This window comes from Somniosus microcephalus, unplaced genomic scaffold (genome assembly GCF_052327205.1).
Source record: "Somniosus microcephalus isolate GS21.2 unplaced genomic scaffold, FLI_Smic_1.0 unresolved_chr8, whole genome shotgun sequence".
In the NCBI taxonomy this organism is placed as follows: Eukaryota; Metazoa; Chordata; class Chondrichthyes; order Squaliformes; family Somniosidae; genus Somniosus; species Somniosus microcephalus.
Window position 1 is genome coordinate 33,009,370 of NW_028225186.1, and position 72,089 is coordinate 33,081,458.

Here is a 72,089-nt window from a genome sequence, read left to right on the forward strand (position 1 = left end):
TTTGTGTCCTCCTTTGTGAAGACAGAACCAAAATATGCATTTAATTGGTCTGCCATTTCTTTGTTCCCCATTATAACTTTCCCTGCTTCTGACTGCAAGGGACCTACACTTGATTTCACTAATCTTTTTCTCTTCAAATATCTATAAAAGCTCTTACAGTTAGTTTTTATGTTGCCTGCAAGCTTACTTTCATATTCTAGTTTCCCCTTCGTAACTAATCCCTTTGTCCTCCTTTGTTGAATCCTAAACTGCTCCCAATCCTCAGGGTTACTGCTTTTTCTGGCCAATTTATATGCCCTCTCCTTGGATCTTATGCTATCCCTAATTTCCCTTGTTAGCCACGGTTGAGTAACCCTTTTTATTTTATTCTTATCCCAAATTGGGATGAACAACTTCTGTAGTTCATCCATGTGGTCTTTGAATGTTTGCCATTGCCTATCCACCGTCAACCCTTTGAGTGACATTCCCCAATCAATCCGACCCAATTCGCACCTCATACCGTCGTAGTTACCTTTATTTAAATTCACGACCCTAGTCTCCAAGTCAACTACTTCATTCTCCATCCTAATGAAGAATTCGATCATATTATGATCGCTCTGACCCAAGGGGCATCGCACAACAAGATTGCTAATTAATCCTCTCTCATTATATAATACCCAGTCGAAGATGGCCTGATCTCTGGTTGGTTCCTCGACATATTGTTCCAAAAGACCATCCCGTAAACATTCTAGGAATTCCTCCTCCACAGTATTTTTACTAATTTGGTTAGCCCAATCTATATGTAAATTAAATTCACTCATGATGACAGCCGTGACCTTATTGCACGCATCTCTGATTTCCTGTTTAATGCCATCACCAACCTTCGTATTACAGTTTGGAGGTCTATATACCACTCCCACTAACGTTTTCTGCCCCTTGATATTTCTCAGTTCTACCCATACAGATTCCGCATCATCAGAGTTAATATCCTTCCTTTCAATTGTGTTAATCCCCTCTTTAACCAGCAATGCTACCCCACCTCCCTTTCTTTTTTGCCTATCCTTCCTAAATATTGAATACCCCTGGATGTTGAGTTCCCAGCCTTGGCTATCCTGGAGCCATGTTTCTGTAATCCCAATCAAGTCTTATTCGTTTACCTCTATTTGCGCAGCTAATTCATCCACCTTGTTCCGAATGCTCCTTGCATTAAGACACAAAGCCTTCAGGCTTGCTTTTTTAACGCTCTCAGACCTACATGAATTATTATTTACTGTGACCATGTTTGATTTAAACTGTTGAGTTATTTGCCTTCTAATTTTGTTTTTCTCCTTCCTGTCTTTTGCTTTTTTCCTTGTTTCCCTTTCCTCTGTCTCCCTGCTCAGATTCCCAACCCCCTGCCACTTTAGTTTAAACCCTCCCCAACAGCACTAGCAAACACTCCCCCTAGGACATCGGTCAAGGCGCTGCCCAGGTGCAAACTGTCCCGTTTGTACTGGTCCCACCTCACCCAGAACCGGTTCCAATGTCCAAGGAATTTGAATCCCTCCCCCTTGCACCATTCCTCTAGCCACGTATTTATTTGAAATATCCTCCTATTACTACTCTGACTAGCACGTGGCACTGGTAGCAATCCTGAGATTACGACCTTTGAGGCCCTATTTTTAATTTACCTCCTAACTCCCTATATTCTGCTTTTAGGACCTCAACCCGTTTTTTACCTATATCGTTGGTGCCTATGTGCATCACAACAACTAGATGTTCGCCCTCCCCCTCCAAAATGTTCTGCAGCCACTCCGAGACATCCTTGACCCTTGCACCAGTGAGGCAACACACCATCCTGGAGTCTCGATTGCGGCCGCAGAAACGACTATCTATTCCCCTTACAATTGAGTCCCCTATCACTATAGCTCTTCCACACTTTTTCATCCCAGCCTGTGCAGCAGAGCCACCCATGGTGCCAGGAAGTTGGCTGCTGTTGCCTTCCACTGATGAGTCATCCCCCCCAACAGTATTTAAAGTGATATATCTGTTGGAGAGGGGGATGGCCGCAGGGGATTCCTGCACTCCCTGCCTGCGCCTCTTCCTCTGCCTGCTGGTCACCCATTCCCTTCTTGCCTGTACATCCTTTACATGCGGTGTGACCTACTCGCTATATGTGATATTCACGACGTCCTCAGCATCCGTTAATGCAAAAATGCCAGTAAACTGAGTAAGTAGATAACTTTAAATGCAGGAATGAGGGTCAATTAGAAGGTGCTGCATGAATGACGTTTTAACCGAAGATCAACCATGATCGTACTTAATGGTGGAGCAGGCTCGAAGGGCCGAATGGCCTACTCCTGGTCCTATTTCTTATGTTCTCTTGTTGACCAGTCAATCTACGTCCTCCTGAAGTATGTTACTATCCTCCTCATTGTGTGCTACATTTCCGAGTTTCGATGCCCTGTCTACCCAACTCTAGGTCATAAAAATATATCAAAGAGAGCACTGGTCCTAATAGCGACCCCTGAGGAACACCACTGTATACTTCCCTCCAGTCTGAAAAACAACCCGTAACCACTACTCTCTGCTTTCTGACCCATAGACAATTTGGTATCCATGCTGCCCTGTCCCATTAATCCCATGGGCTACAATTTTATTACCATGTATGTCATGTGGTTTTTGTCAAATGCCTTTTGAAAGTCCATATATAAAACATCAACCTCACTAACCTCATGATGCTTCCATTTTGCTACCAAAGTGAATCACCTCGCATTCATCGATGTTAAATTTCACTTGTCACTTAACTGCGCAGACTTTATGTATTCTAATGTCTATTGTGAAATTTCATTGTGAGAATTGTCTGTTCAATATTTGAAGCAAAGCATCAGTGTATTGAATAAAAAGCAATAATAATTAATAAATGCAACCATCTACAACAATGTGTGGTTTTGGAATTTTATCAGAAAATCTGAGGATTTATTGCACAGTAAACTCTTGGATTGTCACTTTGTACCACTGTTTTTCGAAGAAGTTGGCCAAGACATTATTTATTTCAAATAACAGAACATCTCACCTGTTTGCTTCAGTCTCTCTTTTTGACTTTCGATATATATATATGCATCGAACATCCTAAACTCCTCCCCACCACACCTAATATCCTCAGCTCCTCCCCATCCCACCTAATAGCCTCAGCTCCTCCCCACCCCACCTAATATCTTCAGCTCCTCCCCACCCCACCTATTATCCTCAGCTCCTCCTCACCCCACCAATATCCTCAGCTCGTCCCCACCCCATCTGATATTGTCAGCTCTTCCCCACCTCAGCAATATCCTCAGCTCCTCCCCACCGCACCTAATATCCTCAGCTCCTCCCCAACCATCCTAATATCCTCTGCTCCTCCCCACCCCACCTAATATCCTCAGCTCCTCCCCACCCCACCTAATATCTTCATTTCCTCCACAACCCACTTAATATTCTCAGCTCATCCTCACCCCACCTAATATACTCAGCTCCTCCCCACCCCATCTAATATCCTTAGCTCCTCCCCACCCCAACTAATATCCTCAGCTCCTAACCACACCACCTAATATCCTCAGCTCCTCTCCACCCCATCTAATATGCTCAGCTCCTCCTGACCCCACATAATATCCTCAGCTCCTCCCCACCCCAACTAATATCCTCAGCCCCTCCTCACCAAACCTAATATCCTCAGCTCCTGTACAACCGAACTAATATCCTCAGCTCCCCCCCACCCCATCTAATATCCTCAGCTCCTCCCCACCCCACCTAATATCCTCAGCGCTTCCCCACCCCTCCTAATGTCCTCAGCTCCTCCCCACCAATGTTCCAACAAATATTTTTCTACTAACTGCCACAAACTCCTTTGAACGCGACCTTTTCGTCTGTGGGCAATTTTTAATACAACAGATTTTAGAGCAACTTTTACAACGACAGCCACAACAACCAGTTAACTTCATATATACAGTAATGAGATATTGCCACCCTGTTGTGTATATGCCTTTAAGAGCCCCATATGTGCTGTAATGCCGGTAATGGCCACTCGGGTTTTATAAGCCTGTATATTGTGTTATATCCGTTAGTACCCCCCCAGACTTTGCTTAGTAAACACCCATGAACCAACTCCTGTCTTCAGTGTCTCTATCAAAACACAGACACTACATTGGCGGCGAAGTGTAAACGGACTTACCTACAATTCGGCAGCACTTCAAGGACATCGATTCCTCTGGCCTGCAGAAGAATCAAGAAGTGAAAGAAGCTGTTGTTTCACCAGCTAGCCAAGCTGTTGGCAGGTACTACGGTAATCCTTCCTGAGCGTCAGGCTGGGGCTCCAGCGGCTGGCTCTACAGCTGGGCCAAGCAGCGAAAGTGGAGGCAAGCAGTAACAGACGGGGAGGGAGCACTCGGGAGACGGCCGTGGCTGCAAGCAGGTCGGCGTTCAGACCTACAGAGAGAGTCCGGCGGGAACGAGTCTCCAACTGTAAGTAAATAAAAAAAGAACGGAAACCACGGGAAACAGCGTTGTCATCGGCAGCAGCGGCGGGAAAGCGCGGGAAGCACCATATCTTTTCTACAGAAAAGAGAGAAAAGCGCGGGAAGCGCCATATCTTTTCTAAGATGCCTAATTCTGGCAATGTTGATGCTTTTGATAACGAGATAGAGGATTGGACCACATGTGTGGAAAGAGTGGAGGTATATTGTACCGCAAATGGAATAGAAGATGAGACAAAAGCTTCAGTACTTCTGGATCTATTGGGCGCAAAAACATACAAGCTGTTACGAAACTTAATCACTCCAGCCGAACCGATGGACAAGAATTTTAAGGAGATTGTTGATACCCTACACTGCCAATTCGAGGCAGGACTGGCAGATTCTATGCGAGACAAATTCGTCTGCGATCCCCTAAGTGTAGAAATACAATAAAGGCTATTTTCTGAGAAAGATTTAACACTGGACAAGGCTTTCATTGCAATAGGAGCTGCAGAGATAAAGCAAAGGCCACAGGACTTCGGCACTCATGAAATGACACGGGGTTTCGAGAGATGTTATCGCTGCGGCAGATCCACCCATGACCAGAGGGACTGCTGGTTCAAGAACAAAGCATGCAGGCAATGCGGAAAGATGGGGCACATTCCACGTGTGTGCCGATCTGGAAACAAAAAATCAACTAACAGGAAAAGAATCAATAAGGAAAAGCACAGAAAGGTACAAATGATGACGGACAGTAGCTCCGAAGAGCAGAAGAGCGATAGCGACTCAGGGAACAAGAGACTAAGCTCTCTCAAATTACATAATGTAATTGCCAAAGAAGATTACCAGACCATTTGGGTTACCCTCACAATAGCAGGGTCCCCAGTTAAAATGGAGCTAGATACAGGATCAGCTCTGACCGTCATAAATCGACGGGATTACGAGCGGCTATTTCTGCATATACCTTTAAAAGACACATCCATTATCTTGAAAACATATACGGGGCAGAAAGTGTACCCCAACGGAAAAATAAGGGTGCCTGTTGTATACAACGGCAAGGAAATACAGAAGTTGTATTTATACGTTCTACAAGATGGTGGCCCACCGCTGTTGGGACGTGAATGGATCAGGAAAATACGTTTAGGCTGGCACTCCATTCAGGCACTGACGGTGACCAGTAATAAAAAAATTATGATGACATCATACCTGAACGATGAAAAGACATCTTGGCCAATGCCAAGGAAGTGTTTCAAGTGAAACTAGGAAACTTGAAAGGCATCACCGCCTCAATAAAAGTGGAAGATGCAGCAATTCCCGAGTTTTTTAAGGCAAGACCGGTGACATACGCAATTCATCCAGCAGTCGAGGCAGAGCTGGAGAATTTGGAAAAGGCAGACGTATTATCTAACATAGATTGGAGCGAGTGGGCAACACCCATCGTCTCAGTCATGAAGAAAGCATTGAAGAATGATAAATCTGAAGAACAGAGAAATATTCGCATCTGTGGAGGCTTCAAGGTGACTGTAAACCCGGTCCTTCACATGGTACAGTATCCTCTTCCGAGGATAGAAGATATTTTTGCCTCACTACCCGGAGGGAAACGTTTCACCAAAATTGACTTGGCACAGGCATATCTACAGATGGAGGTTGAAGAGGCCTCTAAAAAATTTCTCAAGATGAATACACACAAAGGTCTGTACCAGTACAATCGACTGGTTTTCGGAGTAGCATCCGCTCCAGCTATCTGGCAAAGAGCTATGGAGCAAGTCCTCCAAGGGATTCCGGGGACTCAATGCGACCTAGACGACATCCTTGTAACAGGAGAAAACGACAACGAGCACCTTGCCAATTTAGAGCAGGTGCTCACTAGGCTGAGAGAACGGGGCCTACGAGCAAATCGCCCCAAGTGCGATTTTTTCCAAAATCAAATATCATATTGTGGCCACATAATAAATAAGGAAGGGATGCATAAGTCACCTGAAAAAAATTGAAGCGGTCATAAAAGCTCCAGCACCTGAAAATGTTTCACAATTAAGGTCATCCTGGGATTAATAAATTACTATCATAAATTTTTACCGAACTTATCAACTCTTCTACACCCTCTTAATGAACTGCTACAAGCAGGAGTAATTTGGAAATGGAACGAAGACTGCAAACGTGCCTTCCATAAATGCAAAGACTTAATCACATCCAAAGAAATTTTGGCTCATTACAACCCATCACTGCCAATCAGACTGGCGTGCGATGCATCTCCTTATGGCATAGGAGCAGTATTATCGCATAAATTCCCTGATGGCTCGGAACGGCCGATAGCTTTTGCATCACGCTCATTGAACTCAGCTGAGTGTAACTATGCCCAAATCGACAGGGAAGCACTCAGCCTGGTATGGGGAGTAAAGAAATATAACTATTACCTACACGGACAAAAATTTATTTTGTTGACTGACCATCAACCCCTCATCTCCATATTCAACCCTAAAAAGGGTGTTCCAATTATGACAGCGCAAAGGCTACAGAGGTGGTCCCTTTTTCTAGGGGCACACCAATACAACGTAGAATACAAAGGGTCAAAACAGCATGGGAATGCTGACGGTTTATCGCGCCTACCGTTGCCAACGGTAGAGGAGGCACTTACAGTAGACCCAATGGAGATGTTCCACTCTACCATAGTGGAATGTCTACCAGTAACAAATTCTGCCATTGAAAGGGAAACGAGAAATGACCCGACTCTTTCACGGGTCTACGATTTATCAATGAAGGGATGGCCAGCACATGGCGAACCACTGTTGCCAGCATTCTCGCAAAGAAGAGAACAGCTGTCAGTGTGCCGAGGAACCTTGATGTGTGGATCCAGATTGGTGATTCCACCCAAACTCCAGGATAAAGTGCTAACGGAGCTTCACGAGCGGCATCTGGGTGGAGTGAAAATGAAGAACCTAGCCAGGGCGTTTGTATGCTGGCCAGGTATCGATGGAGACATCGAAGAAATGACCAAGAGATGCCTAGGATGCCAGAAGGTCCAAAACGCTCCACCACAAGCCCCTCTACATCCATGGGAGTGGCCCTCATCTCCCTGGCAAGGTGTACACATCGACTTTGCTGGTCCATTTATGGACTCAACATAGAAACATAGAAACATAGAAGAAAGGAGCAGGAGTAGGCTATTCGGCCCTTCGAGCCTGCTCCGCCATTCAATGTGATCATGGCTGATCATCCAAATTCAGTACAATGTCCCTGCCTTTTCCCCATATCCCTTGATCCCTTCAGCCTCAAGAAACATATCCAAATCTTTCTTGAATATATTTAATGTACTGGCCTCCACCGCCCTCTGTGGCAGAGAATTCCACAGGTTCACCAGTCTCTGGGTGAAGAAATTGCTCCTCATTTCAGTCCTAAATGGCTTACCCCTTATCCTTAGACTATGACCCCTGGTTCTGGACTCCCCGGCCATCAGAAACATCCTTCCTGCATCTAGCCTGTCCAGACCTGTCAGAATTTTATAGGTTTCGATGAGATCCCCTCTCAATCTTCTAAACTCCAGTGAGTATAAGCCCAATCGACACAATCTCTCCTCATACGTCATTCCTGCCATCCCAGGTATCAGCCTGGTGAATTTCGCTGCACTCCCTCCATGGCAAGAACGTCCTTCCTCAGGTAATGTGAACAAAACTGCACACAATACTCAAGGTGCGGTCTCACCAAGGCCCTGTAGAACTGTAGCAAGTCAACCTTGTTCCTGTACTCGAACCCTCTTGCTACGAAGGCCAACATACCATTTGCCTTCTTAACTGCCTGCTGCACCTGCATGCTTACCTTCAGCGACTGGTGCACAAGGACACCCAGGTCGCTTTGCACTTCCCCTTCTCCCAATCTATTGCCATTCAAATAATAAGCTGCCTTCCTGTTTTTGCCACCAAAGTGGATAACCTCACATTTATCCACATAATAGTGCATTTGCCATGTTTCTGCCCAATGTTCTTAATCGCGGTTGATGCACACTCCAAGTGGCCGGAGGTAATAAAGATGTCCTCCACCACCACGGAAAAAACCATCACAGTATTAAGGAAAATATTTGCCAGGAATGGGCTGCCAGAACAGATCTGTTCTGATAAAGGACCGTAATTTGCGCCCGAAGAATTCAGGAAGTTCTTAAAAAACAATGTGTTTAAGCACTACACGTCTGCCCCATACCATCCCGCCACCAATGGATTGGCTGAAAGGTTTGTCCAGACCTTCAAGAAGGCCATAAAGGTCATGGGTAATGAAGACATAAAACTTCAGCACAAAGTGGATAACTTCTTGTTCACAGACAGGAATGCAACACATATGGTTCCCAACCAAACTCCCGCCATGATTTTCTTCAATAGAAACCTAAGATGCCGGCTGGATTTGGTCAAGCCCAACATCAGAAGGGACGTGGAGAACCGACAGTTTCAAGGCATGAATGAAAGGCCAACTAGAACCTTCCAGAGAGGTCAACAAGTTTTGGCCCGGGACTACCGTACCGAGAAATGGTAGCCTGGAACTATCTGCACACGACTAGGCCCACTGATGTATACAGTGGACATCGGAGAAAGCATAATAAGGCGCCATGCTGACCAAATCATAGAGTCATCCGAAAAGGGACAACCTACACCACAACTCTATACGCCGGACGATGAAGTAGAGATACCCACATCTACCTCCGATCCGGTGATACTGGAACCCTTTGAACCCGACACTGGCATTCAAGCCGAATCAGCCTTGCCAAAAGAACCTACTACACCACCAGAAACTACTACACCACCGAGGCATTATCCGGACCGAGTCAGGAAGCCTCCAGAGAGACTGACTTAAAATTAATTAATTACAGCAATGTGTATATTATTTTCTTATAACATGTAATTAATAATTACTTAAAATATGATGTACTGGTTAGCTAAAAGGGGAGGAATTGTAGTGTATGTGCCTTTAAGAGCCCCATTTGTGCTGTAATGCCAGTAATGGCCACTCGGGCTATATAAGCCTGTATATTGTGTTATATCCGTTCGTCCCCCCCCAGACTTTGCTTAGTAAACACCTATGAACCAACTCCTGTCTTCAGTGTCTCTATCAACACCCGGACACTACACACACCACCATCACAAATCATGAGACAATCAGGCAAGGTTCAGCAAGTTTAACATAACTGCCCTGCTATTGAAATCTATTGCTCTAGAAATGAACCAGTGCTTTATTTGCACTTTTATGGCTTTTTAACCTGCGTTGCTACTGCTGATGATTTGTGAATCAATACCCCTAGATCACTTTGCACCTCTACCCCATTTAGACTCAAATTTTCCAAGGATTAGCTCGGGCCCCTATTAATGCTGCCAAAATTCACCAGCTCACACCTACATTTCGTTGTACTGCACTTGTGCACAATCAATGACAATAAAGTTGATTATGATTATGATTATGATTATGAAATTCATTTTTCATTTAAATGCCCATTCTGCAAGCTTTTTTACGGTAGAATTAATTAAAAGCTTTTAGTTCGTTATGTACAAACTATATTTAAATAAATACATGTCAGAAATGACTGAGATGTAAAAGAACTGCAGAATAATAAATTAACATTTCAGAAACGTCACTCAGTTACACATCGACAAACAATCCAAAAGCTCAAGGTGAGCTGAATGAGGCATATCTATTCGTGCAATTTGTATTAATTTTAAGGTTTTCAACTTATTACCCCTTCCCTCGTGTCACTATAGCAATGGTTGCAAAGCATCAGGTGCAGAGGCTTTCCTATGGTGCTGACGTGCTGTACGTCCAGATATGTAATCAGAATATTAATTACAATGCACCCAGTCAGCCAACAAATATAAAGTGCTGTAGTTCATTAGTTCACAGTATTAAAATGAATTGAACAGCAACGGGTATCCGTATTTCCAACTTCAATCACTTCCATTAATAAACGTGGTCTTGTTGAATCATGTAACCTGTCAGAACTGCAGCATTTATTCAAAGTGCAGAAAAAACACATACACAATTTGCGTCACTGAATTAAAGAACAAAAGCAGGAAAAGCTATGATTTATCACAAATAAATAATCATAATTCTTCCTGGACAAGAGAACCAATCAGACTGACTTAGAAGTATTTACCAATAGATTGATGTAAAGATGTTAATTTACATATTTTGCTTCCAAAGTTTTTTCTCTCAAACTTTCTCCACAATATTAATCCCTGCTCTTATCACGAAAAGTGTTGAATTATTTTAGGTACTTCCCAACTAAACATCAGGAAACAAACGTCATTGTGGTCTCAATTTTCAATCTCCTAATTCGAACATTTATACCTAATCCACGTGATAGAATATTAGTTCAATGAAAGTATTTTGTATGTCTTTCTCAATAAACAAATAATGGTTTCTTCGAAAGTAGCTTCCTGTGTTTTTCATACATCAATACAGAGTTCTTGTTTCTATTAACACTCCAATAAACAATTAAGCAGAAATCTATAATTACCTTATTCCTGGGACTTGTTCAGATTATAGAATGGCAGACAAAATAAAATCGTTAGATAGCAAAATACAGCGGATACTGGAATCTGAAATATAAACAGAAAATGCAGGGAATACGCAGCAGGCCTGGCAGCATCTGTGGAGAGAGAGAGAAACAAAGTTACTGTTTCTGTTCTGTGACCTTTCGCCAGAACTGGAAAATGTTAGAGATGTGACAGATTTTAACCAGATGCAGATAACCGGATTTAATCACTCCGGCCTACCACCATATCACAGACCATCCCCTTTGTTCCTTCCACCCCTCCCGCCTTTCGCTGCCTCTGCACCTGGTAAAATCTTTTACAACTCTATCATTTTCCCGTTCTGAAGAAAGGGTACAGACCTGAAACGTTAAACCTGTTTTTCTCTCTCTCCACAGATGCTGCCTGGCCTGGTGAGTATTTCCAGCATTTTCATTTTTATATTATGTAAAATAAAATTATTTGTGTTTTTCCCCATTTTTGGTTCTCTTCCTAAACGTCTTAATGATATTTTTATAAAATCAATAAAAAGTAGTAAGTAATTCCGCCAAATCCTTAACTGCTCTCCCCGACTTCAACTGCATGGTTGCATGTTTGTATGAAGCTACTCACTTCAGTCGATTGTTGAAAATCAAATAATGAGAAATTTCCATTTATAAATTTGTAAGCAATTCAGAGCCTGCTTAAAATAATTGCGACTTCAAGACCCGCTGGAAACTTCTTTAGATGAGAGGAACATTGATGTTTGCTTGTTTCTTCCAAAATCATATTCGAAACGTAGGGGGAAAAAGTGTTTATAACATTTATTTTTCGAGAAAAGTTCTTTAAAAATCTTTAAATTCTTTCTCGTCTCATTGCAGCTATGACAAAAGAAGTTTCTCCAAGTTTCTCTTTCCCTTTTGAATGCTGTCATTAAACATGCAACAATAAAATAAACTCTAGTTCCAAACGGAGCTCAAATAAGAAAGTGAATAAAATGGCTAAACTTCCTAAGAATGCGGTGAGGTTATCTCTCCCCAGTACCATCGTGAACCATCGTCAGAGCTGGAAAAACTTCAGGATGCAATAGGTTTTAAGAAGGTGTAAAGGCAGGGAAAGTGGGGGAGGGGAGGAAAGAAATAAAAGGACAGTCTGTGCTAGGAGTGAAGGCAGGAGAGATGAAATGTTGGAAATGGGGATCGCAGAATGATCAACAGCTGCCATCTGCAAACATAAGGTCAGGGGGTATAGTCTGAAATTGTTGAACTCAGTGCTGAGTCCAGAAGACTGTAAAGTGCCTAATCGAAAGAGGAGGTGCTGTTCCTCGAGCTTGCATAGAGCTTCATTGGAACAGTGTAAGAGGCCGAGGACAGAGGGCTCTCAGTTGGAGTGGAGCGGAGAATTAAAGTAACAGGCGACCGGAAGCTCGAGGTCACCATTACGGACGTAATGGAGGAGTTCCGCAAAGTGGTATCCCAATCTGCGTTTGGTCTCCCCAAAGTAGCAGAGACCGCATCTTGAGCAGCGAATACAGTATACTAATTTGCAAGAATTACAAGTAATTCGCTGTTTCACCTGGAGGGGATGCTTGAGGCCCTGGACAGTGGGAAGGGAGGAAGTAAAAGGGTTGGTGTTACTTATCCTGCACTTACACGGGAAGGTGCAGGGCAAACGGGAAGGATTGTTGGGGTGATAGAGGAGTGGACCAGGGTGTTGTGGAGGGAGCGGTCCCTTCAGAATACTGAAAGGGGAGGTGAGGGCAAGGTATGCTTGGTGTTGGGATCACGCTGGAGGTGGAATAAATGGTAGAAGATGATCCTTTGAATGTGGAGACTGGTGCGTTGAAAGGTGAGGACAGGGGAACCCTATCGTGGTTCCGCGAGGGAGGGGAAAAGGTGAGAGCAGAAGTGTGGGAAATAGAACGGACACGGTCAAGAGCCATGTCAACCACAGTAGAGGGGAATCCTAGGTTAAGGAAAGAGGAAGACATGTCTGAATCAATTACATGGAATGTGGCATCGTCTGAGCAGTTGCGGCGCAGATGGAGAAACTGGGAGAATGGAATAAAGGCCATACAGGAACTGGGGTAGGAGGAAGTGTAATCCAGATAGCTGTGGGAGGCTGTGGGCTTATATTTAATATAATAGCAAAATACTGCGGATTTTGGACAACATACATAAAAACAAAAAACGCTGGAACACTCAGCAGGCCAGGCAGCATCCGTGGAGAGCGAGACAGAGTTAATGGCCCAGAAATTGGTGTCGGGGGCTTCCCGCGGGTGGAAGACCCCGACCTACACTTACATAGCGTGCCGACAGTTGAAGCCTAGCCCTGCATGGTTTTCCTGTCAGTGGCCTGGTTCAGCTCCCAGCGCACTGTGCTTGCGTGATCCGGTGGCGTAGTTAGTTTGATGAGCCGGCTGGGATCACGTGAGCACTGGGCAACCAATCGGAGGTTGCAAAAGTTCATTCATGAGTTTGATAGTAAGAACTGTCAAACTCATGAAAACTTCGGGCGCCCAAAACAGTACTTAAACTTCAAATAAAAATTTAAAAAACATCCCACTAATTAAATGAACTATTAAGAACTGTAAAAAACTATTTTAAACAATTATTCAATTTTCTGAAAAAAAACTTTTTTTAAGTAATCGGGTCTAACAATACACTTACCTTACTGTAAAGTCTTTAAAAATAATAAACCTGTGGACAAAAAATTCTAACTTTAATTATTAGACCACTTACCTTTGAAAACTAAGTTCTTACGTCTGCTTTTTTCATTCGTAAAAAGTTGAGGCGTTCATGCATGGGCAAACCATTAAAAAAAATGAATTTCAGCGTGCACGCGCAGGCTCCTGCACGCACGCGTTCGACCTCTGAACCCCTTGGTTCAGAGGAAAGGAAATGCCGGTTTTCCGCGCATGCGCTGCGCATGCTGAAAACCGGCAATTCCATCGGGCCCACGCGTGTCTACCCCGTCCATAGCATTGGGACCCGAATTACTGGTCCAATGTTTCAGGTCTCAGACCCTTGATCAGAACTGGAAAAAGCTGGAGATGTAACAGATATTAAGCAGGTGCAGGGACGGTGAGGGGGGTGGGTGGGGAGGAATGAATTGAAGGAAAATACTGTGCTCATGTAGGAAGTGCCTGATGCCCTCATTTGTTTAAATAACAAGCAGACAAAAACACAGATTTTCGTACAAAATCATCCCGCAGTTAGCCACTCCCAGAATAAACAGAGCCAGAGAGACAGACAGAATTGGGAAACACCAGGAAATCGACAATAAATATTGACAAGGACGAAAGCGCTTTGCGATCAGAAAATTGGCTGAATACCTGCGGTTAATGAAAGGCATTTTAATGCTTCATTTCATTATACACCTTGAAATTCTGGAGAACATGGCTCGTAGTTTGCAGAAACGCTGCCTAGATCTACTGTTGTGAACCGAGGCAACGCTGCAGGGTCTTTTAATAAACTTTCACAAATCAACTGCAAGCAGCTGGAATGTGCAGCTATGAGTGAGACTTTCTGCACAGTCAGGGCTGGAATGGGCAGGGAGTGAGAGACACTGCAGAGTTTGAGTGTGTAGAAAACTGCACAGAGAATCAACAAATGTAACAAGGCTTTAAACATTGAACCACGAATGAGAATTTTTCCATTTTTTTTACTAGTTAATTGATCATGATTTAATGATTCCAAATGTTTACACTCGTTCTCGAACGTGACACGTTCACATGTTAGCTGTGCTGAATGGTCGCCTTCTGCGCACCCGCACGAAGCAATGCTCGCTCCTGATCAAACTTTCAACTTTCCACATCGCTGCGACTGCCTCAACAATCAGCAGCGCATCATTCGGTACTGAGGTACAATATACACTTCTGTAAAATGCCTGCAGTCAGCAGGAAATTACATTTGGAACTAGACACTTTAAATGTTTACATGCCCACATTTAACTGCAGCTCACAGTGTCAGAACAGTCAGCACATCATTAGTCTTCCAGGCATCTTCGTAAACTGCATCTCCCTAACAAACTTAGCTGATCGCAGCGCGGCTATCAATCAATTCATTGCCAGTGTGAAAATGTCAACGCTTGAAGCTTAGCAACGTGTGCAATACTGGAACGAGAGAGTGCCTGGGCCGTGGATAGTGACAACTTATCCTGAGCATTAAGATATTCATTAGGCCTGAGCCCTTGCTGCGTAAGAAATTTCTTCTCATCTCCCCTCTGGGCCTTTTGCCGGTTATGTCCTTTGGTTACCGACCCTCCTGCCACTGCAAACGGTTTCTCCTTATTGACTCTTTTAATGCCCCTCGCAATTATGAAAAACTCTATTAAGTTTCCTCTTTAACTTCTGAGGAAAGCAATCTCAGCTTCTCCAGTCTCTCAACATAACTGAAGTCCTTCATCCCTCGGACCACTCTGTGAGACGTGAAACCCAGGCTCTCGCTCTGTGTTTCTCTCTCTATCTTTGTCTCTGTGCTCCTCTTTGTCTCTGAAAACGTTTATGAGGGGGATTGACAGGTTAGATGCAGGGAGCATGTTTCCCCTCTTGGGTGAATCTAGAACTAGGGGGCAAAGATTCAGGATAAGGGGTCGCCCATTTAAAACGGAGGAATTTCTTCTCTCAGAGGGACGTGAATCTTTGGAATTCTCTACCCCAGAGAGCTGTGGAGGCGGAGTCATTGAATATATTCAAGGCGGAGATTGACACATATTTGAGCTGCATAGAAACATAGAAGATAGGAGCAGGATTAGTCCATTCGGCCCCTCGAGCCTGCTTCACCATTCAATGCGGTCATGGTTGATCATCCACATTCGGTACCCTGTCCCTGCTTTCTCCCCATATCCCTTGATCCACTTATCCTTAAGAAATATTTCTCACGCCTTCTTGAATGTATTTAATGAATTGGCCTCAACTGTCTTCTGTGGTAGAGAATTCCACAGGTTCACCACTCTGGGTGAAGCAATTCCTCCTCATCTCAGTCCTAAATGGCTTACCCCTTATCCTTAGACAGTGTCCCCTGGTTCAGGACTCCCCCACCATTGGGAACAGCCTTCCTGCATCTAGACTGTCTAGTCCTGTTAGAATGTTATAAATTTCAATGAGATCCCCTCTCATTCTTCTAAACTCCAGCGAATGTAAGCCTAATCGACCCAATCTCTCTTCATACATCATTCCTGCCATTCCAGGTATCAGTCTGGTGAATCTTCGCTGCACTCCCTCCATGTCAAGATCATCCTTCGTCAGGTAAGGTGACCAAAACTGCACACAATACTCAAGGTGTGGTTTCACCAAGGCCCTGTAGAACTGTATTAACACATCCTTGCTCCTGTACTCGAACCCTCTCGCTATGAAGGCCAGCATACCATTTGCCTTCTTAAGCACCCGCTGCAGCTGCATGCTTACCTTCAGCGACTGGTGCACAAGGACACCCACGTCTCGTTCCACTTCCCCTTATCCCAATCTATTGCCGTACAATTAATAATCTGCCTTCCTTTTTTTGCCACCAAAGTGGATAACCTTGCATTTATCCACATTATACTGCATCTGCCATGCATCTGCCCAATCGCTCAACCTGTCCAAATCGTCCACGCCCACCCAGCTTTGTGTTGTCAGCAAACTTGGTGATATTACATCGAGTTCCCTCGTCTAGATCATTAGTATATACTGTGAATAACTGGTGTCCTAGCACCGATCCCTGTGGTACCCCACTAGTCACTGCCTTCCACTCAGAAAAAGACCCGTTTATTCCAACTCTTTACTTTCTGCCTGCCAACCAGTTTTCTATCCAAGTCAGTAGCTTTCCCCCAATCTCATTTGCTTTAACTTTGCACGCTAGTCCATTATGCGGGGCCTTATCGAAAGCCTTCTGAAAGTCCAAATAAACCACATCCACTGGTTCTCCATTTTCTATTATACCAGTTACATCCTCAAAAAATTCCAGTAGATTAGTCAAGCACGATTTACCTGCTGTAAATCCATGTTGACTTTGTCCGAAATAACAACAGAAAATGCTGGAAAATCTCAGCAGACCAGTCAACATCCGTGGAGAGAAAATAGAGTCAACGTTGAAAATAGACCGGAAACGTTGACTCTATTTTCTCTCCACGGATGTTGCCTGGCCTGCTGAGTTTTTCCAGCATTTCCTGTTGTTATTTCGGATTTCCAGCATCTGCAATATTTTGCTTTTGACTTTGTCCGATCCTGTCACTGTTTTCCAAGTGCTGTGCTTTTACAGCTTTTATAATGAGCTCTAGCATTTTCACCACTACCGATGTTATGCTTACCAGTCTATAATTCCCTGTTTTTTCTCTACCACCTTTATTAAATAGTGGGGTTACACTAGCTACCCTCCAATCCATGTTCCAGAATGTATTGAATTTTGAAAGCTGACTAGCATTGATTGCATCGACTATTTCGAGGGCCAATTCCTTAAGTTCCCTAGGATGTAGATTATTAGGCCCTGGTGTTTTATCAGCCCTCAATCCCGTCAATTTCCCTAACACCATTTCCCTACATATACTGATTTCATTCAGTTCCTCCCTTCCATTAAACCCTATGTTCCATGACATCTCTGGGAGTTTATTTGTGTCCTCCTTTGTGAAGACAGAACCAAAGTATGTATTTAATTGTTCTGCCATGTCTTTGCTCCCCATTATAAATTCCCCTGATTCTGACTGCAAGGTAGCTGCGCTTGACTTTACCAATCTTTTTCTCTTCACATATCTATAGAAGCTTTCAGAGTCAGTTTTTATGTTCCCTAGTAGATTACTCTCATACACTATATTCCCCCTCTTAATTAATACCTTTGTCCTCCTTTGCTGAATCCTAAAAATAGAAACATAGAAGAAGGGAGCAGGAGCAGGCCATTCAGCCCCTCGAGGATGCTCTGCCATTCAATGAGATCATGGCTGATCATCCGAATTCAGTACGCTGCCCCTGCCTTCTCCCCATATGACTTGATCCCTCAAGCCTAAAGAAATATATCTAACTCCTTCTTGAATATATTTAAAGAATTAGCCTCCACTGTTTTCCAGTGTAGCGAATTCTTACCCCTTATCCTTAGACTGTGTCCCCTGGTTCTGGACTCCCTGGCCATCTGGAACATATTTCCTGCATCTAGTCTGTCTAGTCCTGTTAGAATTTTATAAGTTTCAATGAGATTCCCTCTCATTCTTCTAAACTTCAGCGAGTAAAAGGCCAATCGAACCAATCTCTCGTCATACGTCAATCCTGCCATCCCAGGTATCAGTCTGGTAAACTGCCCCAATCGTCAGGTTTGCTGCATTTTCTGGCCAGTTTATATGTCCTCTCCTTGGAACTTATGCTATCCTTAATTTCCCTTGTTAGCCAATGTTGAGTGAGACAATGGTTATGGGGAGCGGGCGTTGAGCGGATGATCTGATCAGCCATGATCTTATTGAATGGCGGGGCAGGCTCGAGGGGCCGAATGGCCCACTCCTGCTCCTATTTCTTCTGTTCTTATTGTTATTTCTGTCCCGTCTGCCTCTTTGTCCCTCTGTTCACAGTTCGATTATTGCTCTGACAGATTCTGCATCTTTCAGTTCCCCGTTAGTATGGTGGTGAGTAGCCCCGCCTGTTACGCGGGAGACCGGGGTTGAATTGCCCGACGGGGAGGATTTTTAACATCCACAACTTTAAACCTTTGGGCAGCTCCTTAAAATGTCCCTGGGGAAAGTTGAACAGAACAAAATGAACTAAAATAATTTTAAAATATATACTGTATAGCAACACACTGCACCATTTCCTCGTTAGTATTGTATTCTCCTTCTGTTTGCCTTTTGCGTGAAGAGGGAGAGAGCACAGAGAAAATAAAATAACAGCGGGAGTAAACACGACTGCTCTTTCAAAAAGACAGCAAAGGCACGATTTCAAAGCAGCAAGGAAGAAAGTCTGCGTTGCTCTGTTTGCAGTCAAGAAGCTTCCTGCAGCTTAGCTGGTGGTCTATTGCTTAAGATTCAACGCTTTCACCCCCGCGGCCCGGCGTCGATTCCCGGTCAGAAAACACTGTGTTTTGTAGCTGTTTGAAATGCCTCCAATCAATGCACCCGCGCGAAGCAATGCCTGCTCCTGATCAACCGTTGAAATTTCAACACTGCTGTTGCCTCAACAGGTACACAATGTACTTCCTTGCCTTCTGTAAAATGCCTGCTGTTTCAAAGTCAGCAGGAAATTATATTTGGAACGAGACAATTTAAACGTGTACATTCCCACATTTAACTGCAGCTCACAGTGTCAGAACAGTCACGGTTATTATCAATCTTCCATGTATTTTCTTGCAGGCCGCACCCCCCTAACAAACTTAGCTTATCACAGCACGGCTATCAATCAACTCAACGCCAGTGTGAAGAATGCAACATTTGAAAGTTAGCAACGTGTGCAAGACTTTAGTGAGAGACAGTTGGGCCGTGATAACATTTCTAAGCAGTAAGATATTCATTAGGCATGAGCCTTTGCTGCGTAATACAATTCTCCCCATACTGATTCTGTTATCTTCAATTGGTCTCCTCTGGTTACCGTCATACCTGCCACTGGCAAGCGTTTCTCCTTATTACCTCAATCAAATCCCCTTGTAATTTTGAAAGCCTCTTATTAAATTTCCTCTTAACCGCCTGAGGAAAGCAATCCCAAACTCTCAACATAACTGAAGTTCCTTATCCCTCGGACCACTCTGCAAGACGTCAAACTGAGTGTCTCGCTCTGTATGTCTATCTTTGTCTCCCTCTTTGTCCGTGTCTCTCTCTGTATAGGATTCTGAGGGAGCTTGACAGGATAGATGCAGGGAGGATGTTTCTCCTCCTGGGGGAACCAGAACTAGGGGGCAAAGCTTCAGGATATCCGGTCGGCCATTTAAAACGGAGATGAGCAGGAATTTCTTCACTCAGAATGTGGTGAATCTTTGGAATCCTCTATCCCAGAGAGCTGTGGAGGCGGAGTTATTGAATATGTTCAACGTGGAGATAGACATATATTTGAGCTACAGTGGAGTCAAGGGTTATGGGGAGCGGGCAGGAAAGTGGCGTTGAGTTGAAGATCTGATCAGCCATGAATTTTTTGAATGGCGGGGCAGGCTCGAGGGGACGAATTGCCCACTCCTGCTCCTATTTCTTCTATTCTTATTTCTGTCCCTTCTGCTTGTTTGTCCATCTGTTCACAGGAGGATTTTAGCTCTGACAGATTCAGTATCGTTCAGTTACTCGTTAGTATAGTGGTGAGTATCTCTGCCTGTCACGCGGGGGACCGGGGTTCAATTCGCCGACGAGGAGGATTTTTAACATCCCCAATTTTAAACCTTATGGCAGCTCCTTAAAATGATCCTGGGAAAAGTTGATTAGAATAAAATGAACTAAAATAATTATAAAATATGTACTGGCATATGAAGAAATGTATAACAACTCCCTGCACCAGTTCCTCGTTAGTAGAGTGTGCTCTTTTTGTGTGGGGCACTGACGAGGGAGAGAGAAAATAAGATAACAGCGGGAGAAAGCATGACTGCTCTTTCAAAGGGACAGCACGGGCACGATTGTTCGAATGGCCTCCCTCTGTGCTGCCAGCCACCATGAATCCATGACACTGAGATGGATATCTGAGAAATCCCCACACAAAGAGAACACATACGGGTATTTTATGTGTGTTTGATGCTTTGTCTCAAGCACTGCATCACCATTTCCTCTACAATGTCCTGGATAATATAATGTTCAGTATTCAATTCCCCGACGGCTTCTCTCTGACTGTATGCCTCTGTCTCTGAGAAAAGCATAGAAGGAAATATATGCCAAATGGACGCCTTCCCGCAATGGTGCTGTGGCTTAGTGAACTTGTCCTTTGTGTTCTCGTCTAAAAGATGTCATCTTGAACGAAAAGTTTGTCTGGCGTGAAAGTGATCTGAATTTCGAAGCAGCAAGGAGGAAAGTCTGCGTTGCTCTGCTTGCTGGCAAGCACATTCTTGCAGCTTCCCTGGTGGTCTAGTGGTTAGGATTCGGCGCTTTCACCGCCGTGGCCGGGGTTCGATTCCCGGTCAGGGAACAGTGTGTTTTGGGGCTGTTTGAAATGCCTCCAATCAATGCACCCGCGCGAAGAAATGCCTGCTGCTGATCAACCGTTGAAATTTCAACACTGCTGTCGCCTCAACAGGTACACAATGTACTTGTTTGCCTTCTGTGAAATGCCTGCTGTTTCAAAGTCAGCAGGAATTTATATTTGGAACGAGACAATTTAAACGTGTACATTCCCACATTTAACTGCAGCTCACAGTGTCAGAACAGTCACGGTTATTATCAATCTTCCATGTATTTTCTTGTAGGCCGCACCCCCCTAACAAACTTAGCTTATCACTGCACGGCTATCAATCAACTCAACGCCAGTGTGAAGAATGCAACATTTGAAAGTTAGCAACGTGTGCAAGACTTTAGTGAGAGACAGTTGGGCCGTGATAACATTTCTAAGCAGTAAGATATTCATTAGGCATGAGCCCTTGCTGCGTAATACAATTCTCCCCATACTGATTCTGTTTCTTCAATTGGTCTCCTCTGGTTACCGTCATACCTGCCACTGGCAAGCGTTTCTCCTTATTACCTCAATCAAATCCCCTTGTAATTTTGAAAGCCTCTTATTAAATTTCCTCTTAACCGCCTGAGGAAAACAATCCCAAACTCTCAACATAACTGAAGTTCCTTATCCCTCGGACCACTCTGTAAGACCTCAAACTGAGTGTCTCGGTCTGTATGTCTATCTTTGTCTCCCTCTTTGTCCGAGTCTCTCTATGTATAGGATTCTGAGGGTGCTTGACAGGATAGATGCAGGGAGGATGTTTCTCCTGCTGGGGGAACCTAAAACTAGGGGGCAAAGCTTCAGGATATCCGGTCGGCCATTTAAAACGGAGATGAGCAGGAATTTCTTCACTCAGAATATGGTGAATCTTTGGAAACCTCTATCCCAGAGAGCTGTGGAGGCGGAGTTATTGAATATGTTCAACGTGGAGATAGACATATATTTGAGCTACAGTGGAGTCAAGGGTTATGGGGAGCGGGCAGGAAAGTGGCGTTGAGTTGAAGATCTGATCAGCCATGAATTTTTTGAATGGCGGGGCAGGCTCGAGGGGACGAATTGCCCACTCCTGCTCCTATTTCTTCTGTTCTTATTTCTGTCCCTTCTGCTTGTTTGTCCCTCTGTTCACAGGAGGATTTTAGCTCTGACAGATTCAGTATCGTTCAGTTACTCGTTATTATAGTGGTGAGTATTTCTGCCTGTCACGCGGGGGACCGGGGTTCAATTTGCCGACGAGGAGGGATTTTCAACATCTCCAATTTTAAACCTTTGGGCAGCTCCTTAAAATGATGCTGGGAAAAGTTGATTAGAATAAAATGAACTAAAATAATTATAAAATATGTACTGGCATATGAAGTAATGTATAACAACTCCCTGCACCAGTTCCTCGTTAGTAGAGTGTGCTCTTTTTGTGTGGGGCACTGAGGAGGGAGAGAGAAAATAAGATAACAGCGGGAGAAAGCATGACTGCTCTTTCAAAGGGACAGCACGGGCACGATTGTTTGAATGGCCCCACTCTGTGCTGCCAGCCTCCATGAATCCATGACACTGAGATGGATATCTGAGACATCCCCACACAAAGAGAACACATACGGGTATTTTATGTGTGTTTGATGCTTTGTCTCAAGCACTGCATCACCATTTCCTCTACAATGTCCTGGATATTATAATGTTCAGTATTCAATTCCCCGACGGCTTCTCTCTGACTGTATGCCTCTGTCTCTGAGAAAAGCATAGAAGGAAATAAATGCCAAATGGACGCCTTCCCGCAATGGTGCTGTGGCTTAGTGAACTTGTCCTTTGTGTTCTCGTCTAAAAGATGTCATCTTGAACGAAAAGTTTGTCTGGCGTGAAAGTGATCTGAATTTCAAAGCAGCAAGGAGGAAAGTCTGCGTTGCTCTGCTTGCTGGCAAGCGCATTTTTGCAGCTTCCCTGGTGGTCTAGTGGTTAGGATTCGGCGCTTTCACCGCCGTGGCCCGGGTTCGATTCCCGGTCAGGGAACAGTGTGTTTTGGGGCTGTTTGAAATGCCTCCAATCAATGCACCCGCGCGAAGCAATGCCTGCTGCTGATCAACCGTTGAAATTTCAACACTGCTGTCGCCTCAACAGGTACACAATGTACTTGCTTGCCTTCTGTGAAATGCCTGCTGTTTCAAAGTCAGCAGGGAATTATATTTGGAACGAGACAATTTAAACGTGTGCATTCCCACATTTAACTGCAGCTCACAGTGTCAGAACAGTCACGGTTATTATCAATCTTCCATGTATTTTCTTGCAGGCCGCACCCCCCTAACAAACTTAGCTTATCACAGCACGGCTATCAATCAACTCAACGCCAGTGTGAAGAATGCAACATTTGAAAGTTAGCAACGTGTGCAAGACTTTAGTGAGAGAGAGTTGGGCCGTGATAACATTTCTAAGCAGTAAGATATTCATTAGGCATGAGCCCTTGCTGCGTAATACAATTCTCCCCATACTGATTCTGTTATCTTCAATTGGTCTCCTCTGGTTACCGTCATACCTGCCACTGGCAAGCGTTTCTCCTTATTACCTCAATCAAATCCCCTTGTAATTTTGAAAGCCTCTTATTAAATTTCCTCTTAACCGCCTGAGGAAAACAATCCCAAACTCTCAACATAACTGAAGTTCCTTATCCCTCGGACCACTCTGCAAGACGTCAAACTGAGTGTCTCGCTCTGTATGTCTATCTTTGTCTCCCTCTTTGTCCGTGTCTCTCTATGTATAGGATTCTGAGGGTGCTTGACAGGATAGATGCAGGGAGGATGTTTCTCCTCCTGGGGGAACCTAAAACTAGGGGGCAAAGCTTCAGGATATCCGGTCGGCCATTTAAAACGGAGATGAGCAGGAATTTCTTCACTCAGAATGTGGTGAATCTTTGGAATCCTCTATCCCAGAGAGCTGTGGAGGCGGAGTTATTGAATATGTTCAACGTGGAGATAGACATATATTTGAGCTACAGTGGAGTCAAGGGTTATGGGGAGCGGGCAGGAAAGTGGCGTTGAGTTGAAGATCTGATCAGCCATGAATTTTTTGAATGGCGGGGCAGGCTCGAGGGGACGAATTGCCCACTCCTGCTCCTATTTCTTCTATTCTTATTTCTGTCCCTTCTGCTTGTTTGTCCCTCTGTTCACAGGAGGATTTTAGCTCTGACAGATTCAGTATCGTTCAGTTACTCGTTAGTATAGTGGTGAGTATCTCTGCCTGTCACGCGAGGGACCGGGGTTCAATTCGCCGACGAGGAGGATTTTTAACATCCCCAATTTTAAACCTTTGGGCAGCTCCTTAAAAAGATCCTGGGAAAAGTTGATTGGAATAAAATGAACTAAAATAATTATAAAATAGGTACTGGCATATGAAGAAATGTATAACAACTCCCTGCACCAGTTCCTCGTTAGTAGAGTGTGCTCTTTTTGTGTGGGGCACTGAGGAGGGAGAGAGAAAATAAGATAACAGCGGGAGAAAGCATGACTGCTCTTTCAAAGAGACAGCACGGGCACGATTGGCCGAATGGCCTCCCTCTGTGCTGCCAGCCTCCATGAATCCATGACACTGAGATGGATATCTGAGACATCCCCACACAAAGAGAACACATACGGATATTTTATGTGTGTTTGATGCTTTGTCTCAAGCACTGCATCACCATTTCCTCTACAATGTCCTGGATATTATAATATTCAGTATTCAATTCCCCGACGGCTTCTCTCTGACTGTATGCCTCTGTCTCTGAGAAAAGCATAGAAGGAAATATATGCCAAATGGACGCCTTCCCGCAATGGTGCTGTGGCTTAGTGAACTTGTCCTTTGTGTTCTCGTCTAAAAGATGTCATCTTGAACGAAAAGTTTGTCTGGCGTGAAAGTGATCTGAATTTCGAAGCAGCAAGGAGGAAAGTCTGCGTTGCTCTGCTTGCTGGCAAGCGCATTCTTGCAGCTTCCCTGGTGGTCTAGTGGTTAGGATTCGGCGCTTTCACCGCCGTGGCCGGGGTTCGATTCCCGGTCAGGGAACAGTGTGTTTTGGGGCTGTTTGAAATGCCTCCAATCAATGCACCCGCGCGAAAAAATGCCTGCTGCTGATCAACCGTTGAAATTTCAACACTGCTGTCGCCTCAACAGGTACACAATGTACTTCCTTGCCTTCTGTAAAATGCCTGCTGTTTCAAAGTCAGCAGGAAATTATATTTGGAACGAGACAATTTAAACGTGTACATTCCCACATTTAACTGCAGCTCACAGTGTCAGAACAGTCACGGTTATTATCAATCTTCCATGTATTTTCTAGCAGGCCGCACCCCCCTAACAAACTTAGCTTATCACAGCACGGCTATCAATCAACTCAACGCCAGTGTGAAGAATGCAACATTTGAAAGTTAGCAACGTGTGCAAGACTTTCGTGGGAGAGAGTTGGGCCGTGATAACATTTCTAAGCAGTAAGATATTCATTAGGCATGAGCCTTTGCTGCGTAATACAATTCTCCCCATACTGATTCTGTTATCTTCAATTGGTCTCCTCTGGTTACCGTCATACCTGCCACTGGCAAGCGTTTCTCCTTATTACCTCAATCAAATCCACTTGTAATTTTGAAAGCCTCTTATTAAATTTCCTCTTAACCGCCTGAGGAAAACAATCCCAAACTCTCAACATAACTGAAGTTCCTTATCCCTCGGACCACTCTGCAAGACGTCAAACTGAGTGTCTCGCTCTGTATGTCTATCTTTGTCTCCCTCTTTGTCCGTGTCTCTCTATGTATAGGATTCTGAGGGTGCTTGACAGGATAGATGCAGGGAGGATGTTTCTCCTCCTAGGGGAACCTAAAACTCGGGGGCAAAGCTTCAGGATATCCGGTCGGCCATTTAAAACGGAGATGAGCAGGAATTTCTTCACTCAGAATGTGGTGAAACTTTGGAATCCTCTATCCCAGAGAGCTGTGGAGGCGGAGTTATTGAATATGTTCAACGTGGAGATAGACATATATTTGAGCTACAGTGGAGTCAAGGGTTATGGGGAGCGGGCAGGAAAGTGGCGTTGAGTTGAAGATCTGATCAGCCATGAATTTTTTGAATGGCGGGGCAGGCTCGAGGGGACGAATTGCCCACTCCTGCTCCTATTTCTTCTATTCTTATTTCTGTCCCTTCTGCTTGTTTGTCCCTCTGTTCACAGGAGGATTTTAGCTCTGACAGATTCAGTATCGTTCAGTTACTCGTTAGTATAGTGGTGAGTATCTCTGCCTGTCACGTGGGGGACCGGGGTTCAATTCGCCGACGAGGAGGATTTTTAACATCCCCAATTTTAAACCTTTGGGCAGCTCCTTAAAAAGATCCTGGGAAAAGTTGATTGGAATAAACTGAACTAAAATAATTATAAAATAGGTACTGGCATATGAAGAAATGTATAACAACTCCCTGCACCAGTTCCTCGTTAGTAGAGTGTGCTCTTTTTGTGTGGGGCACTGAGGAGGGAGAGAGAAAATAAGATAACAGCGGGAGAAAGCATGACTGCTCTTTCAAAGGGACAGCACGGGCACGATTGTTCGAATGGCCTCCCTCTGTGCTGCCAGCCTCCATGAATCCATGACACTGAGATGGATATCTGAGACATCCCCACACAAAGAGAACACATACGGATATTTTATGTGTGTTTGATGCTTTGTCTCAAGCACTGCATCACCATTTCCTCTACAATGTCCTGGATATTATAATATTCAGTATTCAATTCCCCGACGGCTTCTCTCTGACTGTATGCCTCTGTCTCTGAGAAAAGCATAGAAGGAAATATATGCCAAATGGACGCCTTCCCGCAATGGTGCTGTGGCTTAGTGAACTTGTCCTTTGTGTTCTCGTCTAAAAGATGTCATCTTGAACGAAAAGTTTGTCTGGCGTGAAAGTGATCTGAATTTCGAAGCAGCAAGGAGGAAAGTCTGCGTTGCTCTGCTTGCTGGCAAGCGCATTTTTGCAGCTTCCCTGGTGGTCTAGTGGTTAGGATTCGGCGCTTTCACCGCCGTGGCCCGGGTTCGATTCCCGGTCAGAGAACAGTGTGTTTTGGGGCTGTTTGAAATGCCTCCAATCAATTCACCCGCGCGAAGAAATGCCTGCTGCTGATCAACCGTTGAAATTTCAACACTGCTGTCGCCTCAACAGGTACACAATGTACTTGCTTGCCTTCTGTGAAATGCCTGCTGTTTCAAAGTCAGCAGGGAATTATATTTGGAACGAGACAATTTAAACGTGTGCATTCCCACATTTAACTGCAGCTCACAGTGTCAGAACAGTCACGGTTATTATCAATCTTCCATGTATTTTCTTGCAGGCCGCACCCCCCTAACAAACTTAGCTTATCACAGCACGGCTATCAATCAACTCAACGCCAGTGTGAAGAATGCAACATTTGAAAGTTAGCAACGTGTGCAAGACTTTAGTGAGAGAGAGTTGGGCCGTGATAACATTTCTAAGCAGTAAGATATTCATTAGGCATGAGCCCTTGCTGCGTAATACAATTCTCCCCATACTGATTCTGTTATCTTCAATTGGTCTCCTCTGGTTACCGTCATACCTGCCACTGGCAAGCGTTTCTCCTTATTACCTCAATCAAATCCCCTTGTAATTTTGAAAGCCTCTTATTAAATTTCCTCTTAACCGCCTGAGGAAAACAATCCCAAACTCTCAACATAACTGAAGTTCCTTATCCCTCGGACCACTCTGCAAGACGTCAAACTGAGTGTCTCGCTCTGTATGTCTATCTTTGTCTCCCTCTTTGTCCGTGTCTCTCTATGTATAGGATTCTGAGGGTGCTTGACAGGATAGATGCAGGGAGGATGTTTCTCCTCCTGGGGGAACCTAAAACTAGGGGGCAAAGCTTCAGGATATCCGGTCGGCCATTTAAAACGGAGATGAGCAGGAATTTCTTCACTCAGAATGTGGTGAATCTTTGGAATCCTCTATCCCAGAGAGCTGTGGAGGCGGAGTTATTGAATATGTTCAACGTGGAGATAGACATATATTTGAGCTACAGTGGAGTCAAGGGTTATGGGGAGCGGGCAGGAAAGTGGCGTTGAGTTGAAGATCTGATCAGCCATGAATTTTTTGAATGGCGGGGCAGGCTCGAGGGGACGAATTGCCCACTCCTGCTCCTATTTCTTCTATTCTTATTTCTGTCCCTTCTGCTTGTTTGTCCCTCTGTTCACAGGAGGATTTTAGCTCTGACAGATTCAGTATCGTTCAGTTACTCGTTAGTATAGTGGTGAGTATCTCTGCCTGTCACGCGGGGGACCGGGGTTCAATTCGCCGACGAGGAAGATTTTTAACATCCCCAATTTTAAACCTTTGGGCAGCTCCTTAAAAAGATCCTGGGAAAAGTTGATTAGAATAAAATGAACTAAAATAATTATAAAATAGGTACTGGCATATGAAGAAATGTATAACAACTCCCTGCACCAGTTCCTCGTTAGTAGAGTGTGCTCTTTTTGTGTGGGGCACTGAGGAGGGAGAGAGAAAATAAGATAACAGCGGGAGAAAGCATGACTGCTCTTTCAAAGGGACAGCACGGGCACGATTGTTCGAATGGCCTCCCTCTGTGCTGCCAGCCTCCATGAATCCATGACACTGAGATGGATATCTGAGACATCCCCACACAAAGAGAACACATACGGATATTTTATGTGTGTTTGATGCTTTGTCTCAAGCACTGCATCACCATTTCCTCTACAATGTCCTGGATATTATAATATTCAGTATTCAATTCCCCGACGGCTTCTCTCTGACTGTATGCCTCTGTCTCTGAGAAAAGCATAGAAGGAAATATATGCCAAATGGACGCCTTCCCGCAATGGTGCTGTGGCTTAGTGAACTTGTCCTTTGTGTTCTCGTCTAAAAGATGTCATCTTGAACGAAAAGTTTGTCTGGCGTGAAAGTGATCTGAATTTCGAAGCAGCAAGGAGGAAAGTCTGCGTTGCTCTGCTTGCTGGCAAGCGCATTCTTGCAGCTTCCCTGGTGGTCTAGTGGTTAGGATTCGGCGCTTTCACCGCCGTGGCCGGGGTTCGATTCCCGGTCAGGGAACAGTGTGTTTTGGGGCTGTTTGAAATGCCTCCAATCAATGCACCCGCGCGAAGAAATGCCTGCTGCTGATCAACCGTTGAAATTTCAACACTGCTGTCGCCTCAACAGGTACACAATGTACTTCCTTGCCTTCTGTAAAATGCCTGCTGTTTCAAAGTCAGCAGGAAATTATATTTGGAACGAGACAATTTAAACGTGTCCATTCCCACATTTAACTGCAGCTCACAGTGTCAGAACAGTCACGGTTATTATCAATCTTCCATGTATTTTCTTGCAGGCCGCACCCCCCTAACAAACTTAGCTTATCACAGCACGGCTATCAATCAACTCAACGCCAGTGTGAAGAATGCAACATTTGAAAGTTAGCAACGTGTGCAAGACTTTAGTGAGAGAGAGTTGGGCCGTGATAACATTTCTAAGCAGTAAGATATTCATTAGGCATGAGCCTTTGCTGCGTAATACAATTCTCCCCATACTGATTCTGTTATCTTCAATTGGTCTCCTCTGGTTACCGTCATACCTGCCACTGGCAAGCGTTTCTCCTTATTACCTCAATCAAATCCACTTGTAATTTTGAAAGCCTCTTATTAAATTTCCTCTTAACCGCCTGAGGAAAACAATCCCAAACTCTCAACATAACTGAAGTTCCTTATCCCTCGGACCACTCTGCAAGACGTCAAACTGAGTGTCTCGCTCTGTATGTCTATCTTTGTCTCCCTCTTTGTCCGTGTCTCTCTATGTATAGGATTCTGAGGGTGCTTGATAGGATAGATGCAGGGAGGATGTTTCTCCTCCTGGGGGAACCTAAAACTCGGGGGCAAAGCTTCAGGATATCCGGTCGGCCATTTAAAACGGAGATGAGCAGGAATTTCTTCACTCAGAATGTGGTGAAACTTTGGAATCCTCTATCCCAGAGAGCTGTGGAGGCGGAGTTATTGAATATGTTCAACGTGGAGATAGACATATATTTGAGCTACAGTGGAGTCAAGGGTTATGGGGAGCGGGCAGGAAAGTGGTGTTGAGTTGAAGATCTGATCAGCCATGAATTTTTTGAATGGCGGGGCATGCTCGAGGGGACGAATTGCCCACTCCTGCTCCTATTTCTTCTATTCTTATTTCTGTCCCTTCTGCTTGTATGTCCCTCTGTTCACAGGAGGATTTTAGCTCTGACAGATTCAGTATCGTTCAGTTACTCGTTAGTATAGTGGTGAGTATCTCTGCCTGTCACGCGGGGGACCGGGGTTCAATTCGCCGACGAGGTGGATTTTTAACATCCCCAATTTTAAACCTTTGGGCAGCTCCTTAAAAAGATCCTGGGAAAAGTTGATTAGAATAAAATGAACTAAAATAATTATAAAATAGGTACTGGCATATGAAGAAATGTATAACAACTCCCTGCACCAGTTCCTCGTTAGTAGAGTGTGCTCTTTTTGTGTGGGGCACTGAGGAGGGAGAGAGAAAATAAGATAACAGCGGGAGAAAGCATGACTGCTCTTTCAAAGGGACAGCACGGGCACGATTGTTCGAATGGCCTCCCTCTGTGCTGCCAGCCTCCATGAATCCATGACACTGAGATGGATATCTGAGACATCCCCACACAAAGAGAACACATACGGATATTTTATGTGTGTTTGATGCTTTGTCTCAAGCACTGCATCACCATTTCCTCTACAATGTCCTGGATATTATAATATTCAGTATTCAATTCCCCGACGGCTTCTCTCTGACTGTATGCCTCTGTCTCTGAGAAAAGCATAGAAGGAAATATATGCCAAATGGACGCCTTCCCGCAATGGTGCTGTGGCTTAGTGAACTTGTCCTTTGTGTTCTCGTCTAAAAGATGTCATCTTGAACGAAAAGTTTGTCTGGCGTGAAAGTGATCTGAATTTCGAAGCAGCAAGGAGGAAAGTCTGCGTTGCTCTGCTAGCTGGCAAGCGCATTCTTGCAGCTTCCCTGGTGGTCTAGTGGTTAGGATTCGGCGGTTTCACCGCCGTGGCCGGGGTTCGATTCCCGGTCAGGGAACAGTGTGTTTTGGGGCTGTTTGAAATGCCTCCAATCAATGCACCCGCGCGAAAAAATGCCTGCTGCTGATCAACCGTTGAAATTTCAACACTGCTGTCGCCTCAACAGGTACACAATGTACTTCCTTGCCTTCTGTAAAATGCCTGCTGTTTCAAAGTCAGCAGGAAATTATATTTGGAACGAGACAATTTAAACATGTACATTCCCACATTTAACTGCAGCTCACAGTGTCAGAACAGTCACGGTTATTATCAATCTTCCATGTATTTTCTTGCAGGCCGCACCCCCCTAACAAACTTAGCTTATCACAGCACGGCTATCAATCAACTCAACGCCAGTGTGAAGAATTCAACATTTGAAAGTTAGCAACGTGTGCAAGACTTTAGTGAGAGAGAGTTGGGCCGTGATAACATTTCTAAGCAGTAAGATATTCATTAGGCATGAGCCCTTGCTGCGTAATACAATTCTCCCCATACTGATTCTGTTATCTTCAATTGGTCTCCTCTGGTTACCGTCATACCTGCCACTGGCAAGCGTTTCTCCTTATTACCTCAATCAAATCCACTTGTAATTTTGAAAGCCTCTTATTAAATTTCCTCTTCACCGCCTGAGGAAAACAATCCCAAACTCTCAACATAACTGAAGTTCCTTATCCCTCGGACCACTCTGCAAGACGTCAAACTGAGTGTCTCGCTCTGTATGTCTATCTTTGTCTCCCTCTTTGTCCGTGTCTCTCTATGTATAGGATTCTGAGGGTGCTTGACAGGATAGATGCAGGGAGGATGTTTCTCCTCCTGGGGGAACCTAAAACTCGGGGGCAAAGCTTCAGGATATCCGGTCGGCCATTTAAAACGGAGATGAGCAGGAATTTCTTCACTCAGAATGTGGTGAAACTTTGGAATCCTCTATCCCAGAGAGCTGTGGAGGCGGAGTTATTGAATATGTTCAACGTGGAGATAGACATATATTTGAGCTACAGTGGAGTCAAGGGTTATGGGGAGCGGGCAGGAAAGTGGCGTTGAGTTGAAGATCTGATCAGCCATGAATTTTTTGAATGGCGGGGCAGGCTCGAGGGGAAGAATTGCCCACTCCTGCTCCTATTTCTTCTATTCTTATTTCTGTCCCTTCTGCTTGTATGTCCCTCTGTTCACAGGAGGATTTTAGCTCTGACAGATTCAGTATCGTTCAGTTACTCGTTAGTATAGTGGTGAGTATCTCTGCCTGTCACGCGGGGGACCGTGGTTCAATTCGCCGACGAGAAGGATTTTTAACATCCCCAATTTTAAACCTTTGGGCAGCTCCTTAAACAGATCCTGGGAAAAGTTGATTAGAATAAAATGAACTAAAATAATTATAAAATAGGTACTGGCATATGAAGAAATGTATAACAACTCCCTGCACCAGTTCCTCGTTAGTAGAGTGTGCTCTTTTTGTGTGGGGCACTGAGGAGGGAGAGAGAAAATAAGATAACAGCGGGAGAAAGCATGACTGCTCTTTCAAAGGGACAGCACGGGCACGATTGTTCGAATGGCCTCCCTCTGTGCTGCCAGCCTCCATTAATCCATGACACTGAGATGGATATCTGAGACATCCCCACACAAAGAGAACACATACGGGTATTTTATGTGTGTTTGATGCTTTGTCTCAAGCACTGCATCACCATTTCCTCTGCAATGTCCTGGATATTATAATGTTCAGTATTCAATTCCCCGACGGCTTCTCTCTGACTGTATGCCTCTGTCTCTGAGAAAAGCATAGAAGGAAATATATGCCAAATGGACGCCTTCCCGCAATGGTGCTGTGGCTTAGTGAACTTGTCCTTTGTGTTCTCGTCTAAAAGATGTCATCTTGAACGAAAAGTTTGTCTGGCGTGAAAGTGATCTGAATTTCAAAGCAGCAAGGAGGAAAGTCTGCGTTGCTCTGCTTGCTGGCAAGCGCATTCTTGCAGCTTCCCTAGTGGTTAGGATTCGGCGCTTTCACCGCCGTGGCCCGGGTTCGATTCCCGGTCAGGGAACAGTGTGTTTTGGGGCTGTTTGAAATGCCTCCAATCAATTCACCCGCGCGAAGAAATGCCTGCTGCTGATCAACCGTTGAAATTTCAACACTTCTGTCGCCTCAACAGGTACACAATGTACTTGTTTGCCTTCTGTGTAAATGCCTGCTGTTTCAAAGTCAGCAGGGAATTATATTTGGAACGAGACAATTTAAACGTGTGCATTCCCACATTTAACTGCAGCTCACAGTGTCAGAACAGTCACGGTTATTATCAATCTTCCATGTATTTTCTTGCAGGCCGCACCCCCCTAACAAACTTAGCTTATCACAGCACGGCTATCAATCAACTCAACGCCAGTGTGAAGAATGCAACATTTGAAAGTTAGCAACGTGTGCAAGACTTTAGTGAGAGAGAGTTGGGCCGTGATAACATTTCTAAGCAGTAAGATATTCATTAGGCATGAGCCCTTGCTGCGTAATACAATTCTCCCCATACTGATTCTGTTATCTTCAATTGGTCTCCTCTGGTTACCGTCATACCTGCCACTGGCAAGCGTTTCTCCTTATTACCTCAATCAAATCCCCTTGTAATTTTGAAAGCCTCTTATTAAATTTCCCCTTAACCGCCGGAGGAAAACAATCCCAAACTCTCAACATAACTGAAGTTCCTTATCCCTCGGACCACTCTGCAAGACGTCAAACTGAGTGTCTCGCTCTGTATGTCTATCTTTGTCTCCCTCTTTGTCCGTGTCTCTCTATGTATAGGATTCTGAGGGTGCTTGACAGGATAGATGCAGGGAGGATGTTTCTCCTCCTGGGGGAACCTAAAACTAGGGGGCAAAGCTTCAGGATATCCGGTCGGCCATTTAAAACGGAGATGAGCAGGAATTTCTTCACTCAGAATGTGGTGAATCTTTGGAATCCTCTATCCCAGAGAGCTGTGGAGGCGGAGTTATTGAATATGTTCAACGTGGAGATAGACATATATTTGAGCTACAGTGGAGTCAAGGGTTATGGGGAGCGGGCAGGAAAGTGGCGTTGAGTTGAAGATCTGATCAGCCATGAATTTTTTGAATGGCGGGGCAGGCTCGAGGGGACGAATTGCCCACTCCTGCTCCTATTTCTTCTATTCTTATTTCTGTCCCTTCTGCTTGTTTGTCCCTCTGTTCACAGGAGGATTTTAGCTCTGACAGATTCAGTATCGTTCAGTTACTCGTTAGTATAGTGGTGAGTATCTCTGCCTGTCACGCAGGGGCCCGGGGTTCAATTCGCCGACGAGGAGGATTTTTAACATCCCCAATTTTAAACCTTTGGGCAGCTCCTTAAAAAGATCCTGGGAAAAGTTGATTGGAATAAAATAAACTAAAATAATTATAAAATAGGTACTGGCATATGAAGAAATGTATAACAACTCCCTGCACCAGTTCCTCGTTAGTAGAGTGTGCTCTTTTTGTGTGGGGCACTGAGGAGGGAGAGAGAAAATAAGATAACAGCGGGAGAAAGCATGACTGCTCTTTCAAAGGGACAGCACGGGCACGATTGTTCGAATGGCCTCCCTCTGTGCTGCCAGCCTCCATGAATCCATGACACTGAGATGGATATCTGAGACATCCCCACACAAAGAGAACACATACGGATATTTTATGTGTGTTTGATGCTTTGTCTCAAGCACTGCATCACCATTTCCTCTACAATGTCCTGGATATTATAATATTCAGTATTCAATTCCCCGACGGCTTCTCTCTGACTGTATGCCTCTGACTCTGAGAAAAGCATAGAAGGAAATATATGCCAAATGGACGCCTTCCCGCAATGGTGCTGTGGCTTAGTGAACTTGTCCTTTGTGTTCTCGTCTAAAAGATGTCATCTTGAACGAAAAGTTTGTCTGGCGTGAAAGTGATCTGAATTTCAAAGCAGCAAGGAGGAAAGTCTGCGTTGCTCTGCTTGCTGGCAAGCACATTCTTGCAGCTTCCCTGGTGGTCTAGAGGTTAGGATTCGGCGCTTTCACCGCCGTGGCCCGGGTTCGATTCCCGGTCAGAGAAAATCTGTTTTGGGGCTGCTTGAAATGCCTCCAATCAATGCACCCGCGCGAAAAAATGCCTGCTGCTGATCAACCGTTGAAATTTCAACACTGCTGTCGCCTCAACAGGTACACAATGTACTTCCTTGCCTTCTGTAAAATGCCTGCTGTTTCAAAGTCAGCAGGAAATTATATTTGGAACGAGACAATTTAAACGTGTACATTCCCACATTTAACTGCAGCTCACAGTGTCAGAACAGTCACGGTTATTATCAATCTTCCATGTATTTTCTTGCAGGCCGCACCCCCCTAACAAACTTAGCTTATCACAGCACGGCTATCAATCAACTCAACGCCAGTGTGAAGAATGCAACATTTGAAAGTTAGCAACGTGTGCAAGACTTTAGTGAGAGAGAGTTGGGCCGTGATAACATTTCTAAGCAGTAAGATATTCATTAGGCATGAGCCTTTGCTGCGTAATACAATTCTCCCCATACTGATTCTGTTATCTTCAATTGGTCTCCTCTGGTTACCGTCATACCTGCCACTGGCAAGCGTTTCTCCTTATTACCTCAATCAAATCCACTTGTAATTTTGAAAGCCTCTTATTAAATTTCCTCTTAACCGCCTGAGGAAAACAATCCCAAACTCTCAACATAACTGAAGTTCCTTATCCCTCGGACCACTCTGCAAGACGTCAAACTGAGTGTCTCGCTCTGTATGTCTATCTTTGTCTCCCTCTTTGTCCGTGTCTCTCTATGTATAGGATTCTGAGGGTGCTTGACAGGATAGATGCAGGGAGGATGTTTCTCCGCCTGGGGGAACCTAAAGCTCGGGGGCAAAGCTTCAGGATATCCGGTCGGCCATTTAAAACGGAGATGAGCAGGAATTTCTTCACTCAGAATGTGGTGAAACTTTGGAATCCTCTATCCCAGAGAGCTGTGGAGGAGAAGTTATTGAATATGTTCAACGTGGAGATAGACATATATTTGAGCTACAGTGGAGTCAAGGGTTATGGGGAGCGGGCAGGAAAGTGGCGTTGAGTTGAAGATCTGATCAGCCATGAATTTTTTGAATGGCGGGGCAGGCTCGAGGGGACGAATTGCCCACTCCTGCTCCTATTTCTTCTATTCTTATTTCTGTCCCTTCTGCTTGTTTGTCCCTCTGTTCACAGGAGGATTTTAGCTCTGACAGATTCAGTATCGTTCAGTTACTCGTTAGTATAGTGGTGAGTATCTCTGCCTGTGATGCGGGGGACCGGGGTTCAATTCGCCGACGAGGAGGATTTTTAACATCTCCAATTTTAAACCTTTGGGCAGCTCCTTAAAATGATCCTGGGAAAAGTTGATTAGAATAAAATGAACTAAAATAATTATAAAATATGTACTGGCATATGAAGAAATGTATAACAACTCCCTGCACCAGTTCCTCGTTAGTAGAGTGTGCTCTTTTTGTGTGGGGCACTGAGGAGGGAGAGAGAAAATAAGATAACAGCGGGAGAAAGCATGACTGCTCTTTCAAAGGGACAGCACGGGCACGATTGTTCGAATGGCCTCCCTCTGTGCTGCCAGCCACCATGAATCCATGACACTGAGATGGATATCTGAGAAATCCCCACACAAAGAGAACACATACGGGTATTTTATGTGTGTTTGATGCTTTGTCTCAAGCACTGCATCACCATTTCCTCTACAATGTCCTGGATAATATAATGTTCAGTATTCAATTCCCCGACGGCTTCTCTCTGACTGTATGCCTCTGTCTCTGAGAAAAGCATAGAAGGAAATATATGCCAAATGGACGCCTTCCCGCAATGGTGCTGTGGCTTAGTGAACTTGTCCTTTGTGTTCTCGTCTAAAAGATGTCATCTTGAACGAAAAGTTTGTCTGGCGTGAAAGTGATCTGAATTTCAAAGCAGCAAGGAGGAAAGTCTGCGTTGCTCTGCTTGCTGGCAAGCGCATTCTTGCAGCTTCCCTGGTGCTCTAGTGGTTAGGATTCGGCGCTTTCACCGCCGTGGCCCGGGTTCGATTCCCGGTCAGGGAACAGTGTGTTTTGGGGCTGTTTGAAATGCCTCCAATCAATGCACCCGCGCGAAGAAATGCCTGCTGCTGATCAACCGTTGAAATTTCAACACTGCTGTCGCCTCAACAGGTACACAATGCACTTCCTTGCCTGGTTTAAAATGCCTGTTGTTTTAAAGTCAGCAGGAATTTACATTTGGAACGAGACAATTTAAACATTTACATTTGGAACGAGACAATTTAAACGTGTACATGCCCACATTTAACTGCAGCTCACAGTGTCAGAACAGTCACGGTTATTATCAATCTTCCATGTATTTTCTTGCAGGCTGAACACCCCGAACAAACTTAGCTTATCACAGCACGGCTATCAATCAACTCAACGCCAGTGTGAAGAATGCAACATTTGAAAGTTAGCAACGTGTGCAAGACTTTAGTGAGAGAATGTTGGGCCGTGATAACATTTCTAAGCTGTAAGGTATTCATTAGGCCTGAGCCCTTGCTGCGTAATACAATTCTCCCCACAATGATTCTGTTATCTTCAATTGGTCTCCTCTGGTTACCGTCATACCTGCCACTGGCAAGCGTTTCTCCTTATTACCTCAATCAAATCCCCTTGTAATTTTGAAAGCCTCTTACTAAATGTCCTCTTAACCGCCTGAGGAAAACAATCCCAAACTCTCAACATAACTGAAGTTCCTTATCCCTCGGACCACTCTGCAAGACGTCAAACTGAGTGTCCCGCTCTGTATGTCTATCTTTGTCTCCCTCTTTGTCCGTGTCTCTCTATGTATAGGATTCTGAGTGTGCTTGACAGGATAGATGCAGGGATGATGTTTCTCCTCCTGTGGGAATCTATAACTAGGGGGCAAAGCTTCAGGCTATCCGGTCGGCCATTTAAAACGGAGATGAGCAGAAATTTCTTCTCTCAGAATGTGGTGAATCTTTGGAATCCTCTATCCCAGAGAGCTGTGGAGGCGGAGTTATTGAATATATTCAACGTGGAGATAGACATATATTTGAGCTACAGTGGAGTCAAGGGTTATGGGGAGCGGGCAGGAAAGTGGCGTTGAGTTGAAGATCTGATCAGCTATGAACTTTTTGAATGGCGGTGCAGGCTCGTGGGGACGAATTGCCGAATCCTGCTCCTGTTTCTTCTGTTCTTTTTATTATTTCGGTCCTTTCTACCTCTTTGGCCCTCTGTTCAGCGAAGGATTTTAGCTCTGACAGATTCAGCATCGTTCAGTTTCTCGTTAGTATCCCTACCTGTCACGTATGAGACTGGGGTTCAGATCCGAAATGGGAGGATTTTTAGCTTCCCCAATTTTAAACCTTTGGGCAGCTCCTTAAAATGACACTGGGAAAAGTTGATTAGAATAAAATGAACTAAAATAATTTTAAAATATGTACTGGCATATGAAGAAATGTATAACAACTCCCTGCACCAGTTCCTCGTTTGTAGAGTGTTCTCCTTCTGTTTGCCTTTTGTGTGGGGCACTGAGGAGGGGGAGAGAAAATGAGATAACAGCGGGAGAAAGCACGACTGCACTTTCAAAGAGACAGCACAGGCACGATTGGCCGAATGGCCTCCCACTGTGCTGCCAGCCTCCATGAATCCATGACACTGAGATGGATATCTGAGACATACCCACACAAAGAGAGCACATACGGGTATTTTGTGTGTGTTTGATGCTTTGTCTCAAGCACTGCATCACCATTTCCTCTACAATGTCCTGGATATTATAATGTTCAGTATTCAATTCCCCGACGGCTTCACTCTGACTGTATGCCTCTGTCTCTGAGAAAAGCATTGAAAGAAATATATGCCAAATGGACGCCTTCCCGCACTTGCTGCTGTGGTTTAGTGAAGATGTCCTTTGTGTTATCGTCTAAAAGATGTCATCTTGTACCGAAAGTTTGCCGGGCGTGAAAGTGATCTGAATTTCGAAGCAGCAAGGAGGAAAGTCTGCGTTGCTCTGCTTGCTGGCAAGCGCATTCTTGCAGCTTCCCTGGTGGTCTAGTGGTTAGGATTCGATTCCCGGTCAGGGAACAGTGTGCTTTGGGGCTGTTTGAAATGCCTCCAATCAATGCACCCGCGCGAAGCAATGCCTGCTCCTGATCAAACGTTGAAATTTCAACATTGCTGTCGCCTCAACATGTACACAATGTACTTCCTTGCCTTCTGTAAAATGCCTGCTGTTTGAAAGTCAGCTGGAAATTATATTTGGAACGAAACAATTTAAATGTGTACATGCCCACATTTAACTGCAGCTCACAGTGCCAGAACAGTCACGGTTATTATCAATCTTCCATGTATTTTCTTGCAGGCTGCATCCCCCTATCTTGTTATTGCTTCAAGCTTTCCGTTCTTATCCAATTAAGTGTAAAACGCAGAAAAGTTCAGAAAAGGGTTTTCAGAATGGATTATCTACTGTGGCCGATTGTCCTGGTGGATTTTCATGGCAAGAACGCTGCACTAGGAATATTTGTATAAGGCAAGGAGAATATCCAGGCTGCCTGGCAGAAGACTGATCGATGAAGCGAGTGTTTCCATTGGAGGCAGGAGGGCAGAAGCAGTATGCTCATCACTGTTCCTTTCACGGAACCAAAGACTCCATTTTTATACAATAGATATGTTTGTAGAAATTAAGATCTGCTAATAGTCTTAGGGTGGGCTCGAACCAGCAACGTTTCAGTTAACAGCCGAATGCGCTGGCCCATTGACACCACAGAGACAGACAAGCGATCCTTTGCAATCGGAATTATTCCACAGGAACCCACGTGATTATATGCCAGCTCGTTCACAGCAGAGGCACCCATTTTGCAGCAAATCAGAAGCTGCGGTGATCCAATTGCCCGTCGGGGTAGTCGAGGCCGAGTGGTTAAAGACTTAGAAATCCATTGCGATTCCACGGCGGAGGTTCGAATCGTTTCGACTACGGAAATAAGGAAGTCATACCAAATGACCCGTTTTCACTTCCTTTTAACTGTTGCCTTTCGGTTCCTCTGCTGAGACACATTCAAAGCTACAATCAAACAACGATTCAAGCAGAAAGTAAAACAAGCACTTCACCCCATTATTACATCATGGCATCACGATACGCCTAGGCCTCAGGAGAAATACTACATCGTTTAATACTCTTGAAACCGTGAAAGCAATTTTAACCGTCGAAAATATATATTTTGCATCCCATGGAAGAAAATACACTTCGTCCACGCAGCCATCTTCCAGTTTATGCTACTTCCTACTGCGATGCTTATTTAATGAACTAAGCCAGACTGGCCACAGTTCCCAACCCCGCCGTCCAAGATCGGTACATGAGAACATAAGAAATAGGAGCAGGATTTGGCCATGCGGCCCTCGAGCCTGTTCCGCTATTCATAAAAACATAAGAAATAGGAGCAGGAGTAGGCAAATCGGCCCCTCGAACCCGCTCCGCCATTCAATAAGATCATGGCTGATCTGATCCTAACCGCCAATCTATTATCACAGAACCATCTCCTGAATCTAACAGAATTCGACACACGAAATAGGAGCAGGATCAGGTTACACGGCCCCTGGGCCCGCTCGGCTACCCACAGGGCCATGACCGATCCGAACCTAGACCCATGTCCAAATTCCTGCCCGCTCCCCATAACCCTTAATTCCCTTTACTTCTAGGAAACTGTCTATTTCTGTTTTAAATTTATGTAATGATGTAGCTTCTACGGCTTTTTGGGGCAGCATATTCCATGGACCTACCACCCTCTGAGTGAAGTAGTTTCTCCTCATCTGAGTTTTGAAAGAGCAGCCCCTTATTCTAAGTCTATGCCCCCTAGTTCTAGTTTCACCCATCATCGGGAACATCCTCCCCGCATCCACCCAATCCAACCCCTTCACAATCTTATATGTTTCAATAAGATCGCCTCTCATTCTTCTGAACTCCAATGAGTAGAGTCCCAATCTACACAACCTCTCCTCATATGTCCATCCCCTCATCCCCGGGATTAACCGAGTGAACCTTATTTGTAATGACTCGAGAGCAAGAATGTCTTTTCTTAAGCATGGACACCAAAACTGTACGCAGTATTCCAGTTGCGGTCTCACCAATACCTTGTACAACTGAAGCAATAACTCCCTATTTTTATATTCTATCCCCCTAGCAATGAAAGCCAACATTCCATTGGCCTTCTTAATCACTTGCTGCACCTGCATACTAACCTTTTCGGATTCGTGCACCAGGACCCCCAGGTCCCTTTGTACTTCAGTACTTTCCAGTTTCTTGCCATTAAGATAATAAATTGCTCTCCGATTTTTCCTGCCAAAGTGCATAACCTCACACTTTCCAGTATTGTATTCCATCTGCCAAATCTCTGCCCACTTACTTAGCCTGTCTATGTCCCCTTGCAGGTTTTTTATGTCCTCCTCACTCACTAATTTCCCTCCCATCTTAGTACCATCTGCAAACTTTGATATGTTACACTCGGTCCCCTCCTCCAAATCGTTAATATAGATTGTAAAGAGTTGGGGACCCAGCACTGACCCCTGCGGAACACCACTAGTTACTGATTGCCAGTCTGAGAATGAACCATTTATCCCAACTCTCTGCCTTCTGTTAGATAGCCAATCTTCTATCCATGCCAGAATATTACCCCCAATCCCGTGATTTTTTATCTTAAGCAATAATCTTTTGTGTGGCACCTTGTCAAATGCCTTTAGGAGGTATAAATACACGACGTCCACTGGTTCCCCTTTCTTCACCCTATATGTTACTTCCTCAAAGAACTCCAGCAAATTTGTCAAACATGACTTCCCCTTGATAAAACCATGCTGACTTTGTCCTATTAAATTATGTTTATCCAAATGTCCTGTTACTGTCTCCTTAATAATGGACTCCAAAATTTTACCTACCACAGATGTTAGGCTAACCGGTCTATAGATTCCAGCCTTCTGTCTACTACCCTTTTTAAATAAGGGTGTTACATTAGCAGTTTTCCAGTCTGCCGGGACCTTTGCTGAATCCAGAGGAGTTTTGGAAAATTATTACCAATGTATCCACAATCCCTACCGCCACTTCCCTCAAGACCCTAGGATGTAGGCCATCAGGTCCAGGTCATTTATCCGCCTTGAGTCCCATTATTTTACCGAGTACCACTTCCTTAGTGATTTTGATCGTGTTTAGCTCCTCCCCCCCTATAGCCCCCTGTTTGTCCAGTGTAGGGATATTCTTAGTGTCCTCTACTGTAAAGACTGATAAAAAATATTCATTCAGTGTTTTTGCCATCTCCATATTTCCCACCATTATTTTCCCGGTCTCATCATCTAAGGGACCAACGTATACTTTAGCCTCCCTTTTTCTTTTTATATAACTATAAAAAATCTTACTATCTGTTTTTATATTTTTTGCTCATTTGCTTTCATAATCTATCTTCCCTTTCTTAATCAATCTTTTTGTTAATTTTTGCTGTCTTTTAAAGTTTTCCGAATCCTCTATCCTCCCACTAGATTTGGCTACCTTATATGCCCTTGTTTTTAGTCGAATACTATCCTTAATTTCTTTACTTAGCCACGGATGGCTGTCTTTTCTTTTACACCCTTTTCTTCTCAGTGGAATATATTTTCTTTGGAAGTTGTAAAATAACTCCTTAAGTGTACGCCACTGATCATGTATCGTCTTACACTTTAATCTATTTCCCAATCCACTCTACTCAATTCCGCTCTCATACCTTCATACACTCCTTTATTCAAGCTTAGCACGCTTGTTTGAGATCCAACCTTCTCACCCTCTGATTGAATATGGAATTCAACCATGTTATGGTCACTCACTCCAAGGGGATCCTTTACTAGGACATTTTTTATTAATCCTGTCTCGTTACACAGGACCAGATCTAAAGTTGCTTGCCCCCTGGTCGGTTCAGATACATACTGCTCAAGAAACCCATCCCTAATACACTCAATGAGCTCATCCTCAAGGCAGCCCTGCCCAATTTGATTTGTCCAATTAATATGATAGATGTTCCTTTATTACAAGCCTCAACTATCTCCTGATTGATACACCGCCCAACAGAGTTGCAACTGTTCGGAGACCTATGGACTACGCCCACTAGTGTTTTTTAACCCTTATTATTCCTTATCTCTACCCAAACTGTTTCACTATAATGCTCCTTTGACCCAATATCATTTCTCTGTATTACAGTGATTCCTTCCGTTATTAACATAGCCACCCCACCTCCCCTTCCTTCCTGCCTGTCCTTCCTGATCGTTAAATAACTTGGTATGTTTAATTCCCAGGCATTGTCACACTGCAGCCATGTTTCTGTGATGGCCACAAGATCATACCCATATGTAGTTATTTGTGCCATTAACTCGTCTATTTTGTTACGAATGCTACGTGCATTCAGATAGAGAACTTTCAAATATGTTTTGTGACACTTAGTTCCTGCTTTTGTCCTTTTTTATTACTTTACCTTTTACTCCATACCTTCTGCCCCTTCCTGACACGCTCTGGTTTTAATTTCCCCAGTGCTACCTAAGTGTATGACCTTCTCTGTTGTCATTTTTATTATTTGCGCTCTAGGAACCTCCCCCCCCCCCCCCACCCCGACGAGTTAGTTTAAAGCCATCTCTACAGCCCTAGTTATATGATCCGCCAGGACTCTAGTCACTGCACTGGCCAAGCGAAGCCCGTCCCAACGGAACAGCTCCCTCCTGCCCCATTACTGGTGCCAGTGTCCCAGGAAGCAAAACCCATTTCTCCCACACCAGTCTTTGAGACACGCATTTAACTCTCTCATTTTATTTCTCCTAGCCAAATTCGCTCGTGGCTCAGGTAATAAACCAGAGATTATTATCCTTGAGTTTCTTTTTTTTGAATTTGACCCCTAGCTGCCCATACTCCTTTAACAGAACCGGCTTCCTAGTCCTATCTACGCCGTTTGTACCAACATGGACCACGACAACTGGATACACCCCCTCCCACTGCAAGTTTCTTTCCAGCCCAGAGGAAATGTCCTTAACTCTGGCACCGGGTAGGCAACACAGCCTTCGGGACTCTCGCTCTCGGCTGCAGAGAACTCTATCTATTCCCCTAATAATAATATCCCCTACCACTACAACCAATAAGGTCATGGCTGATCCTTTACCTCAACTGTTAATTACCGACCTCGCCCCATATACCTTGATCCCCGTAATGTACAAATATATCTCGATTAGGAACGTTCTCAACGACTGAACAGCCACAGCCCTCTGGGTAGAAAATTCCAAAGTTGCACAACCCTTAGAATGAAGAAATTTCTCCTCATCTCAATCCTAAATGGCCGGCCCCTTATTCTGAAAATTAGACCCCTAGTTCTTGACTCCACAGCCATGGTAAAAAGCCCTGACAGAATTTATATGTTCTTCCTTCGTACAGTCTGCTGAGTTCATTTCACCACAGAAAACAATGATTACCTGGATGAACAAGCAGTAGGAAATAGAATGCAGCCGCAGAGTTATTCTCCAACCATATTCTCTGACAGGCACGCGGCCGTATAAAGGGACAAAAGCAGCACACGAGATTTTTGAATCCCGTTCGTCGAATTGCCTCAATTTGACCGAACGCCATATGAAGCAGCAATTTGAATCAGACATTGCAATCAATTTCAGTCTCAAAACGTTTAGCGATCACACACTGCAAACCACACGCAAAACGAAAAGCACAAGGCCCATGCAAGTCACTAAACCGCATTCAAACGCAGCAACCAAATCAGTTCGCGTCAAAGATTTTTTGATTACAAATTCAAACCTCTAGCATTTTGGCTGAATACAAGAGATTGGAGGTGCTGCTCGCTTCTCGGCCGCGGCGCCAGCGACAGGAACCAGTCATCCGCTTACAACCGAGTCCTCCAACATCCTGGAGCTGCTTGTGACGGAGCAGTTCATTCCTCAAGCCCTGATTGGACACATTCAATGGGGGCGTTCTCACGCTGCTGTATGTGAATGAATGGTTTTTGTCACGTGATCAGGGTGCGTGGCGATAAAAGGAAGCTGAAGTTGTCTGGCAATTGTTCTTGTTTCAATTTTTCCATTCGAATCCATGTAAGTGTAAAACTGAGGAAAGTGTAGAATTTCTCCTCATCGCAATCCTAACTGGCCGGCCCATTATTCAGAAACGTTGAAACCTAGTTCGGGACTCCACAGCCAGGGTGAACAGAGTCTTAGCATCCGCTCAGTCAAGCCCTGAAATAATTTATATGTTCTTCCTTCGTTCAGCCTGCTGATATCATTTCGCCACAGAAAACAATTTTTAACTTGATGGATACTGTGGGATTGCAAAATTATGCCTGTGAGCCGAAGCCTGAATCCTCCAGTCTCTAACACATGTAGCATTAGACTGTAATACTCGAAATTATATTTAAAGGATGATTAGCTTTACATTATTGAGAGTTATAGGTACTAAAAGTGTACATGTAGCATTTAGATAGCTGCAAAGCATGATTGGATGCCTGACCATTATATATTAACTCTTTCTAGCTAGTACTGCAGAATATCTGACCAAAGCAGATTCGCCAGACTGCGGGCCGCCACCCCACGTATTTCCAAACATTCGGGAACGTTGTTATCAACTTTACAGAAGCAGTGTTCAACATAGCTTGCCCTTCTAAGAGATAAGGAGAACGAGCCACAGAATATGTGTTTTTTTGGTTTGTTTGCTCGATGGTTATTGGAGACACATGTCCTTTTTGGAGTTACAAACCTTCAGGCACTAGCTCCTACTGTAGAATTGGGTTATACAACATTTATGAGAGAATTCCTTAAAATCCCACAAGTTGTGGCCACCAAGGTAACACTAAATGGAATTAGCCATTTCTGTGACAATCCTTGCTTCAAACACGTTATCTCCCTTTGGAATGTTTGCTCGATGCTCGAGCTGACATTGTTTATCCCAACAATCTTTTCTCGAGAGATTAATGAAGTAACTGCACATCCCCAGGGCTAGCACAGTAACACCAGGGGTGATAAGCATGGTTGCGGCCTTGCTGAAAGCTACTTTGTGGAATCTCAATGTCTGGAAACTATGCGCTTACTGATAAGAAGTAACTACAACTAGTGTGAGATGTTTAGTGTCACTGACAGTTGAGTGACAACCGCGTCATCCAATAAGAGAGTAACTGCAGTGACAGTGATTGTATGTGTACGCCCACATTTTGTAACCGGTGGGTGTTGCCCATTGAAAGGTATAAACATGCTTGTATTGCAGCTTTTCCTTTGAGAGTTAGCTGCGAGCTTCAGGAAGCTAGCCTCTCTCCCTTTGTGCACACGGTCTCCCGGTCGTTTTCTAATAAACTTTAACTTCATCAGCAGTTCCGTCTCCCCATCTGGTTTTGCTCCGAAAATTCGTGCCTAACAGTTGGTGTCAGAAGTGGGATACTGTGCTTCAGGTAGGACGCTCAAACGGGTCCTGTATTGAAGGGTGGAGGTTGACCTAATGGGTTCGCCACTGTGCGCCAGACAGAGAGGTGTCCTGTATAAAGCCCTTGAGGGCAACGTCTGTAGGCCTATGGAATTGAGATGCGCATCTCGGCAGAAAGGGGCTAGGCAAGCCATTGGAGACAGGGTTTGGCAGAAGCACCTGCCACAGTATTAAAATTATCCATGTAGTTAATTTATTCCTCACGGAGATCACGGATTGAAGTAATTGACTGTATATTTCTGATTTCGAGTCTAAGATGATACGTTTGTGCCAATTAAAGTATAAGGTTAGTGTGAAGGAAGCAAGTTAAAGTATAAGATATAGCATAACGATATACGTAACGATAGACATGGGTGACGAGGGGAAAGATTTTTCTCTGGACGTTCCGACTATGGCCACCAGTGTCACGTTTGTTAAACGGGTTCAAGAGGCTAATTTAAAATACCAAAGTGAAATGATCAGGAATGGGTGGAAAGAAAAAGTCCGGTAGCTGATCAAATAACTGACTCAGAATTTCCCACTATAGATCGAACCATCCAAATAATTGGGGCTTGTGGAGAAAGCGCGATCCTCCGTCAGATTTTTCCGATTCCTCTGCAATTATCCCCAGGAAGCCGCAGCTGGTGCGTCACTCTTTGGGTTGGCCCCAACAGCGAGGGCCTGATTTTAGGTATAGATGTCCTGCACCAGATAGAGGCAAAGTTGCTGCTAAATGTCCACCTATTGGAAGTAGGGGGCGGGGAGGGGAGATTTCCCTTCCAGGAATATAAAGCCCGACAATGCTGAGTACAAGCCCCCCGCCCGGTTAAGCATGGGTAGTCCGAGGAAGGACCATGGGGGAGAGTTTGTGAGACATACCCTCTCACATGGGCGCAGGAAGGACCATGGGGGAGAGTTTGTGAGACTTAACCTCTCACATGGGTAGAGGAAGGACCATGGGGGAGAGTTTGTGAGACTTACCCTCTCACATAGGCGGAGGAAGGACCATGGGGGAGAGTTGGTGAGACTTACCCTCTCACATGGGCGGTGGAAGGACCATGGGGGAGAGTTTGTGAGACTTACCCTCTCACATGGGCCACCCACAAATTAGACTGTGGCAGAGAGGAGATGGAACCAGTTAGCGTCCACGGTCCCTAGCACGAAGCCCACCGACAATAACCCCTCTGATCAAAAGCTCAGTGGGCTGCAGAGTCTATAGTAGTAGACTTATTAGAAACCTTTGTAGTGACAAAGACCCGCTCCCGTACCAACTCCCTGGTATGGCCAGTGCAGAAACCAGATGGATCCTGGAGAATGACCATTGATTAAAAGGCACAGAATCGGAAACTCCCAAGCTCCATGTCTTAGTGGCGAAAACCGCCACTATATTAAACGGCATCCACACATCCCTGTCCATATTCATGGCACTGGACATCCAAAAAGGATTTGGGACATGTCCTTTGGATCCCGGATCCCAAGAGCACTTTTCTTTCACTGTTTGGTCCACCCGGTATACTTGGACCCGGTTGCCTCAGGGATTTCACTATTTTTCATGAAAGCCTGGCGAAGGCTCTACAGCCAGCATTAGCAGATACCCGAATGCAAGATTCTGCCTGTCTTCAATATGTAGATGACATTTAGATGACATTCTCATTGGTGGTCCCTCGCCCTCAGCTCATCTGGACGCCCTGACTTGTGTCCTGGAGACTTTAGTTCTAGGTGTGTTCAAACTGAATCAGCTCAAAACTCAGATGGGCTTCCTCGGATTACCTACCTTGGTCAGATCATCTCCCCAGAGGGTAGGACTCTGACCCCCAAAAGGATTCAAGCACGCATTGGGCAGTGTGTCCTGATGGGCAGTATTAGGCCCATCAGGACAGACCCTCACCCAAGGGGCTTGGGGATAGGAGGAGCATTGCTGGCAGAAATCACCGCCCTCACTAGAGCCCTTCAGTTGGCAGGAGGAGAATCCGCAAATATCTATACAGACAGCCAATATGCCTACAATTCGTCCACGATTACTCCCGCCAGTGGCAACAGCGGGGATATTTGACTACTTTAGGCAACACTATTAAATATGCTTCCTCGATCTCTGAACTCCTTCGGGCAGCAGATGGCCCCACGCTGGGGGTGGTAGTCAAGATTCGCGCCAACCAGGCAGGGGAGACCCCGGAAATCCAGGGTAACCGAGCCGCCGATTTGGCCGCCCGACGGGCCTCGTTGGCTCTCCCTGTGAAAGCCCTTAGTCCTAAGGAAGTAGTACGAGGTGAAGAGACTTCCGTGGCCGACGATACGCTCCTAACCACGTACCCTTCGGAGTCCCCTGAGAATATACAGTTTTGGGTGGGTGAGGGAGCGTACAAAGGCCCACGTGGGTTTTGGCATCACGAGACCCAGTACATGGTTCCTACATCGATTCGACGCAGCCTGATACAATCTTACCACGTGCCCGCGCATGTCGGGGGTTATAAGTTATATTACATTGTAGCTGACACCTGGTGGTGGCCTAGCATGGCCAGAGAGATCCACGATTCTGGGCGCCTATGTCTACCTTGTCTCCAAACATTAATCAGTACGTATGGGGCACGCCCGGCAGCCCAGCGGACCTTGTACGCACTTACAAATGCATTTCGCAGGACGCCTACCACACAGCGGCCGTTATAACCATGTCTTTTTAGTCATCGACATTTTTACCCGTTGTGTCGAGGCCTTCCACACTAGGAGGAATACAGCCAAAGCAGCTGCGAAAATCCTAGTGATGGCAGTCATTCCCCGATGGGTGGTGCCTTACCATATAGTGTGCAATCAGGCAACCCACTTCAGCGGCAAGGACATGAAACAGGCTTTAGCTCTCCTGGGGGTTTGACAGCGGTTCCACATCACTTACCATCCGCAATCCTCAGGAATTGTGGAACGGACGAACCGTACTTTAAAACAGTCTGTGACTAAGGCCATTTTACAGACCGGAAAGGGGTGGCACGCAGTCCCCCCACCATTCTTTGGGGCATACGAGCCATGCCAGCCAAACGCCCTGGCTTAACTCCGTTTGAACTAATGACTGGATGTGCTGTTATGTTACCCCAAGACGCACCCCCTCAGCGTACGGGGGCACTTGCTAATTCCAGACACATTTCCTGACATATCTACACTTGATTAGTGAGGCCAATCAGGCCAACGACTTCCGGGTTCAACACTTACAGAAGGCACATGATGCCAAAGGACAAAGGGGAATTTGGGAAGCGCCTGCTCAGGTAGGACAGAGGGTGATGTTTAAGCAACCAGTTCGAAGTGCCTTTGAGCCATGGTTGGATGGGCCCTTCCATATCCTCCTAAGTAAAGGAACATCCTTTTGCCTACAGGAAAAATTGGATGTAAGATGGAGAAACTTGAGCCAGACCAAGCTGGCGATGAAGCCCGGGGAAGAGATTTCCAAATCTCTTGGGGGCCCTATGATTAAAAGGAAATAATAACGAGTATAACCTTTTTTTTGTCCCCTATATTTGATCAGGACCGGATTTTGAGGGACTAAGTCGATTCTTCGGGTTACTATTTTACCTGACTCTTTCTTACAGATGTGCGGACCCGACCTCATTACTGCCACCACTTCCGGGGATGTCGAACTTCCTACGGTCCAGTTTTTCGAATTAACCAGAGATCCTGCGAACTCTCACTACTATACGACTCTAACCTTCCTCGGAACTGATCCCTTCACTCTAGAGTTCCGATTATCTCCCTCTTGTGGTCGGACTACCAGACCCCTCTTTCTACATCTCAACAGAACTCAGAAAATTTTATTTACCCTACCCAGCGCAGAGGAGATAGACCGGTTCTGAGACACAGCTGCTCTTTGGGAACTGCTGGTGTCGGGACTGGAGGACCTTCCTGAGGGGATATCCATCCCCTTTTATAGGCCCCCCTGCCTCCGAAGGAGGGCAGTGTAACCTCTCTTCACAGTTTCCCGTCCGACGGCTCCTTACCCTCACCGAATTACGATAAGTCAGGTAAGCTACATTGAGCCACTGTCACAAGGCCACCTCCCCCTCCTCAATGCCACGTATGAAGTAGCCTTAACCCCGCTCCAGCCTTGCGCACATGGCTAATAGCAGGACAGATCAAAAGGGGGCCAGAGGCAGACAGAGGGTCAGAGGGAGAGAGAGAGAGGGAGCGCCTGCTAGTTACCACAAGCTAGTGATGAGTCAGCTAAACGAAATGGACCTCTTATGTCTGGCGGTGGTATAGGATAACGATGGGTTTGCTTATCTTGGTAATGATAGGGTTACTGTTCAGCAAATCAACAACACCCACCACGGCACTGGGGTTCTGCGTCGACCAGCCGGGAGCTCCCTTTTCTGTGGGATGACCACTGGTCCACACAAAACACACATGGGGTTCTGTACCAGTAAAATCACAGGAAGGAAGGACAGGATATGCTGCCAGAATAATGTGGGACGTTGGGACACCTTATGTACACCCACCCCAGAGAAATGTCTAACTTTTGGGATTACAGAATAATACGAGGAGCCCGGGCTACCACTTCTGTTTGACTGCTACTGAAGTGACACCCCCAACCCCCGCCCCCATTAGTTTCCATGACACCATCCCCCATGGAGCGCGAGCCACTGACTTGCCCCCGCCAAGATGGAGGGTCCTTCTAGTGGGCTGGTGTTCACCCGTAATGGGGATATCTTGTATGATAACGTGCGTCATGAATTAGTGTCAGTGGTGCTGAACCTGGCCAACACCGTCCCGCCTGCTTGGTGTTCACCACAAACTCAACAGTTATACCATCGCCTTTTAACACAGGTATTGACCCAAGGCACGGATCGTAGCGGAGGCAGATACAGACAGAAAAGCCGGTGGGTTTGCCGACGTAAGAGGTCTTTAGTTAATGATGCAGCGACGGTCTTTAACACTGACACATCGGTTGTTAACACCATTGACCTGGCTACCATAGATCAGAAGGTCCGGGATCTGGGTTCCCGCATTAAAGCCATCTTACAAGAGCAGAATAAGAATGAGGGCCAAGAGTTAAAGGAGGACCAGGTATTAACCGTATACCTCGAGGATATAGCTAATGTATTAGACACACACGCGCAGTCTATAAATAAGATAATTAAAGTGGAATACAATGCCTCACAGCAGGCAGCAGCAAACGACATTTGCAGCACATATGGGATATTGATAGTGGAGCAAACCCGAGAAAACATGGTACAAATAAATGCGGGGGAGGGACCCTTGTGGATTACCAACCAACAGTTAAAAGGGCCCTTGAGTCGCGGACATGCTGGGGCGGGTGTGCCCAAACATCTCTTAAGTAGCCTCAATATGTCAGTTTGTCAATTCCGAGCCATGGTTCGGGTATACCCCACGCATGTCGAATGCAAACCAGACGTGGGGGGGGGCGGTTCTGTGTTTAGTTTTGGTCGTCCCGGTGATGACACTGGAGACACAAGGAGGGGAGGTATATCTGGTACAAAATGTTGCTTTACTAAAAAATGGCATACATATATCTTACCACAATATGTTAAATTACGCAGGGATGGTGAAACGAAACCAGATGGTTATCAAGCTGGAAGGATGTGTCACCAGATATGCCATCATCATGTGCCTGTATGCAATCTGCCAAAGCCCACAAGCCCAATGTGGTTTCAATAACACAGGCATGGAGATTAACTGCACCATGGAGGCATTGGACGTAGCTTCGAAGCCCAGCCACGTGGCATACGCCAGCAAAGGCGAATACTGTGTAATGACCAACTTGGAGACGTTTAAGTATACAAACCTAAGTTGCGACATCCCCAGTCCAGAGTTTTGCTTACACTAGCCGTTCCAGTACGGATTGGACACGAGGAGTTGGTGGACATACACCAGTTTAATATTTACTCTGTTCAAGTGTCAGAAGACATCAAGTATGGATTGTGATACTATATCAACACCTTTGAGTATCCTATACCCCTGCTGGCCGAATATCTGAGGCAGTTACGGAAGGGGATACGGCTCTCCCAAAATGTGTAATACACTCTGCAACAACGGAACACAGATTTGAAGAAAGACATCGACGCAATCAATGTGACCACATGGGTGGATGACATTTGGGACTGGGGACTAAAAATACAGATCAATCCATGGATCCGACTGATTTCACATGTATTAGTCGTGGTGCAGTTAGTAATTGTCCAGACCTTGTTATGCATGACATGCAGGTAATCTAAATGGACTCGGGCGACACAAATTGCAAAACAAGTGGTTAAAACTATTAATGCTTGTACTGCTCCTACTGCAAGCGTTTCAGATGATGACTTTAACAACTTGTTCGAAAAATCATGTGTATGTATAATGAAGTAATCATATAATGAATCGAGGAATGCCTAAACATTAACTTTACTCATCTGATGCATATTTGTTGCCTCGATGGTTGGCCACCCCGATAGCTACACACCAGTGTCAGTGTAGGAGTAACAATCGGACAGAAGGGGCCCGGTCAAATGAAGTGTTAGCATAAGGGTAACAATAGGACAGGAGGGACACTGTCAAATCTAGTGTCAGTGTATGGGTAACACTGGGACAGGAGGGACACCGTCATTTCTACTGTCAGTGCAAGGTTAACAATCAGACAGGAGGGACACTGTCACATCTAGTGTCAGTGTAAGGGCAACAATCGGACAGGAGGGACACCGTCATATCTAGTGTCAGTTTAAGGGTAACAATCGGACAGGAGGGACACTCTCAAATCTAGTGTCAGTGTAAGGGTAATATTCGGACAGGAGGGACACTGTCATATCTAGTGCCAGTGTAAGGGTGACATTCGGACAGGAGGGATACTCTCAAATCTAGTGTCAGTGTACGGGTAACAATCGGACAGAAGGGACACTGTCATATCTTGTATTAGTATAAGGGTAACAGTCGGACAGGAGGGTCACCGTCACATCTAGTGTCAGCGTAAGGGTAACAATCGGACAGGAGGGACACCGTCATATCTAGTGTCAGTGTAAGGGTGACACAGGGACAGGAGGGGCCCGGTCACATGTAGTGTCAGTTTAAGGGTAACAATCGGACAGGAGGGAAACCGTCATGTCTAGTTTCAGTGTAAGGGTGACACTGGGACAGTAGGGGCCCGGTCACATGTAGTATCAGTGTAAGGGTAACAATCGGGCAGTAGGGACACGGTCTTATCTAGTGTCAGTGTGAGGGTTACAATCGGACAGGAGGGACATTTTCACATCTAGTGTCAGTGTAAGTGTAACAATCGGACAGAAGGGGCCCGGTCATATCTACTGTCAGTGTAAGGTTAACAATCTGACGGAAGGGGCCCGGTCATATCTAGTGTCAGTGTAAGGGTAACAATCGGGTAGGAGGGACACTCTCATATCTAGTGTCAGTGTAAGGGTAACAATCGGACAGGAGGGACAATCTCAAATCTAGTGTCAGTGTAGGGGTACAATCGGACAGAAGGGACACTGTCATATCTTGTGTTAGTGTAAGGGTAACCATCGCACAGGAGGGACACCGCCACATCTAGTGTCAGTGTAAGGGTAACAATTGGACAGGAGGGACACTGTCATATCTAGTGTCAGTGTAAGGGTAACAATCGGACAGGAGAGACACCGTCACATCTAGTGTCAGTGTAATGGTAACAATCGGACAGGAGGGACACCGTCATTTCTACTGTCAGTGCAAGGTTAACAATCGGGCAGGAGGGACACTGTCACATCTAGTGTCAGTGTAAGGGCAACAATCGAACAGGAGGGACACCGTCACATCTAGTGTCAGTGTAAGGGTAACATTCGGACAGGTGGGACACTGTCATATCTCGTGTCAGTGTAAGGGTAACATTTGGACAGGAGGGACACTGTCATATCTAGTGTCAGTGTAAAGGTAACATTCGGACAGGAGGGACACTCTCAAATCTAGTGTCAGTGTAAGGGTAACAATCGGACAGTAGGGGAACAGTCATATCTAGTGTCAGTGCAAGGGTAACACTGGAACAGGAGGGAAATGGTCACATTTGATGTCAGTGTATGGTTAACAATCGGGCAGGAGGGGCCCTATCACATGCAGTGTCATTATAAGGGTGACACTGGGACAGGAGTGACACGGTCACATCTAGTGTCAATCTAAGTGTAACAATCGGACAGGAGGGACACCGTCATATTTAGTGTCAGTGCAGTGGTAACAATGGAACAGGAGGGGCCCGGTCACATCTAGTGTCAGTGAAGGGGTAACAATCGGAACGGAGGCGCCCAGTCACATCTAATGTCAGTGTAGGGGTAACAATCAGACAGGAGGGGCCCGGTCACATCTGGTGTCAGTGTAGGTATAACACTGGGACCGGAGGGATACGTTCACATCTAATGTAAGTTAAGGGTTCGCTCTGGGACAGGAGAGCCACGGTCATATCTAGTGTCAGAGCAGGGGTAACACTGGGACAGGAGGTGCACAGTCACATCTAGTGTCAGTTTAGAGGTAGCACTGGGGAAGGAGGGGCACGGTCACATCTAGTGTCATTCTATGGATAACACTGAGACAGGAGATGCACGGTCACATCTAGTGTCTGTGTAGGCGTAACACTCGGACAGGAGGTGCACAGTCACATCTATTGGCATTGCAGGTGTAACACTGGGACAGGAGGTGCACGGTTTCAACTTGCGCAAGTTTAAGGGTAACACTGGGACTGGACGGGCACTGTCACATCTAGTGCCATTGTAAGGGTAACACTGGGACAGGAGGGGCACTGTCACATCTATTGGCATTGTAGGTGTAACACTCGGGCAGGAGGGGCACGGTCACATCTATTGGCATTGTAGGTGTAACACTGGGACAGAAGGGGCACGGTCACATCTAGTGTCAGTGTAGGCGTAACACTCGGACAGGAGGGGCATGCTCACATCTATTGGCATTGCAGGTGTAACACTCGGACAGGAGGTGCACGGTTTCAACTTGCGCAAGTGTAGGTGTAACACTGGGACAGGAGGCGCATGGTTTCAACTTGCGCAAGTTTAGGGATAACACTGGGACTGGATGGGCACTGTCACATCTAGTGCCAGTGTAAGGGTATCACTGGGACAGGAGGGTCATGGTCATATCTAGTGTCAGTGTTCGGGTAACACTAGGAAAGGAGGGACAATGTCATAGCTAATGTCAGTATAGTTGTAACACTGGAACAGGAGGGACACGGTCATATCTAGTGTTTGTGTAGTGGTAACGCTGCGACAGGAGGCACACGTTCACATCTAGTGTCAGTGCAGGGTTAAAACTGGGAAAGGAGGGGCACGGTCACATCTCGTGTCAGTGCATGGGTAACACTGGGACAGGAGAGGAACGGTCACATCTAGTGTCAGTGTAGGGCTACCACTGAGGCAGGAGGGACACGGTTTCATCTTGTGTCTGTGTTGGGGTAAAACTGTGATAGGAGGGGCACAGTCGCATCTCGTGTCAGTGTAGGGGTAAAACGCGAACAGGAGGGGCAAGGTCATGTTTACTGGCAACGTAGGGGTCACACTGCGACAGGAGGGGCCCAGTCACATCTAGTGTCAGTGTAGGGATAAAACTGGAACAGGAGAGGCAAGGTCATATTTACTGGCAATGTAGGGGTCACACTGGGACAGGAGGGGCACGGTCACATCTAATGTCATTATAGGTGTAGCAACGGGACTGGAGGAGCACGGTCACATCTAGTGTCTTTGTAGTGTTAATACGGGGACAGGAGGGATGCCGTCTCATCTAGGGTCTGTGTGCGGGTAACACTGGGACAGGAGGGAATAGGTTTAATCAAATGTCAGTGGGACATGGTGCCATCTACTGTCTGTGTAGGGGTAGCATTGTGACAGGCGGGGTATTGTTTCATCAATGTCAGTGTAGGGGCAACACTTGGACATGAGGGGCAAGGTCACATCTATTATCAGTGTAGGGGTAACACTGGGACAGGAGGAACACAATCACATCTAATGTCGGTGTAAATGTAACATTGGGACAGGAGGGAGACGGTCACAACTAGTGTCAGTGTAGTGGCAACACTAGGACTGGAGTGCCACGGTCACACCTCGTGACAATTTTGTGGTAACACTGGGACAGTAGTTCCACGTTCACATGGAGCGGCAGCGTAGGTGCAAAACTGAGACAGGAGTGGAAGGTCACATCTGGTGTCAAGGTAGGGATACACTGTGACAGGAGGGGCACGGTAAAATCTAGTGTCAGTGTAGGGATTGCACTGGGAGAAGAGGGGCTCGGTCAAATCTAGTGTCAATGTAGGAATACACTGTGACAAGAGGGACATGGTCAATTCTAGTGTCAGTGTAGGTGTAACACTGGGACAGAAGGGACAAGATCGCATCTACTGTAATTGTAGGGATATCAATGGGACAGGATGGACACGGACACATCCAGTGTCAGTGTAGGTGTAACACTGAGACAGGAGGGGCGCAGTCACATCTAGTGACAGCATAGTGTGAACACTGGATCAGGAGGGGCACGGTCACATCTTGTGTCAATGTCGGTTTAACACTGGGATAATGTGGAGATGTTCACATCTAGTGTCAATGTAGGGGTAACAGTGGGACAGGAGGGGAGTTGTCACACCTAGTGTCAGTGTAGGGGGAACACTGGGACATGAGGGTCAGGGTCACATCTAATGTTAGTGAAGGGTTAACACTGGGACAGCAGGCACACGGTCACTTCTAGTGTCAGTGTAGGGGTAACACAGTGTCAGGAGGGACACGGGTCATATATCTAGTGTCAGTGTACGAGTTACACTGGGACAGGACGGAAACGGTTTCATCTAGTGTCAGTGAAGTGGTAACACTGGGAAAGGAGGGACAAGGTTTCATCTGGTGTAAGTGAAGGGCTAACACTGGGACAATAGTGGATCGGTTTCATCTATTATCAGTGTAGAGATAACACTGGGAAAGGAGGGATAAGGTTACCCTCTGGTGTAAGTGTAGGGCTAACACTGGGACAGGACGGGCACGGTCACATCTAGTGTCAGTGTAGGTTTAACATTGGGACAGGTGGGCCACGGTCACATTTAATGTAAATGGAGATGTAACACTGAGACAAGAGGAAAACGGTCACATCTAATGTCAGTGTAGTGGGAACACTAGGACTGGTGAGCATGGTCACATCTAGTGTCAGTGTAGGGGTAACACTGGGACAGGAGGAACACGGTCACATCTAATATCAGTGTAGAGATAACACTGGGACAGGAGTAGTACGGTCATATCTAGTGTCAGTGTAACTTTAACACTGGGACAGGAGGGGAAAGGTCACATCTATTGTCAGTGTAGGGTTAACACTGCGACAGGATGGACACTGTCACATCTACTGTCAGTGTAGAGATAACACTGGGACAGGAGGAACACGTTCACATCTACTGTCAGTTCAGTGTTAACACTGGGACAGCAGGCACAAGTTCACACCTTGTGTAAGTGTAGGGATAACACTGGAACAGGAGGGGCACGGTCACATTTCGTTTCAGTTTAGCTGTAACACTGGGACAGAAGGGACACGGCCAAATATAGTGTCAGTGCAGGGGTAACACTGGGAAAGGAGGGACGCAGCCACATATAGTGTCAGTGCAGGGTTAACACTGGAAAAGTAGGGGCACGGGCACATCTCGTGTCAGTTAAGGGATAACACTGGGACAGGTGTAACACGGTCATATCTCTTGTAAGTGTAGGGCTGACACTGGGACAGGAGGGTCACTGTTACATCAAGTGTCAGTATAGGGGTAACACTTGGACAGGGGGAACAAGGTCACAACTGGTGTCAGTGTACGGGTAACACTGGGAGAGGAGGAACACGGTCACATCTAGTGTCAGTGTAGGGGTAACACTGGGACAGGAGGAACACGGTCATATCTAATGGCAGTGTAGTTTTAACACTGGGATAGGAGGGGCACGGTCACATCTACTGAGATCGTAGGGATAGCACTGGGACAGGAGGACCATAAGATGGTTGTATTCCAAATTCAATTTGAGGGTGAGAGAGTCGGATCTCAAACCAGTGTACTGAGCTTAAATAAAGAAGGCTATGAAGGTATGAGATTAGAATTGACTAAAATGGACAGGGAAAACAGATTAAAGTGTAAGACGGTACAAGAGACGTGGTCTACATTCAAGGAGATATTTCACATCTTTCAAGATCAATATATTCCAGTGAGGAAAAAGGTGAGTAAAGGAAAAGACAGCCATCCGTGGCTTAGTAAAGTAATAAAGGATAGTATCTGACTGAAAACAAGGGCATATAAAGTAGCCAAATCTAGTGGGAGGATAGAAGATTGGGAAGCATTTAAAAGCCAGCAAACAATAACTAAAAGATTAATTAAGAAAGGGAAGATAGATTATGAAAGTAAACCAACAAAACATATAAAAACAGATAGCAAGAGTTTCTACAGCTATATAAAAAGAAAAAGGGTGGCTAAAGTGAATGTTGGTCCCTTAGAGGATGGGACCGGGAAACTAGTGGTGGGGAATTATTTTGTGTCAGTCTTTACAGGAGAGGACACTAAAAATAACCCAACACTGGACAAACAGGGGGCAATGGGGGGGAGGAGATAAACACGATTAAAATCATTAAGGAGATGGTACTCGGTAAAATAATGGGACTTAAGGCGGATAAATCCCCCAGACCTGATGGCCTACATCCTAGGGTCTTGAGAGAAGTGGCAGTAGGGATTGTGGATGCATTGGTGATTATTTTTCAAAACTCCCTGGACTGAGGAAAGGTCCCAGCAGATTGGAAAACTGCTAATTTAACACCCTTATTTAAGAATGGAAGCAGACAAAAAGCCGGAAACTATAGACCAGTTAGCCGAACATCTGTGGTTGGCAAAATGTTGCAGTCGATTATTAAGGAAACATTAAGAGAGCATTTGGATCAACATAATTTAATAGGACAGAGTCAGCATGGTTTTATGAAGGGTAAGTCATGTTTGTCAAATTTGCTCGAATTCTTTGAGGACGTAACATACAGGATGGATAAAGGGGAACCAGTGGATGCAGTGTATTTGGACTTCCAAAAGGCATTTGACAAGGTTCCACACAAAAGATTAGTGATCAGGATAAAAAATCACGGGATTGGGGGTAATATACTGGCATGGGTGGAAGACTGGCTATCTAACAGAAAACAAAGATTTGGGATAAATAGTTCATTCTCGGGCTGGCAATCAGTAACCAGTGGTGTTACGCAGGGGTCAGTGCTGGGATCCCAATTCTTTACAATCTATATTAACGATTTGGAGTAAGTGGCCGAGTGCAACATATCCAAGTTTGCCGACGATACATTGATCGGAGGGAAAGCAGTGAGTGAGGACGACATAAAAAACCTGCAAAAGGACATAGACAGGCTAAGTGAGTGGGCAGAGATTTAGAGATTTGGCAGATGCAATATAATGTTGGAAAGTGTGAGGTTATGCACTTTGGCAGAAAAAATCAAAGAGGAAGTTATTATCTAAATGGAGAGAAACTGCAAAGTGCTACAGTACAAAGGGATCTGGGGGTCCTGGTGCATGAAACACAAAAAGTTAGTATGCAGGTGCAGCAGGTGATCAGGAAGGCCAATGGAATCTTGGCATTTATTGCAAGGGGGATGGAGTATAAAAACAGAGAAGCCTTGCTGCAGTTCTACAGGGTATTGGTGAGGACACACCTGGAATACTGCGTGCAGTTTTGGTTTCCATATTTATGGAAAGATATACTTGATCTCGAGGCGGTTCAAAAAAGGTTCACTCGGTTGATTCCGGAGATGAGGGGGTTTATGTATGAGGAAAGGTTGAGTAGGTTGGGACTCTGCTCATTGGAGTTCAGAAGAATGAGAGGCGATCTTATTGAAACATGTAAGATTGTGAGGGGGCTTGATTGGGTGGATGCAGTGAGGACGTTTCCACTGATGGGTTAGATTAGAACTAGGGGGTATGATCTTAGAATAAGGGGCTGCCCTTTCAAAACTGAGATGAGGAGAAACTTCTTCACTCAGAGGGAAGCAGCAACATTAATTAAATTTAAAATGGAGATAGACAGTTTCCTAGCAGATAAGGGAATTAGGGGTTACGTGGAGAGTGCAGGGAAGTGGATGTGAGTCTAGATTCGGATCTGCCATGATCCTATTGAATGCCGGGACAGGCCCGAGGCACCATATGGCCTACTCTTGCTCCTACTTCTTATGTTCTTATGTAAAACGGTACATCCGATGTCAGTGTACAGGTTAAACTGAGAGAGGAGCAACACATTCACATCTACTGTCAGTGTAGTGGTAACACTGGGACATGAGTGGCATGGACACATCTAGTGTCAGTGCAGGAGTAACACTCGGACAAGGGGTACACGGTCACATCTAATGTCAGTGTAGGTGTAACACTGGGAGAATAGGGACACCGTCACATCTAGTGTCATTGTAGGGATAACACTGTGACCGGAGGGATATGGACATAACTAGTTTCAGCTTAGGGGTAACTCTGGGACAGGAAGGGCACGGTCACATCTAGTGTCAGTGTAGGGATAACACTGGGAGAGCAGGGACACGGACATATCTAGTGTCAGTGCACGGGTAACACTGCGGTAGGGGAGGTCCGGTCATATATAGTGTCAGTGTAGGTGTAAAACTGGGACAGGAGGAGCACGGTCACATCTAATGTCATTGTAGGTGAAACACTTGCACAGGAGAGACGCGGTATCATTTAATGTAAATGTAATGTTAACACAGGGAGAGGAGGAACATGGTCGCATCTAATGTCAGTGCAGGGGTAACACTGGGACAGGCGGGGCACGGTCACATCTAGTGGCAGTGTAGGGATAAAGCTAGGGCAGAAGAGCCACGGACACATCGAGTGTCATTGTAGGGGTGAAACAGGGACAGGAGGGGCACGGTCGCTTCTAGTGTCAGTGTAGGTAGAACACTGGGAAAGGAGGAACACGGTCACAGCTAGTGGCAGTGTAGTGGTAACGCCAGGGCAGACGGGACACGGACACATCTAGTGTCAGTTTAGGGCTAACACTGGGACAGGAGGGGCATGGTCACATCCAATGACTTACCTGCCTTACCTGTGACGTCACGCTGCGTGTTTTGTCCTGTTGATGCAGGTCTGCTGCTGCTTTTCTCCCTGCACTCGGGCCTCGGTCTACTGCCGCTCAAGTCTGCCGCCGCATTGCGGGAAAAGTTAGGAAAAGCAAGCACGTCCTTCCCCCACTTCACCAAACTCTCACATTTACCAAATCCCAGTTGTTCCCTCTGTGCTCGCTGCACTCATTTCTGACTGCAATCACAGTCAACCAGTTTTTGTACTTTTTTGACTCAGATGTGTCAGCACTGCTCTGCTACTGTTTCCGGAACCAGCTTAAACTAGTTAGCTGATTAAGTACCTACAGCAGCTTCCAACAGGAGAGCTTGCTTGTTTTTCTCTGCTTAAGTCTGAAGAGATATAAAAATGTAAAATTTGAATTTTAACTTAAACACTTCATCATACTTAAAAGTTACTATCATTTTACATTGATTTTAAAAGAGATTAACCATAAAACACACACACATACCAAACTCCCACTTGTTCACACTGCGCTGGATGGCTGCAGGACACTCTGAGCGCGGAGGGTGATCAGCCAGATGGTACAAACGCCATAGGCAGGAAGAGGGATGAGATCCGGCAAGCAGACTGGAGCTAGGAAAGAGATTAAAAAGCAGGACCTACCACTGCCATGTGCTAGCAAGTACAGCTATAGTAGGATAGTATAGATGAATACATGGCTGAAGATATATTGCAGGATGGAGGGTTTTAAATTCATGAGACATTGGGGTCATTTCTGGGGAAGGTGGGACATGTACAAGCCAAACGGATTACACCTCAACAGAGCTGGGAATAATATTCTCGCGGGGAGATTAGCTAGTGCTGTTGGGTAGGGTTTAAACTAGCTTGGCAGGGGATCAGAACCAGCATGAAGGAGTGGAGGGGAGGAATGGGGAGCATGGAAGAGTGTGTTGGATGGTACTGGAGGGGAAGGTAGTGCAAGAGGCTGAAGTTTGTTTTTTATTCATTGATGGGATGTGGGCGTCGCTGGCTGGCTAGGCCTGCATTTAGTGCCTATCCCATATGCCCTTGAGAAGATGGTGGTGAGCCGCCTTCTTGAACCGCTGCAGTCCATATGGTGTACGTAAACCCACAATGCTGTTAGGAAGGGAGTTCCAGGATTTTGGCCCAGCGACAGTGAAGGAATGGCGACACTGGTCCAAGTCAGGATTGTGTGTGGCATGGAGGGGAACTTGTAGGTGGTGATGTTCCCATGCGTCTGCTGACCTTGTCCTTCTAAGTGGTAGAGGTCGCGCATTTGGAAGTTACTGTTGAAGGAGTTTGGCGAGTTGCTGCAGTGCATCTTGTAGATGGTACACACTGCAGCCACAGTGCGCCGGTGGTGTAGGGAGTGAATGTTGAAGGTGGTGGATGGAGTGCCAATCAAGTGGGCTGCTTTATCCTGAATGGTGTCGAGCTTGTTGAGTGTTGTTGGAGCTGCACTCATCCAGGCAAGTGGAGGGTATTCCATCACACTCCTGACTTGTGTCTTGTGGATGGCGGGAAGGCTTTGGGGAGTCAGGAGGTGAGACAATCACCACAGAATTCCCAGCCTCTGGCCTGCTCGTGCAGCCACATTATTTATATGGCTGGTCCAGTTCAGTTTCTGATCAATGGTAACCACCAGGATGTTGATAGTGGGGTATTCAGCGATGGTAATGCCATTGAATGTCAAGGGGAGACGGTTAGAGTCTCGCTTGTTGGAGATGGTCATTGCCTGGCACTTGTATGGTGCGAATGTTACTAGCCACTTGTCAGCCCAAGTCTGAATGTTGTCCAGGTGGTGCTGCATATCGACACGGACTGCATCAGTATCTGACGAGTCTCGAATGGTGCTGAACAGTGTGCAATCATCAGCGAACACCCCCACTTCTGACCTTATGATGGAGGGAAGTTCATTGATGAAACAGCTGAAGATGGCTGGGCCTAGGACACTGCCCTGAGGAACTCCTGCAGTGATGTCATGTGATTGAGATGAATGACCTCCAACAACCACAGCCAACTTGCTTTGTGCTAGGTATGATTCCAACCAATGGAGAGTTATCCCCTTGATTCCCATTGACTTCAGTTTTGCTAGGGCTCCTTGATGCCACACTCGATCAAATGCTGCCTTGATGTCAAGGGCAGTCACTCTCACCTCACCTCTTGAGGTCAGCTCTTTTGTCCATGTTTGGACCAAGGCTGTAATGAGGTCAGGAGCTGAGTGGCCTTGGCGGAACTCAAACTGGGCGTCAGTTAGCAGGTTATTGCTGAATAAGTGCCGCTTGATAGCACTGTTGACGACACCTTCTGTCACTTTGCTGATGATTGAGAGTAGACTGATGGGACGGTAATTTGCCGGGTTGGATTTGTCCTGCTTTTTGTAGACAGGACATACTTGGGCAATTTTCCACATTGCCGGGTAGATGCCAGTGTTGTAGCTGTCCTGGAACAGCTTGGCTAGGGGCGCAGCTATTTCTGGAGCACAAGTCTTCAGTACTATTGTCGGAATGTTTCAGGGCCCATAGCCTTTGCAGTATCCAGTGTCTTCATCTGTTTCTTGACATCACGTGGATTGAATTGAATGGGCTGAAGACTGGCATCTGTGATGCTGGGGACCTCAGGAGGAGGTCGAGATGGATCATCCACTCGGTACTTCTGGCTGAAGATGGTTGCAAATGCTTCAGCCTTGTCTTTTGCACTCAGGCTCCACCATCATTGAGGATGGGGATATTTTTGGAGCCTCCTCCTCCTGTTAACTGTTTAATTGTCTACCACCACTCACGACTGGATATGGCAGTACTGCAGAGCTTTGATTTGATCCGATGGATGTGAGATCACTTAGCTCTGTCTATTGCATGTTGCTTCTGTTGTTTGGCATGCAAGTAGTCCTGTGTTGTAGCCTCACCAGGTTGACGCCTTATTTTTCGGTATGCCTGGTGCTATTCCCGGCATGCCCTCCTGCACTCTTCGTTAAACCAGGGTTGATCTCCTGGCTTGATGGTAATGGTAGGTTGAGGGATATGCCGGGCCATGAGGTTACAGATTGTGGTTGAATACAATTCTGCTGCTGCTGATGGCCCACAGCGCCTCATGGATGCCCAGTTTTGAGTTGCCAGATCTGTTCGAAATCTGTCCCATTTGCACAGCGGTAGTGCCACACAACACGGTGGAGGGTGTCCTCAACATGAAGACGGGACTTCGTCCCCACAACGACTGTGCGGTGGTAACTTCCACAAATGCTGTCATGGACAGATGCATCTGCAACAGTTAGATTGGTGAGGACGAGATCAAGTAGGTTTTTCCCTCTTGTTGGTTCCCTCACCACCTGTCGCAGGCCCAATAGTATCATATTAGATAGGAGCAGACTAAGAAAGACTAAGAAAAACTCAAAGATAGGTTTAGAATGCATGTACATAAACTCACAAAGTGTTGCGAATAAGTTTCATGAGCTACAAGCACAATCAGCCATGTGGCAACATGATTTTGTGGCAAAAACGGAAACGTGGCTTTAAAACGGTGAGGACTGGGCACTTAATATTCAAGGATACAAGATGTGCAGAACTGATAGAGATAGAAAAAAGAGAAGTGGGGTGGCAGCGCTGATGAAGGAAGACATTGTAGTTTTGGAAAATGAGAATGTTCTTGAGGGGACAAGGGCAGAATCTATTTGGTTAGAGTTGAGGAGCAAAGAGGGCATGATCACACTATTGGGGGTATTCTATAGACCTCCAAAAAGTGAGATGGTGGTAGAGGAACAAATCTGCAGGGAAATCGCAGGGATGTGCAAGAGCTATAGAGTGGTGATATTGGGGAACTTTAATTACCCAGTTATCGATTGCGATAATGACAGGGTAAAGATTAATGATGGAGAGGAATTTCTGAAATGTGTTCAGGAGAATTTCCTTGACCAGTATGTTCTTGGCCCAAATAGGCATTGCTGGATCTGGTGTTGGGCAATGAGTCGGGCCAGGTCGACCAAGTGTCTGTGGGAGAACACTTGCTTACGAGTGATCATCATATCATAAGATTTGGATTATCAATGGAGAGGAGCAAGGAACAATCTTGGGAGCAACTTCTAAACTGGAATAGGGCTAACATCAATTTGATGCGAAAGGATGTAGCCAGGGTAAAATTGAACTAAAGACTAACAGGAGAAACTGTAAAGGAACAATGAGTGGTCTTTAAGGAGATGTTCCAAGAGAGAAGGGTAAGGGGACCACAGCAAGGGCTCCTTGGATGCCGAGGGTGATAGAGAAGATGATGTAACAAACATAGAGCGTTTATGATGCATGTCAGGTGAATCATTCAAGGGAGAACCAACCAAATGCAATAAGTTGAGAGGGGATGTGAAGATGAAAATAAGTTTGGCAAACTAGGATATGAGAGTAGAATGGCAGTTAACATTAAAGGCAGGCCAAAAATCTTCTACCAGCATGTAAACAGTAAGCAGGTAGGAAGAGGCGGGGTGTGGACTTTTAGAGCCAAAGAAGGTGATATATGCTTAGCGGTGCAGGGCAAGGCTAGAATACTAAATGCGTACTTTGTGTCGGTCTTCACCAAGGAGCTGGATGCTGACAAAATATCCGTAGAAGTGGAAAAGTCAGCAACAATGGACGGGGTAAAAATTGTTAGACAGGATGTACTAGAAAGGCTGTGTATGCATAGAGTGGATAAGTAGCCTGGCCCAGATGGCTTGCATCCCAGATTGCAAATGGAATTGCGGGGGGTGGATAATGGATGGGCTTGCCATAATTTTCCAATCTTCCCTAGATGCGGGGGAGGAGCCTGAGAATTGGAATTTGGCAAATGCGATATCATTGTTCAAGAAAGGGTGTAAGGACATTCCCAGTAATTGCAGGCCGGTCAGTTTAAAATCAGTGGAGGTTAGAATTATGGAATCAATAATGAAGGTATAAGTTACGGGAACATGGAAAGGTTTAAGCTAATTCAAGAGAGCCAACACGGGTTTGTAAAAGGCAGATCATGTTTGACTAATGTAATGGAATTTTCTGATGAAATAACAGAGTGGATTGATGAAGGGAATGCAATTGATGTTGTCCTAATGGATTTTCGGAAGGCGTTTCACAAAGTATCACATAGAAGGCTGGTTAACAAAATTGAGACTCTTGGAATAGGTGGGTCAGTGGCAGCGTGGATAATGAATTGATAAAGGTAAAGATACGACAGTTGGGCGTGTTGCAAACAGTGAGCAGGATACCAATCGACTGCAACAGTACATAGAAAGGTTAGCAGAGTTGGCAGTCAATGGCAGATGGAAATTAATAAAGAGAAATGTGAGGTGATGCATTTTGGCAGAAGGAAAATTTAGGGGTAATATATAGTTAAAGGCACATATCTAATGACTGCACAGGGATAGAGGGACATGGGAGTTAATTAGCATAGGTCACTGAAAGTGACAGGAAACACTAAGAGGGTGGTTTAAAAATCATATGTGATCTTGGACTTCATAAAAAGAGGTATTGAGTACAAAAGTTGGAAAATTATGCTGAACCTTTATAAAACGCTGGTTAGCCACAACTGGAGTATTGCATCCAGCTCTGCTCACCACACATTAGGAAGAATGTGAAAGCCCTTGAGAGGGTGCAGAGGAGATTTATCAGAATGGTTCCAGGGTTGGTGATCTTAGCTACAATGGCAGGTTGGAGAAGCTGGATTATTTTCATTTGAGCAAAGGAGGTTGAGGGATGATTTGATAAACATGTACAAGATTAGGACGGGTTTGCGTAGGCTAGAGGAGTGAAGGCTGTTTCCACTAGTTGATTGTGGAAGGACAAGGGGACACAGATTTAAGGGTTTGGCCAAGAGATACAGGGGGATGTGAGGGAAAAGGTTTAATGCAGCGAGTGGTGATGAACGGGAACTCACTGCCAGGGGAAGTGATGGAAGCGGAGATGCTCAAAGTTTTCAAGGGGGAACTGGATCGGCATTTGAGGAAAATCAACATGCAGGGCAACGGGAATAGAGCGGGAGAATGGGACTGTCTGGATTACTCTGCAGAGAGCCAGCAAGGACTCGCTGGGTCAAATGGCCTCCTTCTGTGCCGTTATGCTCTATGACGCTAATTGTAAATGGCAATGTCAGAATCAAAAACAGCTGCCATAGGAGAAAGAAAAAAATTGGGGACGAAGTTATGATCGGAAATTGTTGAAATGGATTTTGAGTCCAGGCGGCTGTTTAGTGCCTAATCAAAAGATGAGGTGCTGTTAGTCGAGCTTACCTTGTGCTTCGTTGGAACAGTGTAAGAGGCCGAGGACAGAGAGTTCAGAGTGGAAGTGGAGAGGAGAATTATAGAGATAGGTGACTGGAAGCTCCGCATCACCCTTACGGACTGGGGTGTTCCGCAAAGTGGTCAAACAATCTGTGTTTGCTCTCCCCAACGTAGAGGAGACCGCATCGTGAGCAGCAAATACAGTGAACTAAATTGCAAGAAGGGCAATACATCGCTGTTTCACTGAGAAGGAGTTTTGTGGCCCTGGACAGTGGAAAAGAAGGAGGTAAAAGGGCAGGTGTGGCGTCTCCTGTGCTTGCATGGGATGCTGCCTTGGGAGGGAAGGGGTGTTGGGGGTGATTGAGGGGCTGACCAGGGGGGAGCGCTTCTTTAAAATGCTGAAAGGCGAGGTGAAGGGAAGAAGTGACCCATTGTGGGATCACGCTGGAGGTGGTAGATATGGCGGAGTATGATCCAATGAATGTGCAGGCTTGTGGGGTGAAAGGCTATGACATGCAGAATCCGATCATGGTATAGGAAGGGAGGGGAAGGTGTGGGAGCAGAAGTGTGGGAATTTGAAGGGAGACGGTCGAGGGACTTGCCAACCACGCTGGAAAGGAATCATCAGTTGAGCAAAAAAGGGAGACATGTCAGAAGCTCTAATATGGAAGGTGGCATCGTCAGAGCAGATGCAGCGGAGATGGAGAAACTGGGACAAAGGAATAGAGTCCTTTCAGGAAGTGGGTTGGGAGGAAAAGTAGTCCAGGTAGCTGTGGGAGTCAGTGGGCAAACCATGAATGTTTTTTAAAAGACTATCACCACGGATGGAGAAAGAGAAGTCAAAGATGGAAAGCGAAGATTCGCAGATGGACCATATGAAGGTGAGGGAAGGGTGGAAATTGGAAGAAAAGTGAAAGAAATTTTCGAGTCCATGGCGAGAGCAGGAAACGGCACTGATATAGTCATCAATGTACCGGAAAAATCGGTGAGGGAGGCGACCAGTGTAGGACTGGAACAAAGAATGTTCCACATATCCCACGAAATATAGAGAGTAGATACAGTCGACACTGCGTTCGACAATGTCCCACTAAACAATCGCATGTCAGGTACAGCATGAGTTAAATACAGAGCAAAGTTCCCTCTACACTCTCGTATCAAACTGCCAGGGCAGGTATACCATGGGTTACATATAGAGTAAAGCTCCCTCTACAATGTCCAATCAAACACTCCCAGGGCATTTACAAGATGTTTTAGATATGGAGTAAATCTCCCTCCACTCTGTCCCATCAAACACTCCCAGGGCAGGGGCAGAACGGCTTAGATGCAGAGTAAAACTCCCTCTACACTGTCCCATCAAACACTCCCAGGGCAGGAACAGCTCGGGTTAGGTGCAGAGCAAAACTCCCTCTATACTGTCCCATCAAACACTCCCAGGGCAGGCGCAGCACAGGTTAGATAAAGAGTAAATCTACCTCTAAACTGTCCCATCAAACACTCCCAGGGTAGGTACAGCACGGGTTAGATACAGAGTAAAGCTCACTCTACACCGTCCCATCAAACACCTCCAGGGCAGGGACAGCATGGGTTAGATACAGATTAAAGCTCATCTACAATGTGCCATCCAGCACTCCCAGGGCAGGTGCAGCACGGATTAGATCCAGAGTAAAGCTCCCTCTACACTGTCCCATCAAACACTCCCAGGGCAGGTACAGCATGGGACAGATACAGATTAAAGCTCCCTCTTCACTTTCCCATCAAGAACTCTCAGGGCAGATAGAGCACGGGGTTAGATACAGAGTAAAGCAAATAATTTAATATCTAGTGAGCTTGCTGCACTACTTCATTATCTAACTGGATGAGAGAAGTATCTTTACACCAACGGCACCGACCCCCACCACCCCCGCCACACGCCAAACGTCCAACTGAGAACCGGCAGTGACCACACTTCACCGTCGGATCTTTCCTGTTCCTGCGGTTTCCTGTGTGCCAGATTCCAGGAATAATTCAAGTCCTGGCACCGAACGTCCCAGGTAGGTAGAGTTCGGAAACCCCCCATCCCCCAGGAGAAGCGGGAGAACCGAATGTCTCCTGTCTGGGCTTCAAACCCTGAATCTCCCTCCGACCGATTGCCTGTGACACCTTGACGCCGACTGTAACTTGGCACCTTCTCCAGGCCTTTCCAGGGTATTGGCCAATGGCGGCCACGCACTCCCACAATGCATCTCTGCCGGCAAAAGCCCTTATGGACTGACCATTCCGCTGCAATCTGGGTGAACCCATGGAGGCTCTGCCAGAGATAAATTTATAATGTTTAGGACAGGCACCTCCCTGGGGAGCCCGTTGCCAAGATTTGCCTCCCGCCCACTGAAATTTCAAATGTGCAGGGCAGGCATCTCCCTGGGGAACAATTACATAGATCGGCCTCCCACTCACTGATATTTCAAATGTGCAGGGTAAAGATCTCCCTAGGGAACCCCTTACATAGATTGGCCTCCCGCTCACTGAAATTTCTAATGTGCAGGAAAAGAATCTCCCTGGGAAACCCTTATATTAGACTGGCTTCCCGCTCACTGAAATTTCTAATGTGCAGAACAGGTACCTTCCTGGGGAACCCGTTACATAGATTGGCTTCCCGCTCACTGAAATCTCTAATTGCAGGGCAGGCATCTCCCTGGGGAACCCGTTACATAGGTTGGCCTCCCGCTGACTGAAATTTCAATTGTGCGGAGTAGGCATCTCGCTGGGGAAACCCGTTACATAGATTGGCCTCCCGTTCACAGAAATTTCTAATGTGCAGGGCAGGCTTTTCCCTGGGGAACACGTTACACAGATTGGCCTCCCGGTCACTGAAGTTTCTATTGTGCAGGACAGGTATCTCCCTGGGGAAGCCGTTACATAGATTGCCTCCTGGTCACTGAAATTTCTAATGTGCAGGGCAGGCATCTCCCCGGGGAACCCGTTACATAGATTGGCCTCTTGCGCACTGAAATTTCTAATGTGCAGCACAGGCATCTCCCTGGGGAACCCATTACATAGATTGGCCTCCCGCTCAGTACAATTTCTAATGTGCAGGGCAGGCATCACCCTGGGTAACCCAGTAGCGAGATTGGCACACCGCACACTGAAATTTCTAATGTGCAGGAAAGGCATCTCCCTGGGGAACCCGTAACATACATTGGCCTCCCGCTCACTGAAATTTCTTATGTGCAGACCAGGCATCTCCCTGGGGAACCCGTTCGAAAGATTGGCCTCCCGCTCTCTGAAATTTCGAATGTGCAGGGTAGGCATATCCCTGGGGAACCACTTACATAGATTTTTCTCCCGCTAACTGAAATTTATAATGTGCCGGGACAGGCATCTCCCTGGGGAACCGTTACCTAGATTGTCCTCCTGCTCACTGAAATTTCTAAAGTGCAGGGCAGGCATCTCACTGGGGAACCCGTAACTTAGATTGGCCTCCCACTCACTGAAATTTCTAATGTGCAGCACAGGCATCTCACTGGGTAACCCCATACACAGATATGCCTCCGGCTCACTGAAATTTCTAATGTGCAGGACAGGCATCTCCTGGGGAGCACATTACATAGATTGACCTCCCGCTCATTTAAATTTCTAATGTGCAGGGCAGGCATCTCCCTGGGAAAGTTCTTACGTAGATTGGCCTCCCGCTCACTAAAATTTAATAATTTGCAGGGCAGGTACCTGCCTGGGGAACCACTTACATAGATTGTACTCCTGATCTCTGAAATTTCTAATGTGCAGGACAGGCATCTCCCTGGGGAACCCGTTACATAGACTGGCCTCGCGCTAACTGACATTTCTAATGTGCAGGATAGGCACCTCCCTGTGGAACACGTCACACAGATTGGTTTCCAGCTCACTGAAATTTGTAATGTGCAGGATAGGCATCTGCCTGGGGAATTCATTACATAGATTGCCCTCCCGCTCATTAAATTTCTAATGTGCAGGGCAGACATCTCCCTGGGGATCCCGTTACATAGACTGGACTCCCGCTCACTGAAATTTCTAATGTGCAGATCATGCATCTCCCTGGGGAACCCGTTACATAGTTTGGCATCCCGCTCACTTAAATTTCTAATGTGCAGGGCAGGCATCTCAATGGGGACGTTCTTACACAGATTGGCCTCCTGCTCACTGAAATTTCTAATGTGCAGCACAGTCATCTCCCTGGGGAACCCGTTATATAGATTGGCCTCTCCCTCACTGGTATTTCTAAAGTGCAGGGCAGGCATTTCCCTGAGGAACACGTAAATAGATTGTCCTCCAGCTCA

At 45.7% G+C, this 72,089-nt stretch overlaps 3 non-coding genes across 3 annotated transcripts; all 3 read left to right on the forward strand.

Moving 5' to 3' along the window:
- The first annotated feature begins 22,931 nt into the window (after positions 1 to 22,931).
- Positions 22,932 to 23,003, forward strand: trnae-uuc (transfer RNA glutamic acid (anticodon UUC)). The gene has a single exon. It is a non-coding gene; the product is annotated as a tRNA-Glu (tRNA).
- Positions 23,004 to 26,975: 3,972 nt separating this feature from the next.
- On the forward strand, positions 26,976 to 27,047 carry trnae-uuc (transfer RNA glutamic acid (anticodon UUC)). Its single transcript has one exon. It is a non-coding gene; the product is annotated as a tRNA-Glu (tRNA).
- A 10,030-nt stretch (positions 27,048 to 37,077) lies between these two features.
- Positions 37,078 to 37,149, forward strand: trnae-uuc (transfer RNA glutamic acid (anticodon UUC)). Its single transcript has one exon. It is a non-coding gene; the product is annotated as a tRNA-Glu (tRNA).
- The last annotated feature ends 34,940 nt before the right edge of the window (positions 37,150 to 72,089 follow it).